Source organism: Grampus griseus (assembly GCF_964374135.1).
Source record: "Grampus griseus genome assembly, chromosome: 3".
Lineage (NCBI taxonomy): Eukaryota > Metazoa > Chordata > Mammalia > Artiodactyla > Delphinidae > Grampus > Grampus griseus.
Window position 1 is genome coordinate 114,982,858 of NC_139019.1, and position 72,089 is coordinate 115,054,946.

The 72,089-nt window shown below is 41.1% G+C and overlaps 2 protein-coding genes across 2 annotated transcripts; both read right to left on the bottom strand.

Moving 5' to 3' along the window:
• Positions 1 to 6,612: 6,612 nt before the first annotated feature.
• Positions 6,613 to 34,704, bottom strand: ETF1 (eukaryotic translation termination factor 1). Its single transcript, XM_082650159.1, has 11 exons — positions 34,571 to 34,704; positions 34,306 to 34,409; positions 16,322 to 16,497; positions 15,806 to 15,945; positions 12,909 to 13,047; positions 12,391 to 12,581; positions 11,433 to 11,562; positions 10,746 to 10,901; positions 10,274 to 10,338; positions 9,076 to 9,223; positions 6,613 to 8,794 (listed from the first exon to the last, which is right to left on the bottom strand). Exons 2-11 carry the CDS (start codon positions 34,389 to 34,391, stop codon positions 8,712 to 8,714), a joined length of 1,314 nt encoding a protein of 437 aa, XP_082506285.1. The 5' UTR covers positions 34,392 to 34,409; positions 34,571 to 34,704; the 3' UTR covers positions 6,613 to 8,711.
• A 6,512-nt stretch (positions 34,705 to 41,216) lies between these two features.
• Positions 41,217 to 62,128, bottom strand: HSPA9 (heat shock protein family A (Hsp70) member 9). The gene is made up of 17 exons (XM_082650046.1): positions 61,922 to 62,128; positions 60,582 to 60,640; positions 60,260 to 60,347; positions 59,253 to 59,434; positions 58,158 to 58,282; positions 57,548 to 57,621; positions 57,091 to 57,197; positions 56,448 to 56,610; positions 55,209 to 55,301; positions 51,553 to 51,762; positions 50,220 to 50,447; positions 49,221 to 49,325; positions 48,330 to 48,447; positions 47,808 to 47,902; positions 47,457 to 47,549; positions 47,156 to 47,296; positions 41,217 to 46,839 (listed from the first exon to the last, which is right to left on the bottom strand). Exons 1-17 carry the CDS (start codon positions 62,000 to 62,002, stop codon positions 46,762 to 46,764), a joined length of 2,040 nt encoding a protein of 679 aa, XP_082506172.1. The 5' UTR covers positions 62,003 to 62,128; the 3' UTR covers positions 41,217 to 46,761.
• Between the last annotated feature and the right edge of the window lie 9,961 nt (positions 62,129 to 72,089).

A 72,089-nucleotide genomic window follows, 5' to 3' on the forward strand; every position in this document is an offset into this window, starting at 1 on the left:
TGGCTGTGTCCCTTTTGCTCATGACTGCATTGTAGGGTTTAGCACAATGCTTGGCTGTAGTAGGCTATAGTTATCTTGTGTAACAAATGAAAAGCTTATTTAACAAAACACCCTATTTAAACCTTGAAGAAACTGAAAAAGAAGTATGGTCATGCAGCTAGTATATGGCAGAGTGGGACCTAGATATGGCTTCAGTGTCTGTGTTGTTAACCCCCTGCACTATGCTATCCCTCTACCTGTTAAGTACTTTCTGAAAGTAAAGAGAAATGGAAGAAGGGAGAAAGTATGTGAGAGAGACAAAGGGACTTCCCCTCTCTCCACTCTAGAAATACAGAGTGGGAGATTAAGAATGAAATTACATTTACCAGAAAAGACATATGAATGGCTGATGAGCACATGAAAAGATTATGAAAAGATGTTCAACAACATTAGTCATCAGGAAAATGAAAATCAAAACCAGAATGACACCAGTGAACAATCTAAAAAGGAAATTAAGAAAATTCCCTTTACAGTAGCATCCAAAATAATAAAATACCTAGGAATAAATTTAACCAAGGAAGTAAAAGATTTATACACAGACTACTACAAAAGAAATTAGAGACTTAAATAAATGGAAAGACATCTTGTGTTTATGGATTAGAAGACTTAATATCTTTAAGATGGCAATACTACCGAAAGCAATTTGCAGATTCAGTGTGATCTCTATCAAAGTTCCAATGGCTTTTTTTTTTTTTTTTTGAAGAAATGGAAAAGTTGATCCTCATATTCATATAGAATTGCAAGGATCCCTCCCAGTACCTTAGTGTGTTCACCAAACTGGAAGCTCTCTGAACTCCATAATTTAGGGATTTTTATGGAAGCACTATCATGTAGGCATTATTGATTGAATCATTGGCCATTGGTAATTCGATCTTAAGCCCCTCTCCCCTCTCTTGGGGTGGGGCTGAACCTTCCAACCCTGTAATCCTGGGGTTTTTTTGGCAAGCAGCCCCCCTCTTGAAACTATCTGGGCATCTCACTAGCATATAAAAGACACTCATCACGCTAGAGATTCCAGGGGTTTTAGAGAAGCTGTGTACCAAGAACAGGAGATAAAGACCAAATATATATTTCTTACTGTATCACACTACTCAACAATAAAAAGCAACAAACATGCAACAACATGGATGTATGTAAAAAATCCATCTAAATGAAGGAAGCTAAGTGAAAGAAACCTGATGTAAAAGACTATATATAGCACTATTCTGGTAACGTGAAATTTCTAGGAAATTCAAAACCATAGAGACAGAAAGCAGATCATTGGTTGCTTAGGGTTGGGAGTGAGCAAGGATTGACTAAAGGGGTACAAAAGACCTTTCTGAGAGATGGACACTGGATTGTGTAATGTTTGCACAACTGTACGAATTTATTTCAAAAAAATCACCAAGCTATACTTACAGTGGGTTAATTTTATAGTTTGTAAATTATACCGCAATAAAGCTGTTTCCTGGCCTTTGGGTCAAGTCAGGACCAGCACATCTGCCTTTCCAAACTCGCCTTTCACCTCTCCAGGCTGACCCTGGCTCAGCAGGCAGCTTGGCCACCCCCAGATGAAGTAGGGGTGCCCTCCCCTCATCCTCTAATACTCCTCACTTTTATTGTCATTCTTGCTGTCTCTCCTGCTGGAGTGTAAGTACTGAAGGGCAGGGACAGTGACTGTTTTTCACCACTGTATCCCAGCATCTTGCACAGGGCCCAGTACATAGGAAATGTCTCTAAATGCTTGCTGAATGAAAGAATGAGACCAGAGTTAACCCAAGCACAGTGTAAGGAATAGAGGTGGCAATGAGCTATGTCTGTGGAAACAGAGTCTGGAGGAGACTGAGTTTCTGAGGGCCTTTGCTCAGCTCCCCAGGGAGGAGCAGAGCCCCTTCCTTGCCATCTCTCTCTAGAATCCAAGTTTGACAGGGGTGTGAGGGAGGGCCTCTAACCCTGAACACAGGAATGCAACTCCTCTTCCTCAGGTGACATCCTGTCCTATTACAAACAGAGTCCCCCTTTGCAGGCCCTCCAGTAGGAATTGTGATGTGAGGTGATTGGTCCATCCCACTCTTCAGCCTAGCCCGGGAATGTATTGGGTTGGCCAAAAAAAGTTCATTTGGTTTTAAGCAAAAATAAAAGACACATTTTTCATTTTCACCAAGAACTGTATTGAACAATGTATTCCTTAACCAAAGGAACTTTTGGGCCAACCCAGTACTTAGGTCTGGACAGCCATACAACTTGGGGCAGGCATTCCAGCATCAAGCCCTGATTTCTCCTTGTTGTCAATCCTGGCTCCCACCTCCCTTCCCCCATGTAGCAGAATATTCCTGCATCTTGCCTTTACCTCAGAAGATCCTTGCCATTCCTGTTTGCAGGGCCTCTCTCTGACGTTTCCACCCTCTTTTCCTGATTTGAAAATGGGTTTGCCCCCTAGGTTTCCTTTGGGTTAGGATGAAGAACCAAGCAGAAGAGGCTGAGCCCAGGCAGGGTATCTCACCCAAGTGGAAGAGCCGGAAGTCTGACTGTAAGGGAAACCTAGATGGGGCTAATATGGAACCTTCGGGGCTGGAGAAGCAAGTTAATCTACACACTCAAGCCAACCCTGACTCACAGGGAAGTGACTTCAAAACAACTTTCATAACTCCACCTGGATGTTGGCCACCTTTCCCCTCCCAGCTCTGTCTTTGGCTTCAGGCCACTCCCTTAGTCTCTCTGATCCTCCCTTTTCTCATCTCTAACAAGGGGGAGAAGGGGCTTAGATGAATAACAAGATCCTCCATGTGTTAAGAGTACTGAATTTGGAGTTGCAATATCAGCTGCTCATGTTGGCTCTTGTCATCTGCTGCATGAACATGACAGGTCGTCGTGCTGCTCTGTGGGCTTCAGCTTTCCTATTCCTAACTAGGGGATTGGAATAGTAAGGTCCAGGGCCCTTGTAAGTGCTAAAATTATGATTCCTTAAGAAGTGAAAGTATGGGGCAACAGAAGGGTGTGGCTGTAGATAAACGAGTAGAGTCTGATGACACTTGTCCTTTCTGTGAATGGGTTTTAGGCTTTGAGATACAGCTTTCCCTTCTTCCCATCACCCCCTTGGTTGCTCAGTGAGCCAGGGGTCAAGGGTCCCCCAAGAAGCCCTGTTCTTCCTAGTGTCTCATCTCACCTAGCACTGGTCCAACCTCAAAGCTGATTTCATCTCTGAGGTGTGTGACTGACAGCACTCCTCTCCTGGCACTGCCTCTGCTCACTTCCTTCCAGTCTGGGCCCAATTCCCAGGCTCAGCCCCCTCGCCCCTCTGGCTGACTCAGTAGGGATTTCTCCTCAACTGCGTACCCTGCAGCAGAATGAACTCTTCTAGATGCTGATCTGAGTCAAACCCAAATTCTGAGTAAAAACCAAACTTGAATGAAGAATCAAACTAAAGTTGTGTTTTAGATACCTTGTGAATCATTTAGAACCTAAACACTCATTATATCACACTGTTCTATAATGGGCGTTCATGATGACCCTAAAATGTTAGTTAAATGATGCTTTTATGTTTTTCTTCCATATTTCTGAAATTTCAAAAATTCCCTAAGTGAATGTCTCATTTTAAACCCCCTGATACTTCAGTGTATATTTCCTAAGAAAAAGGGTATTCTCTTATGTAACCACATATAGTTATCAAGTTCAGGAGATTTAACATAGATACAATACTTTTATCCATAGTCCACATTCCAATTTCATTAATTGCCCTATTGACAACATGTTTTTAAGAGTAGGGGCAGATGCCCTAGTCGCTGAGAAATTCCGTTATGTGTGTACATTCTTCTTTGAAGATGCTGGATAAATTACAGGGATCCTCTAGAGTCCAAGGGAGCTCCTTTTATCCATTCTCAACTGTGGCTGTGGGCTAAGCTGGGCTGATCAGTCAAAAGGTGTGTGTCCTGGGGGAAGGACATAACTTCTAGATGGATGCCTTCCAGTTGCACTCCAAGTTGTTGGTTGTCTCTGAAGGCACAAATGTTGGTGAGGTGAGTCGACTTGTCTTTTTAGCAGTACCAGCACCTGTTCTCTTCTTGAGTGAGGAACGACCTGTATTTGCATTGACTTTGGAACCACATGGGCAGATATACAGCAGTATGTAGCACATTGTTTTTCTAAGGATTAAATGAGATGATGCATGTGACATGGCACCTTGCCTGGTGCATGGTAACCGTCCAACAAATGTTAGTGATTGTCGTTATTTTTCAGATGGGTAGCTTGAAGCCCAGATTGAGACTCCTGTTTCTCCTCTCTGTTCGCTCATCCCTACTTTCTTTGGTAGTTTCCCTTCTCCATATAGCCAAATTTTAAAGGTAAGCAAGCTGTCCCAGTCATCTCTTAATGCTTGTCAGAAATCTCCCCACCAGAAGCAACTTTCTTCCACAACCAGTATCCTTAACTCTAGCACCACCTCGTGGATGCCAGTGCAAACTCACCCAGGTCACTTCCTGAGGACCAAGTTTAGGATCATCTTCCATCTGAGTGAGCCCTTGCTAAGTGCCAAGCATTGTACTATGTATTTCACGTGACTTATTGCATTTAATCCTTACCACAGTCCTTATGGAGTAGGCATTGTTACAGGTAGGGAAATTGCTACTCAGAGACATGGGCAAAGTCTTACTGGCAGGATCGTTTTTCCAGTCAGATCTCCTGCTCACCATTATATCCTGATAGCTTTACAGCTGGAAAGACTCTTTAGATTCAAAGTCATCCTTACACTGATAGGGAAACTGAGGGGTAGGAAGGGACTTACCTGAAATCAGAAGTCCAACTAATGGCAGAGACAGAACCAGAGATGTTTGTCCAAAGAGCTGGCTCTTTGTCCTGGGCTCTTAACTGAACCCAAGGATGAGCTTGCCAAGCAATTTCAGACTCTATCTGAAGCAGAGTTCCCAGACACGTTTGAAGCTTATTGTCGGAGAACCCTGGAGATAAATGGTTTTCACATATACTTCTAGTGCCAGTTATTCAGCCATACCTTTAATAACTTTGGCACCCATTGCTTCCACACTTCTTGGCTGGTCAGTTCCTATGTCCCTGGGAGGCACAGTCCTATCAGGGTGAGACTTGGCAGGCAGGAGTCTCAGCAGGCGCTCACTCAAATTGGCAACAAGGGAGAAGCTGGCATGAAGCTTAAATTCCACCTTGAATACACTGTGCCTGTCTGGGAGCACCATGGCATGAGAACTGGAGCTGGAGAACAAAAGATGGCAAGTGCTGCAGGCCCAGACAGGCAAGCACAACACCCCACATAATCGGCACTACTGTGCTGCCTTCTAACTTTTGATTTCAAACAGCAGCTAGGAATGCATCAGGAGAAAAAACTGTACCTCCACCATGCATGGGGCATGTCTGCCCCTTCCCATAGGGTGATTGGGTTTTATCAAGGCTATCATCTAAATCAGATAAGAAACTGGGCAAAAGTATGCTGAAAAAGCAAAGTGACACAATAGGTTCCCTTACTGGTCAATTTTGTTAAAAACATTGACTTCTTAAATTTGGAGAAATTAAATCACATACCACCTTGATACTTCAACTAGGCTTCCTAAGCTACCAAATAGAAGCTCTAAGTACCTCCACTTTTGGAAAAACAAATGAAACAAAAATCCTCTTCTGGGCTTCCCTGGTGGTGCAGTGGTTGAGAGTCCGCCTGCCGATGCGGGGGACACGGGTTCGTGCCCCGGTCCGGGAAGATCCCACATGCCGCGGAGCGGCTAGGCCTGTGAGCCATGGCCGCTGAGCCTGCACGTCCGGAGCCTGTGCTCTGCAACGGGAGAGGCCACAGCGGTGAGAGGCCCGTGTACTGCAAAAAAAAAAAAATCTTCTTGTTTTGATACAGCCTAGAAGCCCTGCTCCGCTGAGCCAGCCTCTGACTTGCTCTTAAATGAGGTTATTGCTCTCCTACCCCGTGCCAGGTATGCAAGATCAAGGTGGGGAGGCTTAGTTTCTGCTCTTCCATCTGGACCATTCTATTGACTCAAACGCAAGCAGATGTAGAAAGAGAATCAACTTTGGAATTAGGCCTGGGATAAAATTTGGCTTCACCACTAAAGAGCTGCTACTTAACCTCTTCTGGCCTGTCTTATAAAATGGGAAGCACCATCTACCTCCATGGAATGTTGAGGTAACATGGCATAACACCTTTTCCTAAAAAAGGGCAAGTTTCCCTTGGGCATGCATGTAGAATAGAGTAAGATACAAATTCGTTTGGCCCTAGCAACTGGAACCTCTTTTCTCTGGTGTTAACACTGGGATCATGACCTCAGATACCCTTTGCATATACCCTTCTATAGGCAAATGCAGCCAAAGACAACTAAATCTAAGGCTGAAAAGTTAGTAACTATGATGAAACTGACATGTGCCTTAGAGAGCTCACTCACTGTTCTCCTCGGTTTAGACCTTTCTTAGGAACAGTCCTAAAGAATCTCAAGCACACAAAGTATATTCTTAAATATGGTTTAATACTCTTCTCCATTTCTGTACATCACAACACCAAGATTTTGCTGCTTAGGATCTCTCCGTAGAGGCTATAGAGAATGCAAAGGCTACGGTTTTCACCCCCTCTTATTTATGTGTTTGTATGTGTAAGTGTAATACATATCAGTATATATTGATACACACATCAATATATAATGCAATATATATCACCAAAGAGAACACATTGATTAAAGAAATACAAAAATTTGGCATCATTTCCAAACTTAAATAGTAAAAATAAAAACTACAAAAGGAGCTGCATACCCTAAATGTATCATGTGAAACAACAAGCATATTCAAAAATGTAAATTTACATCCAATTTCTCTGGTCTTGTCATATCACATTAGACCCATTTACAATGGCAAAACCCTAAGGTACTGCTGTGAAGAGAGCATGTTTGCTCGCTCTTGGGTGTTCTGCAAACAAACAGCAGAGCCCAAAGCAAAAGCCTGCTCCGGTGAAGCCTCCCGCGTTGGTGAATACCAAAGAATTGACTCTTCTCACTGGGGGTTGAGACATCAGGTTATACATAGACAGTCATTTGGACCTCAGAGTACAGTGTGAGAACCAGAAGCTTTACATTTAAGACATACTCCCTTCATTCAAGTGAAACAGGATTATTGGAACGATAGGCAGGTCTGTAACCTGGGAACAAGGAGCTGGTTCAGACCAATAAAGCTACGAGTGACTGAGTCAAGTCAGTGAAGAACAGCAGTCAGGCACTAAAGTGTTAAAAGTACCCAATTTGAAAACCAAATGCACCCCACTACCCTAGCAGTGTGGGGTGATACCAATTGACTTTTAAAACCTTTGGTCCTTCAAAGTCCATTTGGTATACTTTTTGTCCATTGCTACCACTGGGCACGTCCTATACACTTTGTTCACTGTCACCACCTCAGGCACGCCATGACCTTGCATGTCAGCTGGGGTCAAGTCCGATTTACAGCCCAGCTGTGAAGCATAAGCTTCAGGTTTTCAGGCCCACTTTTGGATCCAACGTGGTTAAGTCCTTGGTGCCAAAAGCTGTGTCCCATCCCTTCCCATCCCTGCCCTTCCCACCCTCCTCCCATAATTTCTCCTATGAGAGGTGCTTGTAAGTCCCATATTTGAAACAGATGCTCCAACCCCCACCAGGTCAGGGGTTTACAATTACATGCACAGTCATACATGTCTTGTCTGTTGTTCCTGTGAAAACCTTGCAGTTCATTTTTAAAAAATCAAAACAATATAATCTCATGCCATCCAACACAAGGAAAACATGACCACCTCCCTTTTGCCAAGGACAGACCCAAGCAAAATAAAATATTCTTTAAATTTCTTTGCTTCCACTTAAATTGCATGTTTTATTTCTCCCAATCCCAGCAATAGCACAGAAGCCCCATCATATCCATCCCAAACTGGTTTCTAGTATGCAAGATTATGCAAACCCTTGTCAAAGCAATTGATGCTAAGGGCTCCCAAACCCCGGGCACAAATGCGCCTGCAAAACAGATGGAAGGAAACAGAGCACTGGCCCAAATGCTTCATGTGTCAGTTTATCTTTGCAATGCAATCTGCATTCTTGAAACTGACAGTCTGGAGGGGAGGGGTAGTGTGAGGGAGTGAAGTTGAAACTGCCTCCTATTAGCTCACCCTTTCAACATTAAACAGAGACCAAGAGAGAAATGGTTCCAACATTTCACCACATGTATTTCTTCTTATGCAGTCTAAGCTGAGAATGCCATGTAAATGGGTCACTGCGAAATGCAGCAATTTAATTTTTCTCCAATCAAAATAAGAAACAAACCAGTAGGATCTCATTTCTATTAACTTTTGAAGGTTTACAGCAGTTAAAGTATTTTGCTTCTATGTATGAAGGTTAAAAAAATCATTTTTTTTTCCATAAAATACAAGAGCAACCAATTTCACCATCAAGTAAAAGTAAAAACTGGGATTCTTTTTTAAATTAGTCCAAAGTGGCATTTAGGAACTTAGTTGTAGGCTGCTGCGCTGACACCATGACAAACCAAAGTGTAGGGTTGGGTCTGGTTTTTGTTTCGGTTTTCTTTTCAATATCCAATGCTCATGGACTAAGTTCTGGAAATGTTCCAATTGTAAGGCAGGGATCTGTTTGGATTCCACCACGGGTATGCTCCTTGGGTTGGATGCTGGAGGGTGAGGCACGTTTTGCCGGACCCATGTCGACTACCTAGTAGTCATCAAGGTCAAAAAATTCATCATCTCCTCCTTGGTATTCCATTCCCTGGAAATCTACTCGGTACCGCAAGATACCTGGGGAAACAAACAAACAGTCAATAGCTGTGGTTCACAGAACTGGGGGGTGGGGAGCACGTTCACTCCATTAAGGGAAGCCCCATCCCCTTGCAGAATTATAGAAAGCAAAGAGATGATAAAAAGTGGTCCCAACCAAGGAACCTGCACATGCACTGCCTCAATCCCTTGCTTCAGTGGATGATGAGCACACCTCACCTGAAGTTAACGTTATTTTGGGATAGCCAGGAAAAGGCTGTGGCCTGAGACCCTGGCTATTAGTTTTCTGATTTGCTACTCACCTCCAATTCCACCAAATCCTTTCACAAACTGGGATCCTTCTTGTGACTTATCTGTGACAATTTCCAATGTAGCTCCAAATTTTTTATAGTTGTTAGCAAACCACTCCAGCAGGGGCATGCTCTCAATCAGCTCATGTTCTTGTCCTGTCTGCAGGGGCAGCCATGAGATACAGAAACAATGGGATTAGGATATATCAAGACAGGAACGCTTGCTCCCTTGCCTGCCAACATTCTCCTTGTCCCTGTCGTATCTATGTATGTGAAACTGTGAGTGAATTATGGTTTCTGGTGATATAATTGCAACAGCACAGAAATTCTGATTACTTCAAACAACATTCTTCCCCAGGCTCTAGCCTCAATAAGGAAATGTTAACACACTTGGCAGTTTTTCAGCTTATGGTTCCTCCTGTTGTCTCTAGAAGTCAGGCTGTTATAAAGTGTCTCTAGGCAGCACTCATTCAACAGCCAAGAAGAGACACGCCAGAACTGCTTTTTGGAGCAGCCTTGTAAAAACCAAAGTCCTTCAACTCAGAACTTGAAGAAGCTACCAATTAAAAGGGACCTGTGCTGAGCAGGTAACACTTGAAGCTGTCGTGGTGCAGTTAGGCCAAACCTGTAGAAGCTGCTTTAGTAGAAGAGCTGGTAAAGTAAATGAAGAAAGCAGCACAGACTTCACAGTGCAGGAGAGGAACTATTTAATTAATCTTCCTCTCAAACATTTTTCAAGTATGAGAATGTTTCTTTAAAAATAAGGAACCTTGGGCTTCCCTGGTGGCGCAGTGGTTGGGAGTCCGCCTGCCGATGCAGGGGACACGGGTTCGTGCCCCGGTCCGGGAGGATCCCACGTGCCACGGAGCGGCTGGGCCCGTGAGCCATGGCCGCTGAGCCTGCGCGTCCGGAGCCTGTGCTCCGCAACGGGAGAGGCCACAACAGTGAGGCCCACGTACCGCAAAAAAAAAAAAATAAAAAATAAAAAAAAAAATAAAAATAAAAATAAGGAACCAGGGTAACCATGACCTGGCCTCCTTCTTTGGAATCAGATCAGTATGTGGCATACCGGAGCTGACCACCTCCCGGTACTCCCCACTGCCAGCAAGTACGAGGTTTGGTTTTCCAAGGCTGATGCTACTCTGTGCTGCCAGGGCTCTAACATATGGATTTATGTTTCCTTGTGTGTATCACCAAACCAATCACATACCTCTTTGTCTGTAAAATGAGATTTATCCTTCTCTTGTTCTGGAGTTAGATAGAGAATTTTCTCCTCTGCAGCATTGGGGAAAAAAGAATGTGTTAACCCGCTTCTCATACTAACAGGTTTAAGTTGCATGAGATGAATCAGGTTAGATGAAAGAGCTCCTGAACGCATTCTAGCAACCTTCTTTTCATAAGAACATTAGTCAGCATGCAATGAATGAATGTCTACCAGGTACACTGCTCCTATCATAAGGAAACACCAAAGATATTTAAGATATAGCCCTTGTCCTCAAAATATTTAACAATCTTAGGTAGACATTTATCAGTTCAATTGGATACAGACTGAAAGACTGGGAAACACGGTATAGATCTGCCTTTTCATTGCTCCTGAAATCAGCCACCTTTCCCAAATCTCCCTCCCAGGCTTCTTGAATACACAGGTCAGTAATAGTCATCTTATTTTCTAATTCTCATACCTTCTGTGCCTTGGCAATGAAGAACATATCTCATTATATCCAGATTTTCATAGACTATTAGAATCTCTACAGCTCCCATTTCTAAAGCCTTTAGTGTATCTTCAACTCCAAAACAGTACTTGCCCGTGTCCTGGCTGATTTCATCAAAGTATCGCCCTGTGGTTAGGGACAGGTTATTAAGAACATATATTAAGGTTTCTTTTGTAGATACAGACCTTCTTACTCAAAATCAGGAAGAGAAAAAAGTCAACTTAAAAATGAGTAAGTGCCAAATGTCAGTGAAAAATCACACTGCTAGTTGAGGCTCCAGAAAATGACTCTGAAGAGGTAACAGTTGGGCCAAATACACAATCATTTGGAAATGTGTGTCAAATTAGAAACATAGCCAAACAATGGCCCCATTAATTTTTAATTTGAGCTCTCTATTCATCACTCTTATTACAAAGGATAATTAATATGGGAACTCTAACTGAAGTTTGGTTCCTATTGCCAAAAACAGTAAAAACAGTAGAAAAACAAACACATTTATTAGACTTAACAACTAAAGAAAGATTAATGATTCCACTGAAGAGGACTTAAAATGCTAAATCTTCCTTCTACCTTTTCAGTGTTTTGTTTCGTACATATAATCATACACATATACATACAAAAACATTTCACAGTAAGTAAGTTGCATTTCACTGATACCTATTAACTTCTTCTCTTGAATGAACTTCACGTTGGAGAGGACTTCAGTAGATAACTCAATAGCTTGGTTGAATCCATTTTCACCACCATAAGATATATCAACTAATTTTAAAACTTTTGATTGCAACCTCTGACACAATTAAAAAAAATTTAAAAAGCACATCATTAGTACTTCAGAACACCCTTACCAAGACCCATTACCTTTTAATGACATGCAAAACTAGCAACACGATCAGTGAAGCCTCAAGAGGAGGGGAAAGAGCCCAATTTACTCATGAATAGGTCTCACTGAAGAACACTGCCAGGATAAACTTCTTAGCCAATGATATCACACATTCTATCAGACCTATAAAAGCCTAACTCATTAAACACAAACAAAACAAAGTGTCTTGTGGAGGAAAGGAGGAACTATTGGTTCCTGCTATATAAGGTGGTAGAGTATATAAGACAGCTTCTTTAGTGAGCCTTCTACTGTAATGCTACTACCCCACACCAGAAGAACACCTTGGGAATGTGTTATGCCCAGCCCAAGTCATAAACCAATAGAGCTTTCTGGATTAAACGCTTTAGGCTTAATCAGCTCCGTCATATTGCTGAGAGGTTCACTGCTTTACTTACCTCCAGGAAAAAGACAGGAAAAACCAGTCCTAGTTTCTTTGAAATCAAACTCCATTTTAAAGCCAATTATGGCAACCCACTAAAAGCAGGGGCCAACATAGGGTCCAGAAAGATACTATCCCAAAAATGGCTGATTTCAAAAGAAAAAAAGTCCAGAAAGACATGGGGGAATATCTAATATTCCTAATAATACACATGGAATTTTGTCCACTCAGAGCTAGGTTTTTAACACAGAATTTTTCACTGTAAAAGTAAAAAAGATGTGCATGTCCCAGCACTCAGAGAACTCAACTACTCTCACCTAGAAACTTACATAAAGGAGCATCTACTTCTCACTTACCTGATCAAACATATCAGATTGACTTAGTTCAGTTTTAAAGTCAGCTGATCCAGCTAAAACAAGACCAGCCACATTCACTTTGTCCCCAGAAATAAACAGCTGCACAGCAGTCTCAGCTACTTTCCGAACATAGTTATGTCGCTTTTCCATTCTTAAACGGGCAAAACGCAAGGCTGACTGACCTCCTCTACCTTTGACAAAGAAAAGTAGTGAGAGAAAAAGTCAATTATTAAAAAGTACAAGATGCCTTGCTAATTAAAAAGTAACTATATAATCATGCTATTCCCCAAGGAAAGGAGAAAGAGGAAAATCACTATTCCCTTAACTTAAATGTTTGGTATAAGCTATTACTGGCTTTCCCAGAGTGACCACTAATTCTCTAGTCAAAAGAGCCACAAGCACCAACAAGTCATTGCATGATGCTTCTCCCATCATCTGGATTTACTTTCCCCTATTATACAATTTGCTTCTTTAATCAGATACAAAGGAAAGGTGCTCATGTTCTCTTCCTAGATTACCATGTTTCTTTGGGAGATCCACGGTGAATTTGTGCAGAACTTCTCTTGTATTTCCTTGGAGTGTGCCAAAAAGTGCACCACTACCATCTATTACAATGAAGCCAAACTTGCTATCATCTGAAAGTAGTGCTGTAAGAGCCTGAAAAGCAAACACAGGTACCACACAATAAACCTCAAAGCTTTGCTAAAGTCAAGACAAAAATCCAAAAGGACATATACAAGCCCTCTCCACTCACTTGTATGAGTACTACAGAAAAACCATTTCATGGAGTAATTTATAGACTTCAGCTATAAATATGTAACTCACATGGACAAATTTGAACCAGATTCAGGAGAAAACCAACAATATCAATGTGAAGCCTTTTTACAAAGCTGACCTAGGCACAGGAATGCAAAACTAATACAGAGTTACAGGGCTCAAATTCTTCCTAGGTCCTTGATTTTAGACTGATGATGGTCTAGGGAACATAACATTCAAAGTCTAACCTCCAAAAGTTGACTTTCTGTTACCATTAATAACCCCAGCATTAATAGGCGGTATTCACTATGGCAAATAAGAGTATCTTGTAAATCAACTCTAGAGTAGTACTCACTGAGTACAAAACCCAGAAACAGTCTATAAAAAGATCTAATTTTTAAATGTTTCATTTAACTATGTCTTGAGTATCATTAATGATATCAGGATCTAAAACTCAATTTTATATTGAAGGTACTACAGGTAATAATTCTGAATTTTTATGGGGGAAAATCCTCCTTCTGGGTTAGGATAATATCACTGTATTTCTGCCTCCTGAAAGAGAAAATATTTAAATAGTCCTGGGACCCATATAGATGGGCAAGACTTTCCATGATGGAGTTTAAATTCTATAGACTTGGTGGATGACTAATTACTAGGTGGCAGCCTCTTTAGCACTAATTATTACCCAAACCATTTAACTGAGGAAGAAAATACCTCCTTCAGGAATTGACTGGAAAGCAGATTAATCACTAAGAATCACCCTTTTACCAAAGCACGCCCGGTAATTAGCATTAAGACATGAATATTGGGCTTCCCTGGTGGCGCAGTGGTTAAGAATCTGCCTGCCAATGCAGAGGAACACAGATTCGAGCCCTGGTCTGGGAAGATCCCACATGCTGTGGAGCAACTAAGTCCGTGTGCCACAACTACTGAGCTTGCGAGCCACAACTACTGAGCCCATGTGCCACAACTACTTAAGCCTGCGCACCTAGAGCCCGTGCTCCACAACGAGAAGCCACTGCAATGAGAAGCTCGCACACCACGACGAAGAGTAGCCCCCGCTCGCTGCAACTAGAGAAAGCCCGTGCACAACAGTGAAGACCCAACACAGCCAAAAATAAATAAATTTATAAAACAAAACAAAACAAAATTAAATAAAACAAAGTGTTGGCGGATATTAAAAAAAAAAAAGACATGAATATTGCCCACGTTAAAAATTTTGCCTTATCCCAATAACCTCTGATACGCAGCTTGATTAATTTAGGTTTTTAACAAGCCTGCTCATCAGGGAATAGACTTATCCCTCGTAAGAATGTATAAATATCCCGATTAAACACGACATAAGTTGTATTGTTCAGTATGCCACATTCGTATGTAGTTATTGACATACACGTTAAAGCCAAGATAAAGCTAGCACAATGAAATGGTGTCTTGGAAGAGGAGTTAAGGTTTAGAAAAACCAATGAAGCTAACTTAGTAAGTAAGCTAAAACTAGGTAACATGAGTACCAGGTACTATTTAAATGAACAAGATTTAAAATCTGCTTTCATCAAACCAGACAACAGTTAAGTTGGAGAGGGTGGCAAAGAGCTTCTCCAATAAAGCTTTTGCCAGAAGGAGGCTGTGTTAGCCAAGAGAAAATCAGTCTCCACCATCTATGCAACCGCTCAAGATCTGACTGGAACTGAACTTCCTGTCAAGTTAGCAAAATCATCCATTGTAAACTGTGTCGACAAATGTCAATTCTAATTCCACTGTAGAGGTTTTCCCCTAGGTCGATGAAAGGCAAGAGACTGAACTAGGAGCCAGCTGTGAATTCCTGATTGTTCTACTGTTGACTGATTTAGGTCACTCTAATGAGTTTTCCTTTCCACCCTTAATGTTCATCATATTATGGCAGCTCTGTCACTCAAAAGTTTTATAGGGGGCGGGGGAAGCTCTTATGGACCTGCTAATAAAGATTTTACAATCTGTGAGCTGAAAACTAAGCGAGAAATGTAGAGAAGTATCATGGATACATAGGGAGACATGGAGATCAGGTAACCAATTATTTCTTTGCTTCTAATTAGTTCTTCAAACCCAGCTTAGCACTTTCCTCAAACATGCTGAATGATCATATCATTCAGTGCCATAATAATTAAAAAAAAATAAAAGCCAGCCTTGTAAAATGGCACAATTAAAACAGACTGGCAATTCCTGAAATGGTTAAACAGTTACCATATGACCCAGAAATTTCACTCCTAGGTATATACCTGCCCCCAATGAAAACATATGGACATACAAAAACTTGTATGTTCAAAGCAGTATTATTCATAACAAACAGTGGAAACAACATATTCATCAAATGATGTTAAATAAGTAAAATGTGGCAAATATTATTTGGTAATAAAAAGGAATGAAGCAAAATACATGCCACAACATGGATGAACCTTGAAAACATGCTAAGTGAAAGAAGCTAGGCACAAAAGGCCACCCATTCTATCATTCCATTTATATTGAAATGCCCAGCACAAGCAAATCCACAGAGAGAAAATAGATTAGGGGTAGCCTAGAGCTGAGAGATCTTGGGGTGTGGGGGTAGGGAGGGAGGACTGGGAATGACTGCTAATGGGTATGGGGTTTCTTTCCGGGTAATGAAAATATTCGATGAACTTCTTACCTCTGTATGGAATTTGTTGTCACACAAATACAATGAAGTATTAATTGGTTTGAAAGGTTCAAAGTCAATGTTGACTTTCTTTTCTTTTCCTTCTTCTGTTACAATTGTACCACAGTAAACAACCAGGCCATTTGGAGGTACTGCAAAGAACACAAACAATTTCTCTACTTACATCCACAGCTAATTTTCCTCAATTAATAGAAAATGTTCCCACAGCCTGTTGTTCCTGCCCCTCATAATTTAAATAAAGTGGAAATATCTGTAAATCTCTCAGGCAGATTTCTCTCCCTAATTGTGAAACTTGAGATGTTTTAAAAAGGAGGATTTATTATTTTAAGTACAGTGAATACTACTTAACTTTCAAAAAATAACTTAGGGGGAAAAAAAAAGACCAAAGGGACAATGCTTATGGCTGGGTGAAGAAAACACTAGTGACCGAAAGCATCATGGCAGGATCAAAGTGGAAAATACAACCAAGACAAAGTAGAGGAGGTAAATGATCAAGCTCCAGATTACCTTTGTTATAAAGTTTGAGTCTTTGTTGTACAGATGTAATGGCTCCCAGGACTGAAAGGCGGTTTACTCGTGACTTAATGTTAGATGCAGTTCCAAACTCATCTGCTAACATTTTTGCCACTCGTGAAATCTGGTCTTTGGGAGGAATGATCAATGATATCATGCTTGTGCCATTGCTGTCGAAGAAAGTATAGCATTAGAGGTTTAAGTACCATATAAGTAAAGAGTTACCATTAATAAAGGGAGTTAAAAGTGAGACGCCCCTAAAATAGTAGAAATAAATCACTCTCAAGGTGACCATGAAGGTAGGGGCTACACCACTGTAATCAAAGTATACCCAGAGCTAGGAATTGTGTTCAGAATACGGTAGGTGCTCCAAAAACAAACATATATAGAATAATGGAACAGAATCGAGAGCCCAGAAATAAACCCACACACACCTACAGTCAATCTTTGACAAAGAGGCAAGAATATACAACAGAGAAAAGACAGTCTCTTCAGCAAGTGGTGCTGGGAAAGCTGGGCAGCCGCCTGTAAATCAATGAAGTTAGAACACCCCCTCACACCATACACAAAAATAAACTCAAGATGCTTAAAGACTTAAATACAAGACATGACACCATAGAGCTCCTAGAAGAGAACATAAGACAAAACATTTTCAGACATAAATCATACCAGTGTTTTCTTAGGTCAGTCTCCCAAGGCAATAGAAATAAAAGCAAAAATAAACAAATGGGACCTAATCAAACTTGTAAACTTTTGCACAGCAAAGAAACCATAAAGAAAACAAAGAGACAACCTACTGAATGCAAGAAAATATTTGCAAACGATGAGACTGACAAGGGCTTAATTTCCAAAGTATACAAACAGCTCATACAACTCAATAACAAAAAACAAACAACCCAATCAAAAAATGGGCAGAAGACCTAAATAGACATTTCATGAAAAGATGCTCAACATTGCTAATTATCAGAGAAATGCACATCAAAACTACAATGAGGTATCACCTCACAACAGTAAGAATGGCTATCATCAAAAAGTTTACAAATAACAAATGGTAGAAAGGGTGTAGAGAAAAGGGAACCCTCCCTACACTGTTGGTGGGAATGTAAAATGGTGCAGCCACTATGGAAAACAGTATGGAGGTTCCTTAAAAAACTAAAAATATAACTACCATATGATCCAGCAATCCCACTCCTGGGCACATACCCAGAGAAAACTTGAAAATTTGAAACGATACATGCACCCCAATGTTCACAGCAGCACTATTTACAATAACCAAGACATGGAAGCAACCTAAATGTCCATCGAGAGATGAATGGATGAAGATGTGGTAAACACACACACACATGAATACTACTCAGCCATAAAAAAGAAAAATAATGCTATCTGCAGCAAAATGGATGGACCTAGAGACTATCATACTAAGTGAAATCAGAGACAAATACCATATCACTTACATGTGGAATCTAAAAATATGACACAAATGAAATTATTTACAAAACAGAAACAGACTCACAGACGTAGAAAACAAACTTATGGTTACCAAAGGAGAAAGCGGGTGGGGGAGGGATAAATTAGGAGTTTGGGATTAGCAAATACAAACTAATATATATATAAAATAAACAACAAGGTCCCATTGTATAGCACAGGCAACTATATTCAATATCCTGTAATAAACCATAATGGAAATGAATATGAAAAATATGTATTATAACTGAATCACTCTGCTGTACACCAGTTTGATTTACAATCAACTATACTTCAATTAAAAAAAAGAATATGGTAGGTGCTCAAATATTTGAATGAATATTAGTTATGTAATATGTAAAGAAGTAAGGCACTTTAAGGGGTTCTTGGGAAACACCTCATTCCCCAAGGAATGAAGAGAGAAGCTTTGATAAGGGTGTGACAACAGGCTGGAGTTTGACCTTGAGTCTATGGCAGAGGCTTGGAATCTGGTGGTTCTTCAGAGGATGATGCCATCATAGGATGGTGCAACAAATCTTTCCAAAGTCTAGATGAAATACCAATTTAATATCCTGGTCCCTCCCTTTAAAATTTCTGGTGGTCCAGTGGTAAAGAATCCGCCTTCCAGTGCAGGGAACGTGGGTTCGATCCCTGGTCGGGGAACTAAGACCCACATGCTGCAGGGCAACTAAGCTGTGCACCACAACTACTGAGCTCGGGCGCCTCAACGAAAGAGCTGGCGTGCCGCAAAACTACAGAGCCCACGCGGCACTAGAGAAAGAAAAAAAAATCCACACACCACAACAAGAGAGAAGCCCGTGCGCCAGAAGGAAGAGCCCACACCACAAAGATCCCGCATGCCACAACTAAGACCCTACGCAGCCAAAAAAATAAATATTAAAAATAAATAAATAAAATTCCAGGCTCACCACGAAAATTTATAATCACTAATTTAGCACCCTAAGTATCCTTATAATGGGAAACGAGAGCCTTGTATTCACAGTGTCACACCCACATACACACACCTCTCTCTCTAAATAAATGTATCTCTAAATATATTTTACATATTAATCACTTTTGAGTTTGATTAAAAAGAGGAATGCACTGAATGTCTGATCAACTCTGGGTACTCAAGCAAATTCAAGTTTCTACAACTAAAAACCAGGACTAAACCCTGACCTATGGAGGACACCCCCAAGGCCTTGTCACATGGGAGGTCCCTTATGAGCAGCCACCAGCCTCACTCTTACCTTAATACTGATGCCAGCAACATATCTTTTTTACCTGGGCATTCTCAAGATACTTACTAGCACCACCAGTTAAGAAATACCTCATTTCAATATTCCTAGTTCTCCTTGAAGCAAACATAAAACTACATTATCGGGCTTCCCTGGTGGCACAGTGGTTAAAAATCCGCCTGCCAATGCAGGGGACACGGGTTGAGCCTTTGTCTGGCAAGATCCCTCATGCCATGGAGCAACTAAGCCCGTGAGCCACAACTACTGAGCCCACGTGCCTAGAGCCCGTGCTCCACAACGAGAACCCACCACAATGAGAAGCCGGCACACCGTAAAGAAGAGGAGCGCCCGCTCACCACAGCTACAGAAAGCCCACGCGCAGCAACGAAGACCCAATGCAGCCAAAAATAAATCAATTAAAACAATCCTATGATAAACCATAATGAAGAGTATAAAAAAAAGAATGTATATATGTATAACTGATCACTTTGCTGTAAAGCAGAGATTAACACAACACTGTAAATCAACTATACTTCAATAAAAATAAGTAAATAAACAAATTGAGACAATTTATATTTTGAAGGCAAAAGCTGATTTGATACGAGCCAAAGCATGTTAAGTAATGTGATTATCATTTTACAGACTGTTTCTACATGATACTTAATGAGTCTGTAGGAAACTTACTTCCTGAGACTCTTATAGATCATGCCCCTAAAGGCTATGACAAGTTTAATCATTACAAGTATTAGTGTCATAATGAAATGGGTGGGGGCTTTCTTTAGATAAACTGGGAAGACTGACAGAAACACCTAAATTTTCCCCTAATCACCGAGTGTGTAATCTCACATATCCAGTGTCTGGTGGAAGTTGGCAAGAAAAAGAAATTAGAAAGATGGGTACAGTGTTAAGTCAAATGGGCTTATGTGCCAAGTGGCGTAAGAAAGAAGGGAAGAGACAGTGAGGGGAACAACATCAAAAAGTAGAGAAAACCCCTAATATTAGCTTTATAACTATAGTTGTTTAAAATCTGGAAGTGTCTGGAAACTACCTTTCTAGAGTAAAATTAACTTCACAAATGTGCACCTTGGTACCAGCATTGGAAAGGTACCTCACTTACACAAGACCCTGCCCTTTGAAAGTTTTCTCCTAGTGGTAAATTCCACAAGTCCCTTAGTCAGACAAGTTTTCTTTATAGAAGGAGACAAGCTGGCTATCAAGCTCTTCCACTATCAAAATGGTTGCTCTCAGATTGTCAGCTAATGTTCCGTCTCCAAAACCGGCACTGTTTCTGTTGGGGTATCTACTCCAAATCTAGAAGGTTGGTTCACAACCTTTGTGATACTTCCCCCAATGAACTACAAGTCGATTAACAATACATGGTAAAGTATGGTGTGTGCTCTGCTGCCACCCCTTGGATAGCAGAGCAAATATTCTAGCCAAACCAGAGAATCAAACAAATTTATGATAAGCAGCTTTAGTTGTTACCACAAACACAAGGAAAATGATCATTAAAAAAAGCTGCTTCCAAGATACACTTCATATAAGATAAAGCATATCCACACACCACACCTGACCCATAGTTATTTCTTCACCTATATAAATGTATATCTAGTTCCATTATTTAAATCACCTAAAACTTCAAATACAGTACTGACAAACCAGACTGATTCGGAACAATCCCTTGCTCATGCACACACACATTTACACTAAGTCAGATGTATCGCTCTCAGACAATTCTACCTGTGGCCGTGTTCCAGTTTCTGAATTAGACAGAAAAAGAATTCTCAAATGAAACAAACTGGTATCTTCTATTACAAAAAAAGAAAAATGATCTTTACAGTCAGTGAGTATGCTCTGGGTCCTATTTTTCAGCTATTAAATGTAACAAACTGCTTTCCTTCCAATATTTATCTTGCTAGGTTCCTGAAGAGGAATTTCCAAAAAACTTTTTGATAATTCCGTCTGGAGTTCTGCCAAATCTTATAGGCCAAAGAGGAAAATAGGAGTTTGCTTTATCTAGGAGGGGCTGGAAAAATTGGGCAAGTAAATTTAACTTTAAACTTGTTCTAGATTGTAGGTGCCACCTGTATATTATGAAAATACACAAGACAGGGAAAAAAGAAGACAGGTTAAATTGCAATATGGGCTTCACTGGCTTGTATTTGTTTTCAGATGAACAATTCTCAAAAGAGCGTATTTCTCTACCCTGGGGCTTTTGGAATCTTTAGGGACCAAGGGAGTTAGTTACTTCTCAAAAGAAGGGCTCAGTTTTAAAAAGCTCATGTGCTCTGATTTACAGAATAGTTTCCTAGGAGATGGAACGAGCAAAGAGGCAGTAAGTAGGAAACGTAATGAGAAGGGGCTCCAAGGATAGCAGGGGTGAAGGCTCAGAGCTCAGGAAGCTAATGTGCACCAAACCCCAAAGGATGTAAAGTTTGAGGCTAAAAAGGATGTTGGGATAAATTAACTGAGTGAACCCAAAATGCCTAAAGGAAATCCCTAAAGCAAGATAATCAGGTGGAGGACAAAGCAATGACCTTAAGATAAGCAGCTATTTACTTTCCACTGCAGATAGGTTAAGAAGATAAGCATCCATTAAGCAACTTCACTGTATAGCACCAGAGTTGGGCAACCTTGCACTCACATCCATTTAACATCCTAGAGAGGACAAAGTGGTAGAGATACCTAAGAACAGAATCTTGTTATAGGATTCCACTTAAAAAAAATGGTTTGGAAGTATAGCTTGCCAAAAAATTTTGTTTGGTAGATTTCTACCAAGTTGCTAAATCTGAAACACTACTTGAAAGTTAGTCTTGGCTTCTTACTCATTTTGAATTTTGACTAATGTTTAAAAAAATTACCTTTCACTAGTTTCCCCTTGTGCCTCTCCCTACCCAGTCTGGGGGAAACCTTATGTTTTTGAATTCATCTGACACCTGACTGGGGATGAGGAAACAAGGATTATTTAAATGGATGGCTTTTACTTTAGAAATTTAAAGGCCACATTATAATCTCTGATGTTTTGTATGTTGGGTTTGATACAGAAAATTAAAGTTTTTCCAGGAATTTCCTGGCAGTCCAGTGGCTAGGACTCTGCATTTCCACTGCAGGGACCATGGGTTCTATCCCTGGTCAGGGAACTAAGATCCTGCACGCTGCACCATGTGACCAAAAATAAATAAATAAATAAAAATTTTTAAAATGAAAAAAAAGGGAGGCTTCTGGTTTTAAAAAATAAATTAAGGAAAAAAAAAAAAGTTTTTCCAGGAAAGCTTCCAAACAAAATAAATAGTCCTCCCCGCCCCCCCCACCCCCCCAAGCCAATCTAAGTTGCTAGACCAGTTTGTGTAAACACCAAAATAAAACCAAGGAAGCTGAGTATTTCATTTTAAAGTAGAGCAAACAGTCCTAAGGGGAGAATGAGAAATAAAGCTCTCACTAAGGAGCTGCTGGCAGTGTATGCAAACTATGCCTTTGATTTTAATAGTTTTCATCCACTCCTCTGCTTTGTCACCATGTCCCTTTCCCAAAGTCAAAAGGCTCTCATTCAAGAGCCAGTGAATTATGAGGTATACAGCAATGATTCACATGCAGGTTGTAAAAACTGAGCAAAATAAGACACAACATACAATGTGCCATGTAAGGCCTCAAGGGCCTCTGTTCTCAGATCCCTTCTTGTTTCTCATCATTTTAGGGGCACTTTCCCTTTTCAAAGAAGAGTTCAGCAGTGCTTCCACCCAGAAGACTAACTTCTGAGAAATAAAACAGCTGGGAGACAGAAGGAAGTAGCTGTAAGTAGACTAAATACGGACAGTAAATAATACTAGACAAAACTCAGGAAGGAAGGGAATTAAATAGCTGACAGCTTTCTGTTCCCTCATTCTCAAAGGTGACCATTGAAAGGAATGTTTCTCTCCCTAGAGTAGTACCACCAGTTACTTACCTAATCCAAGGTTTCATGACCCCTAAACACTATGGACAGGGAAACTTAAGGTTCAGATTGTCAGGACTGAAAGGTCTCTAAAGAAGAAAACACAAGGTAAGCAGAGCAAAGCCTGGGCTGTGGGGTATATGTTTATGTAACTTTACGGCTCTCAGGGTTCCAGCCTCAGGATTCAAGAAGCCTGCTGATGCAGATGGTCATAAGAGTGACAAACAAAAAGAAAAATCTAGGTGCTCTTTGACCTGTAAAGATCTCACCAGTGCTCATCATTAACAATGCTCAAGAACACTTTAGAAAGGTAGGTAGGAAGAAAATGTGGTACCCACAAGCTTGTCCACTGCCCAATTTGCATGAGAGCCACAGAACCCCTGGAGAGCTTTCTTAAAAAGCAAAACAAAAATGCTCCGGTACAAAAAGATCTCCCCTTCCTCTATATTCTGACTCAATAGCTCATGAACAGGGAGAGTGAGGGTGATAGTGATTATGGGTTAAGAGAGTCTCAGTTCTCAAATGGATTGATTTAAACAGAATCAGGTAGATTTTAATGCACAACTAGGGTTAAGAATCACCGTGTCTGGGTTGCTTTGTATGCCTTTAAGCAGACCTCTTAGCCAGCTCAAGTCGTGGAGATTCCATGACCTCACCCCTACCTAAAGAGAAACTCAGAGCCCAAGTGCTGCAAGTAAGCTGCTGTCATTTACCCTAGCAGTAACACAACTCCAGTGAATTGTGATGGCTCAGATGTGCCCAACTTTTTCCAGCCAGAACCCTATCATCAAATCCCTGCCATCCATCTTATCACCCCTACATAATAGAACTACCTTCAGGTTAGGGCAGGAGCATTTTAGAGACTGCCTACTATACGGTCTAGTTGGGACTTAAGAGTATATGCCCCCCAGGAAGCTTTCATCTCGATGTTTGTCTAGGATATGCCTAGGATATGGATGGCCAAGGTTCCCCCTATCCCCTTTTCAAGCTCACAAACCTCAACTTAAATCTCAGACACAGTGTTTCTGGGATTCACTAAGCTAGCTACATTATATGGATCACCAGCTGAAAATCAATCAGTTCCTCTCCAATTACTACTCCTTTTGTCATTTTATTCACCATGGTTTTATATGGGTTTAACATGGGAACGTAGTAGGAGGGTGGTTATGAGCACAGGTTTCCAAATCTGACAGATTTGGGTTCATGTCCTGTCCTATCAGCACAACCTAGGGCAAATTACACATAAATCCATTTGGGACTCAGTTTCTCCTTACTTCACAAGGTCATGAGGATTCTATAAGAGAATATATGTCAACTGCCTAGCATGGAAGCAGATAGATTGCTAAATGGTAACTAGACGGAACTTGATAGCTTCTTGTGCCCTACCCCCCTGCCCTTAATAGTAAAAACCAGAATTAAGGGCACAGCACAGCTGGGCGGGGCGGGGTGTGGTGAGGTGGGGAGCAACACTGTTAGGTGGTGCTGTAGTCTTCTTTGAATCTGAGTTAAGTCCAAAGAGGGAGATAATAGTTGACTTTGTGGTAGGTGGTAATCACCTTTATTGGGTTACAGGACCTGTCAAATCTACCAACAGAACAAAAGAACCAAACCAAAACAGTTCAAAACAATATGGTCAGAACGCTAAAGCTGTTTTGTAATTTATCACAAGGGAGAAATAAAGAAATTCATTTCCCTCTAAAACTTTAAATAGCTTAAGTGGCTTCATCTTACAGCTGCGGCATGGGTTAAATATTCTGATATAATTCAGAGACAGTCACTTCTATCTGGTTATCAGTCACTTCAAAGATCTGACCTGTTTTCTCTTCCACCAAGTAACAGTGAAACAACACTTACTTATTGAAAGCAGAACTCATTTCAGGACATAGTGGATGCTCAAACATTTGAGAATGAATAAATGGTTAATTGCTAACATAAAAAATAGGGTCTTCTCTATATAGTCTCTTCTAAGCGGACGCCAGAGATTTACTTTAAACTACTAAATAAAATACCAATTAAAAGTTTGACAGTCTTTGGAGAGGAACTAACATGTGCCTAGAAATGACTAGTTGTCCCTGCTTTAGCTTCACTAAAATGCTCACACCATCCCATCAGTCTTTTAACACAACAAAACTAACACTTTCAGAATGCCTTCTTTTGCCACCTTTAATTGGTTCATCCTCACCTTGATGCCTGCCCCCCACATTACCTATGATGCAGGTAGGAGGTCGATGGGGCTGCTTTTTATAAAGAGCTTGCAGAATACCAAACTAAGGGAGGATTCTGTTACTGTTGAAAGAGGCTAGACAAAGTTACTAGAAATTGGTTTTGTGCAACTGACCTCAGGGTTAGATGCCATTACCAGATGGGACAAGTACCAATATCTGAACATGCTGAGACATTAAAGCAGTCTCTATCCTAGAGGATACAGTAACTCAAGATGTCCCAATATTTTACAGAAAGTAAAGTTTACAGAAGGTTCATTTTATCCTCAAAGCACTAGGATTGCTGTCCTCCAAAACAAAAATGTATATATCTGGTGGAGTATTTTTTCTACAATTACAGGAATTTACTTTGTCATAAAAAGAAAACTAAAAACAAACAAATCGACCTAGTGGAATATTCCACCAGGGAGCAGCAGAAGCTGGAAAATTTCTCTAGCATTCTCACATCAGTGCAAAGCCAGGAGATATCAATCACAACCAACATTAGGGACTTACTAACAACCAGTGTTCTACACAGGACTGTATAAATGAGAAAGTCCACTTCTTATCTTTTCTGGCCACTACGCCAAGTACTTTTCAAATAAAAGAAAAGCCACAGCCTTCCTGTTAATCTTCTTTCTAATACACAAATGAGCTTCTGGGGAAGGATTTAAAACTTAAGTTTTTTCCCTCACCAATGACGCTCATTAAAAACAAACATGTTCAGTACCCAAATTCTTCCTAGGGTAGATTTGCAAACAGCATGCCTCTTCCCTTTTATCTTTGCTCCTCGGTCTCCACAGATCTGCTCCCTCTAGTAAATTGCAGATCTCCCTGGACAAGAATCCTCCTTTCAAAAGAGAATAGATGTTTCTATTCAGCAAAAGAAATACTAATCAAAGAGCAAGGCAGTGTGGTACAATAGTTAGGATCAGAGGCTCTGGAATCAGGAAAGTGGGAACAGAATCTAGCACTGCCCCGTACTAGACTGTGGTATTAGGCAACCTACTTAATCTCTCTGTACTTCAAATTTCTTCATCCATGAAATAGCAGTAATAGCTTTTCTCACAGAGCTGTTGTGAGGAGCCAAAATGTATGCTATTCAACCCATCTTCAGAAAACTAGTTTCATTATTTGATTAACCCTGTCTTTCCCGAGGAGCCTTCTTTCTTAAGTAGAGTCATAAAGGCCAGAAGATGCCAGAGAATGGGATAGCCAAATAGGAAGAAAACTTTTTTTCTTCTTCAGTAAAAAGCTAAAAATATTCAGAGGTATTAAGGAATTAATGTTTGGGGATCAGTACATTTTCCGTACTTGCACCCTAAAGTTTATTTACACTGAAAGGCAAACTGGTGTTGGGACTGTCAAACTCTGTCAAGCCAACTTTACCAACAAGGCACATATATGCAAATACTCTGCACTATTTCAATACCCCGACAGCTCACCAACCATCGACCAACACAAAGCTTTTGAATCTAATTTTAGGCTAACTGGCTTTTAATCAAGAATGAATTTCAATGACCATTTCAAAGTCTCAGTTCAGTTACAGCTCCACTACATCAGTGTATCAAAGATACTGTATCAACCAAATAATACCAATGCCCACAGTTACATTCTTTGAAACACATGACTTGCCTAGGAAATCTGCTCAAAGTAGTTAAACAATCTCTCCGTTTTTGACAATGCCCAATGCCTCATTCAAGACCCAAATCATTTGCTTACACTACATCTCCTTCAACATGTACCAGGTTATTCTGGGGCCAGAAATGGTTCATAGTATCACTCCAAAGTTGTGTGTCAGACCATTCTCATGGTATTACACACTGCTCCCCTAAATGTATAAATGTCCAACCTACAGCAGATGTTTGATGAAGCTTGTAAGCTGACTGGTTAATAGTAAAAAATACATTTGTGGGCTTTGTTTTTCATATACTTAGATGTGAGTTCGGGGGAAAATCTAATTTACAAGGCCACAGATATGGCAAGAAAAAGACAATCTTTTGTTTTGACTAGGATCATTCTTCTAAAGGAGACCTTAAAGGATAAAACAAAAATGTGAAAACAGAACAGTACAGGACCAGTACTCCCCAAGTTATCTGCATGACAAGAAGTTGTTGTCAGGCACCTGAAAATGTCAAGTCCTCTGAACTGGGTAGAAAAGATGGTGATGAGTAAAGACAAAGTATACACTGGATGAAACCTACATGTCTAAAAATTGGTGTTAAAAAAGATATAAAACAACTTGGAGGTTAAAAAAAAGGACAAAGCGAACATGTAAATACTTTAAAGACACCTATTACATACAAATTAAGGAGATAAAAGAGAGACGGCTGGATTAAAGCACAGAAAGCTTGATCAATCTATCAACGTACAAGAATCAAGTGTTTTTATCTTTGTATCCACAAGAATAATAATGAAATTATGGCTCTTAATCAAACTCAGTTATGTTTAGAAGTGAGAAAAAGAGCAATCATTGTTTATCTCAATTCACTTACATTCAAAGAAAAAGATACCTGTTCAGAAAAAGAAAAAAAAAAAAGAGGAAATTTTCATTCCTGATAGGCAGTAAGCTAGGGTTCAAAGTATGTCCAGTGGCATAAGAGAAAGCTGTTATCAGAGGGAACTTCATCATGCTCTCTGAGGACAGCTGCCCCAAAGAGAAATCTCATAATTTCCAACTTGCTGGAAAGAAGAATCTTGAACCCCCTCTAAATCCTTTCTCCCCCGCCACTAAAAGAGCAGGCTGCTGAAGAATTAAGAGACAGCTATCGAATGTATTCTAGAAGAAGGTTCTATTCTGAGATCCCTGGAGAACAGGCTGGACTCAGAAAAAATTTCTGCTGCCCAAGTTCTCAGAGGGACAGTTCCAGCAGTAGGTCTAGGGAAAAGAGGCAGATTTCTCTTTCTCTTTAAATAGGATCTAAAACCATTTAGCCCTGCTACAAAACCCACATTTTAAGTTTTCTCACAACCAAACATGTTCTGAAAGGTTTGCCACACTGAGCACACCCTCAACCCCAAGCTCAAAGAAAAAGGGCCCTCTGCTAAAGGGGTCCAACTGGTGTGGGGGGGGGGGGACACTGGAGACCTACATTACATTCTGCCTTAAATGGTACTCTAATTAGGTACTCTTGCTTACCTAGGAATGTGTCCAGAGCAAGCCTTCCTTTCCTGGAAGGATAAGTGTATCTGCTGTTACAATGAGAAGTCTGTCAAGAGTTGAAATTCAAAGAAAGTAATTGTTCATTAGGTTCACAGTGCACAGAACACCATGCCAGAATACAGAGGCAGTTAGGACTAGATCCGAGTTAAGGCAGGCAGCCTATGACACTTGGAATGGACTGAGGAACACCACCACACCCTACTCTTATCTCCTCCTCTTCCCTTTACTACCTCTTTCTTGCTCTCTTCTCATGGCTCAGACCTGTTGGTGGCATCTGTATTTTGACCCCTTAGTGAGAAGCCACCAAGACCTCTGTAGTTATTTGTTCTACACTCATCTCTTCTCAGGAAATTAAAAATATTCTAATTCCTGACTTTTCTCTAGCGGGGTCTTTTACCTGTGTGTTAACAATCAGAGACAGGAGAGGCAGGGGAAGCCAGAACACAGGATGAAAAAAGCCTTTTAAGAGCCTGAATATTCTTTTATTAGTATGAAAAACTACCAAGTATCACTCTAGTTACAGCCGGCTCTTTAAGGATATGGAGAACAAAAGTAAAAATAAAAGTACCCGAAATTCATCGCTTTGAGAACTTCCAAGTGTTCTACTAATCAACAATTTTCACTTGGGAAAGGTACCCAAACACATTTTAGATACTTTAATTTATTCGAACCATATAAACAATCTGTATTATTTGTCTTTAAAAAACCTATTCAACGATTTCATAAAATTACTAACTTCTAATTCAATATAACGTAAGGAATTTTGTGGAGATTTTGGTCTTTGTCCCCGGCCTTTAGCAAAGCTCTTAAATTCCTCAGAATTTCCTGAGATGGGAGTTTATGTTATTCATATGGAGTGCCAATGAAGTGACTTAGGGTGGGGCCCCTAGGCAGACTCAGGATGGAGCTGGTCACCAGAAAGACCAAGTTTTCTGAGGGCTGAACTTTCTGCTCTATCTACAGACCTATGGGAAGGGGAAGCTGTAGAGTAAGCTCTATAAAAAAACCTCTTGAACAAGATTTAATGAACTTCTGGGTTGGTAAACCCAGGTGGCATACCCCAGTTTCACAAGGACAGAAGCTTCTGCACTCAGACCCTTCCAGACCTTGCCCCATGTACCACTTCATCTGGCGGTTCGTCTATACCCTTTATAATATCCTTTGTAATAAACCGGTTAACATAAATAGTTTCCCTGAGATCTTTGGGCCATTCTAACAAATTACTGAACCCAAGGAGGGAGTCATAGGAACCCCCAAATTATAGCCTGTCTGAGAAGTAGGGTAGGGTAGGACTTGCTTTGGCATCACAAGTGTGGGCAGTCTTGTGGGACTGACCCCGTTACCTAGTGGGATCCAACACTAACTCTGGGTAGTGTCAGAATCTAATTCAACTGTAGGAACGCTCAGTTGGTGTAGAGTGAGAATTGGAGAACTGCCTGGTGTGGGGCAAAAAACCACACATCTAGGATCAGAACTCCTCAGAGTAGAGGAAAAAGATAGTCCCCCCACCAGTTATATTTGGGGGCAGGAAAGACAGTCATGTAAAGCCAGGTAACTTATTTCCTTCAAAGTCAAGATATCTACAAGTTGTTTTTAACAAAAGCTTTAAAAATGCCCAAAGACTCAAATGAAGCTTAGAAACTGTGCTGATCTTCAAACATGGGTTATCTGACTGAGCCCTCATTATATGTGAAATAAGATTCCCTGCCGAAGATAAGTGAAAAAATATTCTAATACCCACAGACACAATTTAGCCCAAATGAACCTTGTCTGTTCCTTGGTTACATTCACCACTGTACTTGGTAATAACAGGCTCTGGTTATGATTTTATTACCTGAAAACTATAAAGCTTCCAACACAATTTCTGTGGCTACCTCTTGCTGGCTCAGAAAACATTAGGAAAAAACAACCTAAATTTCCCAACTGCCTTTCTCCTACATATCTTCACCTGGTTTAGTTCCGTATTCAAAATACCCACAACCATGGTTTCCATCCACATTGTCCTAGTTCCAGTTGACTTATGTACACATTTATCCTCATTAAGCCAACTACAGAGAATACGCCAAGAGTAATCATCAACCGGGAAGAGCTATCATTAACTTTAAGTGGGACTTATATATAGGAAAAGAATTAGCTGGTTATTTTACTAGCATAAACAGAAACCAACATTCTACCAGGCTTATATGAAGCTAAATATGTATGTTCCACCCAACTTAAATTCAAGTTATACGTGTAACACACTTTTTAACTCAGAAAATTAAGTATGACAAAAAGACTACAAAAAGACTCCTAGCAAGTTCCCCATTTTAGTCATTTTGGCCCCTATAAGTGGTCTTCCATAGCATAAAACAGTCTGTTATAGCTGTAGTGTAGTCTTGCATTTTTTTTTAAACATAAAATATATCCATTGGGCAGTACAGCACATTGGTTCAAATCCTGGGCATCTGCTACATTCCAGAAAGTAAGATATTTAACCTCACAGCCTTAGTCTGCCTTTCCCACCAAATGGTGGCAATACTTTTTGTGAGGGTTAAATGAAATAATGTATTGCTTAACACAATGTCTATAACATGCCAAGTGTGCAATAAATTATTGTGCTTAGAAACTTCACTCTGTTCAGATGTACTTAATCAGTGAGTCCATTTTACAGGTGGTTCCCCTTTAAAGCTACATTACCTTGGGGGTCATATATCAAGATAATCACATATTGACTATCTCAATTTCAAAATTACTCTTATCCCAGCATACCTTAAGAGCCAGGGTTAAAAACAAACCAATCTGTGATTCTCATGCCCAGAATTGCTGGGGGGGGGGTATGTGTGTGTGTTGGGGGGTGGGAGGTGGAGAAGAAATCTTCATTTCCAAAGCCATTCTACTCATCTGCCACTAAGTGCTATCTAGTGTTAATAACCATGCTTGAACACAACCTGTTTTCTCCTGAAACCCACAACTTGCCCCTTAAACACCAGTACAGATAGATTTATTGTGCTATCCAGTTTGTGCTTAAAGTCCATCACGCTTCTCCTATTAGTATTTTACCATTAGGCAAAGAAGGAAAAACATTTCTCACTGTACACTATTATAATCTAATGAGTCTGACTAACATAACTCAACCATGATAATACAATCTTGCTATTCTCAAAAAGAAATTGGTATATACCAAGAACCATTTGAGTTAAACAGAAGAAACGTGTGACTCCCTTCCTGATACCTATAGATGGCCAAGATTTTACATTTTCATGGGATCAAGATGTAACCAAATCCTGAATAAAAGCAAAGTAGGCAAAGCAAGACACGATTATGAACCACACTGTTTAGAGGACAGTTTAATCTTGTATAAAAACTACTACTTAGAAAAAAAGTTCTGCAAAGAGAACCTCATTTTTAGCATGCTTTAAACTTTACTGGACTTTGCTAATCAAAGGACTAAAGTCTTTAAAAGCTTTAAAGAGGAGCTTAAAAGTTTCAAGTGGTTAGGTAACATAGATAGGAACAAATTTAAGAATGAGCTTCCTTCATCAAGCAGTAAAGGGAATGCTGTTATTAAGCACTGTTATCTTCAGTGTCACTTCACTTGGACAAGAAGCAAATTATAGTTTGAATTCATATTTTAGACTTCCTCAGAGTATGTAATGTATTCAAGTTCTAATGTGTGAACCTGCCTTCAAGTTAAAGTAACAAGAGGGACTTCCCTGGTGGTGCAGTGGTTAAGATTCCACGCTCCCAATACAGGGGGCTGGGGTTCAATCCCTGATCAGGGAACTAGATGCCACATGCATGCCACAACTAAGGAGCCCACGTGCCGCAACTAAGACTGAGCGCAACCAAATAAACGAAAAAAAAGTTAAAGTAATAAGAGAACAAACCCAAGGGGTACATCCAGCTTTAAACAACAGTAACAACAGCAAACTGTAAAAGCCATACTCAAGTGAAGGATTCAAGTAACATAACAGCAGGTGCTAGTGAAACAAAAGAACCCGGCTAATTCCTGGTAGTGCATCATAATGGGTCATGACCTATATTGCTCCTCCTGTACAGTATTCTCACACTTGGGGAATAATTATTCATTCTACCATGTAGCAGAGAATCATCTGTGTTCAAATTCTGGTTAAGATTATTATCTAGGTCTGAATGTCGTATTAAATTCAAAGAAAAACAACCCTACTGAATGAAAAATAAGCTGCTATCTTCAATTCATATCTTAGAAAGTGAGCAAAAGCCCCAGTAACTGAAGAGGACTAAACTTTCAGAAGTTTCACCCCAAACAGAACTGTCACTAATTACTAGGAACAAAACACAATGGCAGAGACTTCCCTGGTGGCACAGTGGTTAAGAATCCGCCTGCCACTGCAGGGGACACGGGTTCAAGTGCTGGTCCGGGAAGATCCCACATGCCACAGAGCAACTAAGCCTGTGCACCACAGCTACTGAGCCTGCGCTCTAGAGCCCGAGAGCCACAACTACAGAGCCTGCGTGCTGCAACTACTGAAGTCCGCGCGCCTAGAGCCCATGCTCCGCAACAAGAGAAGCCACTGCAGTGAGAAGCCTGTGCACCACAATGAAGAGTAGCCCCCGCTCGCCACAACTAAAGAAAAGCCCACATGCAGTAACAAAGACCCAATGCAGCCAAAGATAAATAAATAAAAAATAAATAAATTTATAAACAAAACAACACAATGACAAAACTGTTAGCCCTGGGCCTTCAATGGAACTAAGCATACTTTATTTCATAAAGCAGTAACAACTATGAATTTGATGAATCCTATCCTTGCAAATCTACCAAGCAAGGACAAAACCTGTGCTGGAAACCAGAATGTCCAATTCCTGTACTGAAAATAACTTTTAACATGGCCCAGGACAAGCCACTCTGCTCTTCTAAGAATGCTGAAGACGTACAAATATGTCATGTTCCAAACACTTTTTCCCCCTACTTCCTGTAAGTAAAGAGTTTCTATGACTGGGAAAAAGAACAAAATAAAGTAATATAGTGAGAGAACGGATATACCTCTGACACACCTTCCCCCAAAGAACAACTTTTTTTTAATTAAAAAAAGAACATATAAAGTCAGTTTTAACCTAGTCTCCCCTTCCCAAAACGGACACACCTAATAGTTTCTTACCCAAATTTACAAAAAACCCTCAAAGCCCGCTTAATCCAGTTCTGAATTTCAACAAGCATTAATACTAATACATCAGCACCTCTACCTCAAGAGTTCCAGAGAGAGGCCAAGAGGGACCCTGTTGGTAGAGTTCACATGAACGGCCCCATAACTGGGATTTCTCCTGTATATACAGATACACACCTGTCAACCAAAACCTCCCTCACTCCCCGACCCCGCACACATTTTCAGTTTAGAGGTGGTTCCTGTAACAGCTAACACCAGGAAGCTACGGAGTAATTAAAGGACTTGGAGGAAGTCATACTGGGAGAGTTGTAAGACCCAGAGAAATCAGAGGAAGTCAGAAAGAGGTTGTCCCTGACAACCCCTCCTTCCCGCCCCATCCAAACTTCACCCACCCGGGTCTCAGAAGCCCGGGAGGGGGAGGCCATTTTAATGAAGCTTGGCTGAGAAAAGTGAAGGAAGGAGAAGAGAGGAAATCAGGGAAGGCGTTCGGAAAGCAAGGCTTGGCCCTTTCCCCCAGCAGCACCCGAGTTGGGTGGCAGCACCTGGAGCTCAAAACGGGAGGTTCTGGATTCAAGCGCCTGAAAGGGGTACAAAAGTAGCAGTAGCCTACCACGAGGGGGTCGAGGGGCCCGAGCCCCGGGAGCGGGACCCCTTAGCCCTAACAGGGTAAAGGGCCCCTTCTCGGACCAACCGCGCAGACCCTCGCCCCTAAGACTAGGGCTACTACCCAGAGGTCCAGAAGGCGGGAGTTGGCTAGTGCCCGGTTCTCCTCATCCGGCCATGCGGCGCGGGGGCGGCCATCCTGAGGGGTCCGGAAACCAAGAGGGCATGGGGGGGCCCAGACGCCGCGCTCACCCACGGGCCGCCTCCAAGCTCTTAATGAGCTTTTTGATCTTCCATATCTCCACGTTCCTGTCGGCAGCACTGGGGTCGTCCGCCATCTTCTCGCCTCCTCCTCCCTAGAGCGGCCCGGCGGGGCCCGGAGACACCAAGACCACAGAGTTAGCGCCGCCGCTGGGGCAGAGCGGCCCCCTTCCTCGCCACCCCCGACAGTCCCTCCTCTTCCCGCCCCGCGCGGCCCGCCGCGGTGGTCACTGGCATTTCCCTTCCCCTGGTTTACCTAAGGGCCCAGTCCTGGGCGGCAGCGGCTGCTCCTCCCCGGCGGCGGCTCCGCGGCGGCGGCTCTGACGTAGGACACCGGCTCCCTCTTTCCAGGCAGCTGCATGTGTTGCAATCCGCTCACATGGGGCCTGTGACATCACTTCCTCCGCCAGGGGCTGAGTGGAAGTCGGCAGGCGGAAGGGAAGGGGCCGGTGAGGAAGAGAGGAAGCTCTGCGCGCGCCGCGACTTTCCATTGGCTCTCTGGGCCGTGGCCTAGAATGAGCCCGCCGATTGGCCGCAGCTGGGGCCGCGCTGCCTTGTGAGGTAGAAGCCGGGGGCGGGGGAAGTACCTCCTTCCTTCCGGTCCGGAGAGCCGAGAGCAGGAAGCGGGCGGAAGCAGGTGGCTCTCGCGAGGATTTACTCGGAGCCCCGCCTGGCTCAAACGGGGGTGTTTCTTAAAGGGCAAGGCGCGTGGGTCGTAGTGTTTTCTGTCCCACCTTCTTGAATAGAATGGACATTTGAGGGTCTGCGACGCGCCTTTACGCTCGAGCCGGGACGCGCGGTTTAAATTGCGTCTGAGATATCTCAAAGAAGCGCCTCGCACTTTGCTGCTTCATAGCTAACGAAGCGCTCGGGCCTGCGTGCGTCACGGCTGCGCGGACTAGTGTTCAGACGCTCGGCCAGGGTGTACCGGATTAGGAAACTTCTCCTGGGTAGTCCGGCACCCCGAAACCCGCAGGGGCAAAAGAGGCACGTCCCTTCCCGCCCCAGGGCTGAGGGGTTCTCTTTGGACCTGGAACTTTATGGGGGTGTGTGTGTGTGGAGAAAGCAGGGGCTGCCTGAGGTTGGAACCCTGAGGTATCTGATGCCGTGAATGGTTTGGTCTGAGCTGTTGAGAGTGGAGGTGGGGAGAGTGTTGAAGCAACGTGGGCAGTTGTCTTTTTGAGTTAGGAGTTGTAGTTGGCTACTTTATGTCTCCACCTCAGCTGGAGTCATTCAAATATTTGGGCCTAAACTATGTGCCAGACCCGGTTTTCATGAGGAGAACCAAACGAATCACAGTGCCTACCTTCGTGGAACTCTTAGTTTAGTTGGATTTATAGCCGTTTGTGAAAGAAAATAATTGCACAAATACATAAGTACTTCAAAATGGTGTGAGAGTGCAATGAATGAGGAGTGAGTGAAAACTCTAGAGTGAGACCCAAAGGGTGAACAGGAGTTTGTCAGGAGGGAGCAAAACACATTTGAGGAACTGCAAAAGCTGGTGTGCTCGAGCAAGGTCAGTAATTTATGTGAGAGATAATTGTAGCTTAGAATAGGGTGATGACAGTGCAGATAGAAGTGAATGATATTTGAAGGTTAGAATGGATAGGACTGGATGATGGGTTGGATGAGGAGGAAGGGCAAGAATGATGGCCAGAGTACTGAAATGGTTTCCTTTACTGAGATGGGCAAGATGAGGAGCAGGTTGAGGGAGATTATTGAAAGTTTCATCTTGTGCTTATTAAATTTGAGATTGCTTATGAGACATGCCAGTGGTGCTCTCAGGCGGTTGCATTTGTGTGAGCTTTGAATCCTTTTTGCATGTTATTTCAATTTTGTCCGCACCTTGGAAATGGGGCTTTTACCCCCATTTCATACATTGGGAAACTCAGGCAAAGAAAGGTAAAAGGGAGTTGCTCAGGTTGGGGACATGGGGGGCAAGTCTTCTTTCCCCCAGCAAATGAATTCCCAGAGTGGAATCTCTTCTTTAGGTTCCATTTTGTAATTTTCAGCATATGTTAACTCATAATATTTATTGTACTTCTACTGGGTGCCATTCACTGTGCCTAGTAATGGGCCTTCTTAAATAGTCATAAGCACTGCTTACTGACTGGTTGTCTACCATGTCCTTTGATTTTCCCTACTTCACTCCCTTTGCCCCAATTCCTACTTTTTATGCTAGGTTGCCTTGATTTTCTTTTCCTGCTCATTTTTATGTTTATAGTGTTGCTTCAGGTCCGTGTGTGATAGCTTTACAGGCTTTCTAGACTAGCTCACAGGCTTTTCTTTGTGATTCATGCTGAAGTAAGCATGGTGACATCCCAGATGGAATTGCTGTTTGTTAACCTTTGAATCCTTGAAATTTGGTGATTACCAAGATATGCAACTTGTTTCTTTTTTTTTTTTTAATTTTTATTGGAGTATAGTTGACTTACAATGTTGTCTTAGTTTCTGCTGACAGCAAAGTGAATCAGTTATACATATACATATATCTACTCTTTTGTAGATTCTATTCCCTTATAGGTCATTATAGAGTATTGAGTAGAGTTCCCTGTGCTATACAGTAGGTTCTTATTAGTTATCTATGTTATATATAGTAGTGTGTATATGTCATTCCCAGTCTCCCAATTTATCTCTTTCCTCCCCTTTCCCCCTTGGTAACCATAAGTTTGTTTTCTATACCTGTGATTCTATTTCTGTTTTGTAAATAGGTTCATTTGTACCATTTTTTTTAGATTCCACATATAAGTGATATCATATGATATTTGTTTTTCTCTCTATGACTTACTTCACTAAGTATGGCAATCTCTAGGTCCATCGCATTTGTCTGTATACCGCATTATTTTGTTCTTTTTTTATGGCTGAGTAATATTCCTGCAATTTCTTTCTTAGAATATTCTAAATCCAGGCAGTTGAACTGTAGCCCTAAAAGCTTACTTGCCTAGTTGCTGCAAATTCACCATCTCTGCACTTAGAGTTGGAAATCAGTGTGTTAGAGACAAAAGCTGGCATGGATCTCTAGCAGAAGTGATTTGGGAGCAATAGAACAGGGATGCTATTTCCTTTGGCAAGGAGGAGGCCATGACCATTCAGTGTTCAGGAGGAACCTCCTGTAATATAACGGTGATAAAGATTTTTTTCAAAATGTAGAGTATATAACCTCTCTAGGCACAGGTTGTCCTCTGAAAAATGAAGGATTTGTTCTTGATGACCTCAGAACTTTTCCCCCAGCTCTAACATTAGGTAATAATTTTAAATATGGGGTATAGGTGACATTCCTAGTAAATAGGTGGGGATTCAGGGGAAAGGAAAGGGGTGGATTGTTTCGATGTTGAAAACACCTGTAGCAGCTTGAGAACAAAGTGCTGTTAGGTACAGAATGAAATAATTGGTTGCTAATGTGGAGGCCAGTTTAGGAGTAATCAAGGTGGAGAAGGCGGCAAGGGATGGTTGTGGAAAGGTTTGCTAAGGCAAACCCATGGCTCTTCTGGAAGTCAATGGCGTTGTTAAAGAAAAGTCTGGAGCTAGGAAGTCTTAGGGTTGAGCCTTCGCTCTCCTCCTTACCTTGAACAAGTCACTTCTTAAATCTTGCAGAATCTCAGTTTTCTTGTCTGTAAAATGGGGATCCCATCTATTTTGTTGGGACTATTGTTGGATTGAATAATTTGTGTGAAGTTCCTAGTACCATTTACAGCAAGCATGTGTCACCAGTGAATTTTAGTTCTCTTTTTAGTTTTTCCTAATTTGTTCTGTCCTCTTCTGCTGTTTTCTATACTCTTTCTATTGAGGATCTGTGACACTACTCACCTGATCATTCTCTAGCAGAAAGTAAGTTTGAAAAACTAAAGGAAGAACAGATCCAAAGTACAATTCTTAGGGATTTTTTCCTTCTGGTGGAAAGAGGGGACCAGTAAAATAAGTCTGTGGGATATTTTCTGCTGCTTCCATGGCTGGTGTGTTAATGATTGTTAGAAATTCAGAACTTTTCAGAGTTAGAGTTTAAAATATTGGGTTTTTATAACCCTAACTATATTAGTAGAATGGATGACGTTTTCCTAGGTATCTTAGTAACTGCGTGTGTTTTCCCTGCCCCGTCCATCCATCAAAGAGTTACATATAGTATGTTCAAAAAGAAAAAAAAAATGTTTCTGTGCCTAGAAAAATAAAAAATAGTTTGAAAAATCTCTGGATTAGACTATCTCTAAAGTGCTTACAGGTTCATGAAGTAGAGCTCTATAAATAAAGGAATGTGTAGTCTGCCCTCAATTCTTGGCTGTACTTAAGCATAGTGAATTTAAGGAATGCAGTTCTGTAGATTCCATCTTTAAGTAAATAAAAAAATCTTACATAAGTAAAAGTCTATGAAGAAGACCTACATGGTACAATATAAAACTCAAAGGATTGAAGATTTGTGTAAATTGACATAAGGCACAGTTGCTTAATTGTGGAGTGCAGATGTGTGTGAAAGTGACTTGAAATGGGCCGGTGTAAGGTATCATTTCCTCCCCTGTGGACACCTAGTGGTGAAATGTAACCTTTCAGTGGGAAGGGGGACTACAGCTAAGGAATGACAGCAGTTTCCTCTCTAGGTAACCAAACATCTTTACACTAATTTGTAGTCTTGTTAAATTAAGCAGATATGGACCATTAAATGCTTTACCTTATAATGATTTCCAACTTTATGCACATAGAGAACTTTTTTTCTCATTCTTTCAACTCTAGAAAAATTTATTTTTCTTTTTTTAGAATCCTTGTTCTAGGGAGTACTCACTAGAGCTGGAGTAGGTCTTCCCATAACATGAAAGAATAATTAGAGTGAGATTGAGCCATGCCATTGGACCACCTGGGGAGGAGGTAAGTGCTTAATGTTTCCTGTGCTGCCTGTCTTGACTCAGTAGACATCCTTGTAGAATAGCTAGACAGATGCTAATCTTTTAGTTCAATTCCGTAAATATTTATCGCGTACTAGTTTTCTGTCTAGCAGAGTGCTGGGGTAAGTGCTGAACATTCTTTTTAGATGTAGTGCAGTCATTAAATTTATGGTCTTTTTTTAGGGGAAAAAAGATATAGGAATATTTAACAAATAGATAATAGTATAAAAGGAGAAGTAGCTGTTTATAGGACTGAGGCAGAAATGAACAAATTGAGCCTGAAACACTTTGCTATATCAGTAAGAAAGGAAAGGAACGAAGACTACTGGGGGTCTTTTTTTTTTTTTTTTTAAAGTACTTTTAATACCCTGATAGACTTTTGGTTTTTTACTGAGGTATAATTGACGTATAACATCATATTAGTTTCAGCTATACAACATGATTCGATATTTGTATATATTGTGAAGTGATCACAATAAGTCTAGTTAACGTCTATCACCATTTATAGTTAAATAATTTTTTTCTTGTGGTGAGAACTTTTAAGATTTACTCTCTTAGCACCTTGCAAATATGCAATACAGTATAATTAACTACAGTCACCATATTATACATTACATCCCCAAGACTGATTTATTTTATAACTGGAAGTCTATCTTTTTGACCCTCTTCACCCATTTCACTCAGCCCCCTATCACTCCCACCCCACCCCCAACCCCACCTCTGGCAACCACCTATCTGTTCTCTGTATACATGAGCTTGTTTTTTTTAAGACTCCATATATAAGTGAGATCATATGGTATTTGTCTTTCTCTGTCTGACTTATTTCACTTAGCATAATGCCCTCAAATTCCATCCATGTCATCACAAGCAGCACGAATTCATTTTTTTTAATGGCTGAATAGTATTCCATTGTATATATACATCACGTCTTCTTTATCCATTCATTCATCAATGGATACTTAGGTTGTTTCCATATCTTGGCTACTGTAAATAATGCTGCAGTGAACATGGAGGTGCATACATCTTTTCAAATTTCTGTTTTTGTTTTCTTTGGATAAATACCCAGAAGTAGAATTTCTGGATCCTGTGGTAGTTCTATTTTTAATTTTTTGAGGAACCTTCATACTCTTTTCTATAGTAGCTGCACCAGTTTACATTTCCAGTCATAGTAAACAAGTGTTCCCTTTTCTCCACATCTATGCCAACACTTGTTATTTCTTGTCTTTTTGATACTAGCCATTCTACAGGTGTGGGGTGATACCTCACTGTGGTTTTGATTTACATTTCCCTGATGATTAGTGATGCTTAGCACCTCTTCATGTACCTTTTGGCCATCTGTGTCTTTGGAAAAATGTCTATTCATGTCTTCTGCCCATTTTTTGATTATTTTTTTGCTATTGGGTTGTATGAGTTCTTTATATATTTTGGGAACTAACTCCTTACCAGATATATGATTTGCAAATATTTTCTCCCATTCAGTAGGTTGCCTTTTCATTTTGTTAATGGTTTCCTTTGCTGTACAGAAGCTTTTTAGTTTGGTGTACCCCCTCCCCTTGTTTATTTTTGGTGGTGTTTTTGATTTTGGTGTCAAATCCCAAAAATCCAAGACTGATGTCAAGGAGCTTACTGTCTATGTTATCTTATATAAGTTCTATGGTTTCAGGTCTTACGTTCGTGTCTTTAATCCATTTTGAGTTAATTTTTGTTTATGGTGTAAGATAGTGGTCCATTTTCATTCATTTGCATGTGGTTGTCCAGTTTTCCCAACACCATTTATGGAAGATACTGTCCTTTACTAATGTGGTCTTGTCAAAACTAAGCCAGGGGGCTTCCCTGGTGGCGCGGTGGTTGAGAGTCTGCCTGCCGATGCAGGGGACACGGGTCGTGCCCCGGTCCGGGAGGATCCCACGTGCTGCGGAGCGGCTGGGCCCGTGAGCCATGGCCGCTGAGCCTGCGCATCCGGAGCCTGTGCTCCGCAACGGAAGAGGCCACAGCAGTGAGAGGCCCGCGTACCGCAAAAAAAAAAAAAAAAAAACTAAGCCAGAAGGAAAAGCCTACCAAGGCCAAAGTTAGAAGAATTTGAGCCTTAATAAGAATAATTGCAGTGAATTGAAGCACATTAAATAAGTTAAAATCCGTGCGTTCACAAAGACACCCAAGAAATCTCACTGGTCTCACCTTTGATTAATACTACAGATCTAACTCATTCTAAAAACCAGTAAATAAAGAAGCCTTTCCCATATGAACTCTACCTCAGGGTAACTAGTTACTTGTTATGAGGGGAAGTTTCTCACTAGAGAGGTATTTCATATAAAAAAATGAAGAAAAGATAGAAGTAGAATAGTATACCTTTAATGAAATTAGAGATCTAGGGGTAGGTAATGATCATCAGTGGCTGCTAACATCACAAAAGAGCCAACCAGAATTATATACCCTCTGATGAACTAATCTTGTCAAAAAGCTTAACTTGAATCAGATCAAGTGGGGATGGAAGAACATGTTAAATGACATCGTAAGAATGCAATCAGTGAAATGTAGAATGTAGATTACAGGACTATAGAACAAGTGGCACAGTTTCTTCAACAAATAAATTGCAAAGCAGAGGAAAAAGAGGCAAGGAAATCTATAGTTTAAAAAAGACTTAAGGGACATATCAACCAATATAGGGTGTGGCCGTTATTGGCTCCTGACTCTTTAACAGTTGAAAAAGTTATGAGACTTCCCTGGCAGTCCAGTGGTTAAGACTATGCGCTCCCAGTGCAGGGGGCCCGGGTTCAACCCCTAGTCAGGGAACTAAGATCCTGCATGCCACGTGGCGTGGTCAAAAAAAAAAAAAAAAAGTTTTTGAAAATATTGGGAAAATTTGAACATTCAAGTTTTTGCCATTAAGGAGTTGTTAATTTTTTTCGATATGATCATGATATTGTTATATTTTATAGAATAACCTTTTTAGAGGTACAATGTTAGAGTAAAATTATGATTTCTGGAATTTGCTTCAAAATAATCCAAAGGAAGATGGGAGAAAATATTAAAAGCTATAATAAGTTCCTGAATTGAACATTAAAAAATTGAAAAATAGAGTGTAAGAATTTGAGTGAAACAGCCAGTGTGGGCTGAATGGGGAAGGCTTCAGAGAAGAGGGTAGACCAAGGATACCTAAGATATGGAAAGGCATGACTGGGGAGATGGCTAAAGGCAAGGGGGGTACATGGACCAAGGCGTATGGCTTGAATTTAAGTAGTTAGACTAGTAAGGTAGATTGGTTTCCCATTTAGGAAATCTGTGGTTCTTAACCTTTTGGTCACAGATTCCTTCAAGAAATCAGTAAAAGCAATGGACCGTTTCCCCAGAAAAATTAATATTTGCAGTCTTGCATTTTACAATCAGTGGTTTATAGACCCCCTGAAGTCACTCGCGTGGACTCCCCACTTACCAACCATTGCCCTAAATCTCTACGCTCTGGGTTAGGGGCTCCAAGAACCGGTTTAAGAGCTTACGGTTTAGGTGGGACATTTCCTGTTTCCTGTGGCCTCACTCAGCATTGAAAGTTTTAATTATTAAAGGTTGGTTCAGCTGCAGTATTCTCTTTAGTGTGAAGATAGATTTACATTTCCTGACTTACCGCAGCAAAAATGGGATTGATGGTGCATTGTAATTAGGTTTAACAATATGAAATTGGTGATACTCAACCGTTTTTGACCTACTAAAATGGCTGTTTCAATGGTTCTTTCTGTAATTGCTACATTACCTCCTTCACAGGTTGAATAATGTATGTTGCCTTATAGCTCCTTTATCTAGGGCTTTCACTCATTTAATTGTTCTTCTGATACCAGAGGAAGGAAAGGTGGAGACATAGCCCTAACATAGCAGCCTTAGGACTGGAGAATGGAGTCACAGTGGTATCTGAAATAGTGAAGGGTCTTTGCTTTGAAGCAGTTTATTTTCAAAGTTTGAGTTGTCTCTTTACTCCCGATCTTCTCATGTACCATCTGTAAGAACTTGCTTTTCTCTTTACTGCTCCTTCTTGCTATAGAATCCCTAGTATAAACGTTATACTTAAAATTAAGCCACCGCCAGAGATTACTTATTAAAGGTATCTTAAGAATGAAGTGTGGAGCAAAGCGCAGAATTGATATTTTATTCTCCCTGGTAATTGATGCATTGATTAAGACACAAGACTTACATAGTATCCCTACCAATAATGTGTACATGACGCTGAGCACACGGAAATCACCAGGTGAATCTGAACAAAGGCCTCTTCTGTAAAACAAATGGCCTGTACCCTTCAAAACTATCAACATCATGAAAAGACAAAAAGGCAAAGGAACTATTCTTAGGAAAAGGAGATAGAACTAAATGCCATGTGCAATCTTTGATTTGACCTTAGATGAAAAAGTTGAGACAATCAGGGAAATTTTTATATGGACTATATATATGGTGGTAGTATATCAGTGCTAAATTTCCTGATTATAATATTTGCGGGGAGAATGTTAAGAGTGCTGAAAAATTTAGGCTGAAGTGTCATAATGTTCAGAAAATATATATAGAGTGAACACACAAGTGTGAAAGAGTGCAAATGTGGCAAAATGCAAATTGAATCTAGGTGAATGGTGTTTTGTGTGTTCATTATACCGTTCTTTTAATTTTCTAAGAACAGGTTTGAAATAAAAAGTTGAGAAAAAACTCCAGTTGGATAAATTTTTTCAAGAGAGTCAGCAACAGAATTGGACTTTTACACCTATGAAGTATAAAAGAGGGTTGCGCATTTATTCTGGTCATTCGTATTCCCCCTTTGCTGGCCCAGGAATACCTCAGGCCACATTTTTAGTCCTCTAAACATTACTATTAATTTCTCCTTAAATTCTTTTCCTAATTAAGACTTATCTTTTACCAGTTAAGTTCTAATTTCTGGGTTTGGTTTGTTGCCCCTAGAACTCTTGACAGAGTATAATTTATACATAAACTTAAAAATTAAGGCCTTTCTCTCTCAAATGGAGAAACCAAACCACCCAAGAGTTTTGGACGTGGGAGAGACTGATTTGACAGAAGATTTGAGTGCTTAAGTGCCAAGCATTGTTCTAATGTTGGAAAATAGCAGTGAACAGAAGTTTCTGGCTTCTTGAAACTTAAAATGGTGGGTCTTAGTCCGTTCAAGCTGCCATAACAAAATAACACAGGCTGGGTAGGTTATAAACAAAATTTATCTTGCAGTTTTGAAGGCTGGAAAGTCTGAGATTGGGGTGCCAGCATGGTCAGGTGAGGGCCCTCTTCCAGGTTATAAATTTAAATGTGTCCTCATATGGTGGAAGGGGATCAGGGATTTCTAGAGCCCCTTTTAGTGATCTACCACCTCCCAAAGGCCCCACCTCCTAACACCATCACTGTAGGAGTTAGGATTTCAACATAGGGATTTGGGGGACCTAAAAATTCAGACCATAGCAATGGGGGGAAAGATAAATTAGGTGGTAATAACTGCTGTGGAGAAAGAGTAGGGTAAGGATAGGAAATGACAGGGACTTGAAGAAGGCAGCATGTTTTATGACATTTCAAAACCTTATGACTAAATTAGAAAAAAAAAACCCTTATGACTTATGAAAAAAGTGAGGGATGAGTCAGGTAGAAATCTGTGGGAGACTGTCCAAGCAAGGTCAAAGTATAGTAGGAGGGCAGGGGAAAAGAAAGGTATTCAGGGGTCAGATCACATGTGTTGTACTATTGTGTAGCAAGGGTGGAGTTTTAAGTTGGGGAAGACAACTGGAATAATCCCAGGAAGTTTTCCTTTTGGGACCTATCAAGCACTTGCACCACAAAAGGAAGACTGTATCTGAATTTATAAATTTTTGTTCAAGGCTGCTTGTGCTGATTATTAGTTTTATTAGAAGGTAACCGAACTACTACTACATATACTACTCATGGCACAGCTTGAGACAGTATCTGTGGGTACCTGCCCAAGCAGCTCTTCTCCCCACCTCTCTGATAGAACCCATTTTGTTCAGGGTATGCTTGGCTCCTCTCACTGATCTCAAAGATGAAATCTTGAATAATATAAACCAGTAGTTCTGAATTGGGGTACTTTGGAAATGCTTGAGAGGCTTAGTTATCACAATGATTGGTAAACACTAGACGCATTTAGTGAGCAAGGGCCAACCAGAGATGCTAATTATCTTCCCCAGCATGCCACAAAACAATCCTTCATAAAGAATTACTGCACACCCCACAAGGTTCCCACCAAGTGGTCGTGTGGCTGAAAATTTGAGCCTATTATTTCTCATATGAAACCTCAAGAAGCTTTTAAAAGGGTGTTAATAAACAATTTTCCAGAAATATAATTATCACATAAACAATCTCAATTTTTAAGAAATAAACTTAAGAAATAATTATTAAAACTAAAGTGAGTTCTAAGATGCAGTCACCTTCCTGGTTCTGAAGTTGTTAGCATGTGATATTTAGAACTACATTAGAGAAATTAGGACAAGGCAACTCACTGAGGATGAAAAAGCAAAACTATAGAAAGAATCTGGGTTCCTGTTATTGAGCCACTGAAATCACCTTAGGACTTAATACTAGACGTGTTTCATTACTGTAAGCCAATTCTGGTTGGACTTATTTAGAGCAGAAAGCAGCCTGGAAATAGGAGGCCTGATTTTCATGTTGGAGATCTAAAGACTATTTCAACATTCCAAACCTTAGATGGGGCTAGGGAGAGAAAAAAAATAAAAGCCTCCTCTGAACCAGACTTGTCTTTGGTGATAATGCTTATTATACCAGCCTTCCCAAGTTTTCAATTTGTTAGAAATTCAAATGCCAGTGTTAGAAAATCCTGTATCGAGGTCAGGGAGTTGGGAAATGTGATTCATGTCATATTTCTGAAGCTAAATCTCAGGGCCTCACCCCTCACAGACAAGAGATCAAAATGCTTTTCCTATTTATTTTTTAAAAAATCCAGAATGGATCAAAAAGAACAGTCATCAGAGATACAGATGCCACTGACACAGGCCAAAGGGTAGCTAGGAAAGTATGCCTTCAGAAAGTTTGGGAGACTTGTGTTTTAGAAGCTGGACCTCACATAAATAGCTAGCTTAGTTTTCCATTGATTCAGCTTCCCCTGCCCTACCTCCCAACATGGCACAGCTAGCTGGCTTGCCTTGCAAGGCCTCAGTTGAAGAACTCCATATACACACAGGCTGGTACAGCAGTACTTAGGTAACTAGAAGGATCTCATCCCCCTATGGTCTCATTCCAGACCTGTCTTCAGTGTGTGAGATGGCTTCACCCCTTTGAAAATACAGCTACTTCAGCACAAAACAACGTTATAACTTTTCCCCCCATCTTACATGCAGCTGAAAAAGAATGACAGGCTAGGGACAGAATACTGTGAACTTTGTACTGTTGGGAATTATCACTTGTTAAATGATCATTAGCTAATGGTCACTAAATTTACATATTCAGGAAATTATATATAGAGTACTGCAAAAACACAGTAGAAGATTGAAGTTTTGCCCATTTCAGCTCAGGAAATCCCTTCACTCCCAAGCATCATAATATGTTGTCCTTTCGACTCCAAAGTTTACTGCTGTTACTGTTTCTCTTCCTTTTGATCTTCCTTTTGCTCCCCAGTGCCAGAACTTCCAGAGCCTTCCCGCTCAGATGCCATCTGTAAGAAAACATTTGAGAATCACTTGTTTAATGTTAAGGGTGACAGTTTGCTCTCTGATGAACTAAAAACGAAAAAGCCATATCCTGCCTGTTCCACTCTCCCAGTTTTAGTGATTTCTTCCCTTTGACCTCACCCTCCCTCCCTTCCTCCCTCCCACCCACCCAACGTAGTCAAGAAGGCAGGAAGAAGGATATTTCCAATTCCAATACTCCCAGTTCCATAAATGGCTATGTAGGAGCCATCAGTGACAGTAATCAAGAGCAGTTACATCAAGTTAGGAGCAAAATATTCATTGAGTAAAACAGCCTTGTACCTTTTTGTATGCCATTTCGAAGAGCTTCAATGATGCTTGCTGAAGGGAAGATGCTGCCTGCCTTATGTTTTCTCCTGTTTCACTGTCTTTTCGAGCGAGGAGCTCCCTCATTTTGGAAATCTCTTCTTTTAGCTTGTGGCACTTAAAAACAAAACAACACCAGACCCTCACTTTTTCTGGTTCTTATCCCATAACACACAGCAGAAAAATTCCTATCAAGACCCACACAGAAAAAATGACCTTCACTGACATTGGTGACGATGCCTCCCAACTTCTTGAGCTATTTTAAAAGAGGGTTTACCTCATCAGCAGGCAATTGGTCCTTGAATTCTTCCATCTTGGTTTCTGTGTCATGAATGATTCCTTCAGCCATATTAACTGCTTCAACTCGTTCCTACGAGAAATTAAAAATGTAGTATGAATGAAGACTTCCCAATCAACTAGTTGGCTGAATGTCCTCATTAAGAAGACAACATGAAAACTGCTACACACAGTTAACAGAGTATAAACAGTTAAGAGGGAGAAATCACTGTGGTCTGAGATGTCTGTAAGAGGTTTTAGCTGGATGCTGTAACATGAAAATTTTGATATGGGAAGACTGAGAATAAATAAGAAAGGCATTTCACATAGAAGTTATGAGCAAAGTAATCACCTTCTTTCGCCGGTCTTCCTCAGCATACTTCTCTGCATTTTTAACCATATTTTCAATATCATCTTTGCTTAACCCACCGGAAGACTGGATCACAACTATAGTGAAAAGAAGGCACCTCATTATTTCCCAGGAAAACTATATGCTTCTTCCTCTACTGTATTAAGAAAAAGAATCCTCCTCTTCAAAGTAGCTGTCTTGATGTGCATTATGAAGAAGGGGAATATCCTATTGTTCTACAATAAGCAGAGGGAAACCAAGGGTCTAAAATATACAGAGAACAACTAACTGTCCTACCTACCAAAACTTCAGCAATCCAGAGGCTCAGTGCTTGCCTTTTTTGGGGGAATAAACACCATACCTTTTAATGTGACACTGATACCTGAGGAGAAAGAGGGCAAAGAGGACTCATCATCCTCCCCTGAGGCTAAGGGAAAAGATAATGCCCAATCTAGAGGGTCTAGTTCCCAACAGAGAGAAGTCCCTCACCTCACTCTTACAGTCTTAATAAATAAGAGTACTTACTCTGCTGCTCGCGTCCTGTACCCTTATCTTTGGCAGAAACATGTACAATCCCATTGGCATCAATGTCAAATGTAACTTCAATCTGAGGGACTCCACGAGGGGCTGGGGGAATCCCAATCTAGAATAAATAAATACCAGAGTAAGCTCCTCTCACAAAGGGGTCCAGTGCTCTATTTCCAAAACCTATACGGTCTTCTGGGGAAGAAATTACTTGGTTTCTGGGAGGAACAAGTGAAACTTTCACTTAAATGTACAAAAACATGAGTTTGTTGGTGAGGGTGGTAATTTTATTGCTGCTTGAAATAAACAGGACTCATACTAGTGAAGGCTGGCTATAGCAAGTAACCACAGTGGCTTTATGTACCTAAGGATACACAATGCGTGAAGAGTAAACTTTTCCATCATTCATCCCAACAAGCAATAAGCGATGCTGACTAGAAGCCAGTAACAAGGGACTTCCCTGGCGGTCCAGTGGTTAAGACTCTGCACTTCCATTGCAGAGGGCACAGGTTCAATACCTGGTCAGGGAACTAAGATCCCACATGCCACAGAGCATGGCCAAAAAAAAAAAGACGACAATGACAAAGTAGCAGCAGTATCAAATGTCTTTAAAAGTAGTAAAATAGTAATCAGGAATTTCTTCTAATAAGCACTGTTTATGAACATTTCCCTGGCTTTTACAAGCTTCTTTATTTAGTTCCTAAGGCACAAGAAGCAGGGCTTTCAGGTAAAAACTGAAGCCATGGTTATCCAGTTGCAGAATTCATTTGAATACTATGCTAAGATAACAAAGACTACGTCTGTCAGCAGTTTATGGTAACATTAGGGGTTAGAATAGTGTAACTTCACCATAAAAAAATGAACATAACATTCATGATTCCCAATACCTACCAAAGTAAACTGTCCAAGAAGTTTGTTGTCTCCAGCCATCTCTCTTTCACCCTGACACACTTTAATCTCCACTTGAGTCTGTCCATCAGCAGCTGTAGAAAACACCTAGGGAGAAAAAGGAAACTTGCTGGGTTGGCAGCCTGATTTTTTTTTTTCCCAGCCTATTCCCCCTTACAAAGTGCAACAAACCAAAGGAAGAAATTCACCTCCCAACACTGGAAGAATCCTAATGTACACTATGTTCAGAACAAAGGCTTATGTCTTTACAGAGAGCAGGAGTAGGATTAGCACAGCAAAAGGGCATACAATAGCTATTGTTTTCAGCTAAGCAAAGGCATTGTACAAAGATGCAGCATTAGCACAGAAGGCCTCAAGAGAAGGAGCTATAAAAAGCGAGATGTTGAAACATGCTCATCCAAAGAAATGGGTCAGAGAGAGGACATTTATTTTATGCTCATAGTCACAGGAAATCACCACACACTTCAGAATGATGTGTTGGCAATACGTCACTTCAAACATAGCAATAGCCATAGTTCTTTCAGAAAAACACCAAACCTGAGAAAGGAAATAATTCTTAATCTAAGACCAAGCCATTGTCCAAATAACCCTGGCTTGATATCTCAGAACCCCTATCGTTCTCCAGGAAGACAAGCAAACTCCCTTAGTCTCAGCCACGCCATTCTTTTTACTGCCTTTGAGAACAGAAGAGTATAGGAATTCAGTCTCAAATAATGAGGCTCCTTCTGGCAATTATTATCCTGAGAAGGAGAGACTACTGATGACTTCCCTAAAATTATCACCACTGGCTGACAGAAAGAGAACTTTTCTAGGAACAAAAGAGAACAAAGGACAAGATTCTTACCACCCCTCCATATTCAACTAGTATGGACTGCAAAACAAAAAGCAAAGTTTTCTAGGAAAAGCTCACAGAAGTGGCTACAATCACATCCTCACAGAACCTAGTATCTCTGTGACAAAGTAGGGTGGGGTGGCTTTTACCTGGCTCTTCTTGGTTGGAATAGTGGTGTTCCTGTTAATAAGCTTGGTGAAGACACCTCCCAGAGTCTCAATACCCAGAGACAGGGGAGTGACATCCAAGAGTAGCACATCTGTGACATCACCAGCCAACACACCTCCCTGAATGGCAGCTCCAATGGCCACAGCCTCATCAGGATTGACAGCTTTACTTGGGGCTCGGCCAAAGAGATCCTGCACAGTCTGCTGAACCTGAGCACCAAGAAAAAAGAACCTTGTCACTCACTACTCAGGGCAGTTGCCTGAGAAGAGGAGAGTAGCACGTGTGTCCTGAGACCCCACCAGGTCTCAGGACAGGGTGCTTCAGATCCAAGAACGTTTACTCAAATTATTTTGTAGTTGAGTTCTTGTTAATGAGTTAAGTATATTATTTGGTTACACATATACTTTACTCTTGAGTATCTCATTCATAGCCCTTTTAAATTTGGGAACAATTTGCCTAAATTTTTTTATCTGGTTTCAAGCAACACATCAAATTAGAAATACAAGGTACAAGGCAAGGGGACTTAGTTTGTATAGTCCAAGTCCTCTTCTACATATCAACTAAAAATCAGCTTAACAGAAGCAGTAGTAATTCAATACTGGTGCAAGTATGAGGCATGTTTTCCCCTCCTGCTTATTTTACTAATGCTACGAAAAAGTTCTATTTGAGTAACATCTGGGATAATTTGTTAACATAAAAATATCTGCCTGGTTCAAAGCCTCTCCTTTTCACTTCAGATTTATTGTATGCATCATTTTCCTAAGCACAAGTACTCCAAAGGAAAAATTATGAAAATCAAAGCCCAAGATAGTTCTGTTCAAGCTATAAAGCAAGAATTACACCATCAACAGGTTCTGTGCTCAGTTATTAGTTTTCCACACACCTGTCTTTTCAGAATGATGTGTTGATAAAATGCATCATTGCACAAATCTCTGAAGAGATGCCTTTAGAAACCCCAAACACTATACTGCAAAACACATGTCCAAAATTGCCCATAGAGGCTAGTTAATACCAGGATGTTAAGCTGTCTCTGACCGCAAACTTTGTTTCATTCCTAAAAATTCTATAAAACTGAAGTTCAGGATCCTCCTTGCTACTACCCCAAAGACATTCCCCCCTTTCCTAATCCTTTTTTTAAAATACACTTTAAGAACTCTTTAGCAAGGGCACAAATTCATCCGTCTTTCAGGTCAGCGTGGTAGAAAGGCCACATATTCATGTCCCTACACAACATAAGCCATATGTTATGTCCTAATAAATCATTATGTGTTGGCCCTCTCTGCGCTCTATGTCAAGAATTCCATGGGTCCTTACCTTGGGCATCCTAGTCATGCCACCAACCAGAATCACTTCTCCTATGTCACTTTTGCTGACTTCTGCATCTTGCATGGCTTTTTGGCATGGAGCTATGGTCCTTTTGATTAGATCAGTAACAATCCCCTCAAACTGAGCCCGGGTCAGCTTCATATTCAAATGCTTGGGTCCAGAGGCATCCATTGTAAGGTATGGCAAATTGATGTCAGTCTGCAAAGGAAGCAGGGAGACCAGTAGTGAAGTCTCTTTATTACTTCAATTAAAGACTATACCCTAGGAAAGGAAGACTCTGAAAGCCACAGTGAGGGTCAGACACTTTAAATGAATGGCCACCAAAGACAGTGACTCTTTAAGATTCAACCTCTTATCTTCCCAGAAGTAAACACTATAAATCTGTTATTAACAATGGAGAAAGGAATAGAGAAGCAGGAAAAATCCCCATTCAGGTGAAGAACAGTCTGTCCTGCTATTAAAAATATATTAAGGGGCTTCCCTGGTGGCGCAGTGGTTGAGAGTCTGCCTGCCAATGCAGGGGACACGGGTTCGTGCCCCGGTCTGGGAAGATCCCACATGCTGCGGAGCGGCTAGGCCCGTGAGCCATGGCCGCTGGGCCTGCGCATCTGGAGCCTGTGCTCTGCAACGGCAGAGGCCACAGCAGTGAGAGGCCCGCATACCACCAAAAAAAATATATATATATATCTATATATATATATATTAAGAATCACACTACTGTGTTCTTTTACCAAGTTTTAAAAAATTTCCTTGCACATTAAGAAAAATGTGAAAGGTATGCTCTGAACCAAATAATCTGCCACTAAACCGGGGCTTTGCAAGTTTCAGGAAGATGGTTAAGAAAGCTACAACAAAAATGCTAAAGAGAAGTACAAGGACTGACTACTGCTATCACATCCCCAGAGAGTAGCTAACACTGCTACAGTCACACCATGTAACATACAGTATTTAATAAGCCTAAAATCCTGATAAGGCATGGATTAAGAATATTTAGACTAACAAAACTCATTACTAAACATGCAGAAACAGATGTCTCGGGGTGAACCCCCAGGAAAAGAGTTTGTGCATGCTGCCCCTCAAACTTCACAAAGCAAGGCCAACAGGGAATAAAGACTGAAGGGAGCAAATCCTTAACCAGCTTTCTTCAGGTAGAGTACCCTGGACAGATAAGTGCTTTACAGGGAAAATCAACACATCTTTTGTAAATGATACTGGATATAGTTTCAAGAACACCAATAACAATTTTCTCTTTCTTTGCAAAATGTTAACAAACCGCATCAGTAAATAAAATTATCTATAGTAATGCAATCCAACAGAACTTTCTGTGGCAATGGGAATGTTCTCTATCTCTGCTTTTCGATCCAGCAGCCACTAGTCACATGTGGCTGAATACTTGAAATACAGCTAGTGGAACTGAGAAATGGAATTCTTAAAAATTGTATTTAATTTTAAATAGCCACATGTAGTTACTGTATTAGTGCAGTTCTATATGCTATAATGACCAGGTGAAAAACTCCAGGGTTCTCCACCCTCGAAAGCCAGTTCCACCATGAAGTTCTGTCCCTCTTCTCTCTCAATTCCAACCATGTATCTCTCACTACCACACTCTGGTCCAAGTCCTTCCTCTCTCATCACCTGGTGTGCTGCAATAGCCTCCCAACATTTTCCCACACCCACTCAGGCTGCCACAAAGAGCACTCCACCTCAGAGTGCTTTCACCAAATCTGACCATGTTACTGGCCCACCTTAAAAATTTTCAGTTGTCTGTTGTCATTATCTCAGGAAAGATACCAAATCCCCAATCTATAAAGCCTCTAGCCTTATCTTCTATGCTCCTCCTGCCAGTCTAGTCTGTACTTCAGCCACACTGACCCTTACTCAGGTCTTTACCCGAGAACCTCATACTTGCCTGACCCTTTATCTCTTCCTGATTAACTCACCTTACAGAAGCTCTCCTAATTATGTCAAACACCTGTCAGGTTCCTTTATTATAAATCTAACTTTGCCTTTTTAAAAAAACAAAATACATGCATACATTTAGAATACCACTTACTATTTACTACACATTGTCCTAAGCATGTTATATGTATTAATTTACTAATCCTCTCAACTCTAAGGGGGAATGGAACACTAATTATCCTCATTTTATAGAAAACAGAAATGTTAAGTAATTCATTCAAAGTCACACAGCTAATAAGTAATGACATAAGGACTTCATCTCCACCAGTCTGCTTGCAGAGTAACTCTTTTTTTTAAAAATTTATTTATTTTTTTGGCTGCGTTGGGTCTTCTCTGGGTGCAGCGAGCGGGGTCTACTCTTCATTGCGGTGTGCGGGCTTCTCATTGCGGTGGCTTCTCTTGTGGAGCACAGGCTCTAGGTGCATGGGCTTCAGTAGCTGTAGCACGCGGGCTCTAGAGCGCAGACTCAGTAGTTGTGGCGCACGGGCTTAGTTGCTTTGCGGCATGTGGGATCTTCCTGGACCGGGGCTCGAACTCGCGTCCCCTGCATTGGCAGGCAGATTCTTAACCACTGTGCCACCAGGGAAGCCCCAAAGTAACTCTTAACCTCTACATTACTTCTGATGTTTACTAATATAATGTTCTCGGGCTTCCCTGGTGGCACAGTGGTTGACAGTCCACCTGCCGAAGCACGGGACACGGGTTCGTGCCCCGGTCCGGGAAGATCCCACATGCCGTGGAGCAGCTGGGCCCGTGAGCCATGGCCGCTGGGCCTGCGCATCCGGAGCCTGTGCTCTGCAACGGGAGAGGCCACAACAGTGAGAGGCCTGCGTACCGCAAAAAAAAAAAAAAATAGTGTTCTCATTAGTGTCCACCTCCCCAAACCACATTATAAACTCAAGGGTAATAAATGCTTCTATAAATTTAACCTACAGACTTACAATCACACATGCACAAACATTAATGTACAAGGGTGGTCAATACACCTTGCTATAATAGCAAAATGGTGGAAAACAATCCAAATATCTATTAATAGGATAGAGCCACAGTAAAACTAACCAACGTCCCGTTTCATACAGTGACAACCCCTGGGAAGAATTATAAGCTATCCTCTGGTACTGCCACATATTTCAGCCCCAACCATCGTGCTGCAAATTCTGACAGCAGGACAAGGGAATACCATCAACTTCATGGATGACCCTGTACAGCTTTGTCACTCCTTATAGCTGCTATTAAAAAGAAAAAAAAAAAAAAGAAAAAAAAATCCAGATGTGACTGAAGGTCACCCACTTTACCAACACAATGACAGATGCTATAAATACCTCTTCCCTTCCCAGAGTGCTAAAGTTGCTCCAGTTCTGAAAGATGAAGCCTCTCTTTGCCTTAACCACTAAGAACAGAATAACAGTATGTTAGGTCCGTGTCAGGGATATAGCAAGATGGCAGGAGATCTAATTCCAGGTTCTCAGGTGGCAGCAGGAAAGCAAATCATAACCTCTGATTTGGGTGCTTCAGCTCACCCATAAAAAACATAATGCTCCTTTGCTAATGGAAAGGCTTTTTATCACCAACCAGAAAGCTGTTAAAAGAAATCTGACTGACATTATGCCAATTAGAATATGCTATTCGAGTAAACTCAGGCTGAAAAGATCCATCAAGACTGGTGGAATTTGTCCACGTCTCACCTGCACAGATGAAGAGAGTTCACACTTGGCCTTCTCAGCGGCTTCCCGAACCCTTTGAAGCGCCATGTTGTCTTTGGTCAAATCAACCCCTGTCTACAAAGTGAAGACACACAATATATTAATGTTAAGAAAATAAATGCTACTTAAATTGCAGTGGTAAGGTGTAACAAAACAAAATAGAGCCATACCGTTATAAACAAGCAGAAATTACTTATTGCCTTTAAAAATCTATAGGAAAAAAGAAGACCTACTTTGAAGAAGAAATATGTGTCTGGAGTTAGAGAATGAACTGTTCTCAGTTCTTTCCAGCTGTAGAATTCTAGCTCAAAAAAGGAGTTCCCGTAATTCCTTTTCCAAAGTTTGCTTTACACCACTTCCCTTTTATATAAGATCTACTTTAATACCTGTTTTTGCTAACCAAATGAAATCTAAAAAGGATTTTCACTTTTACAAAAAAGGCAAAAAGGACAAATAATGTTCAGCGTTTGCTTTGCAGCGAGCCATTACAGAGGCAGTGTGCACCCCAAGCTCCTTCCCCAGTAACTACACTTATTTGAGCACCAAACCACCACCATAGCTTTGAACTGTCTGTGAGCATACAACCATTTATGTTGTGCATCCGTTAGCAAAATGTGTAGCTTCACGACATTTCAGCTTATCAAAAATTTCGCAGGCTCAATTTTCAGATAGTGAGGGAAACCTACACAGTCATCCCTTGGTATCTGTGAGGAATTGGTTCCAGCAACCCCTGTCAAATGCGGATACCCCAAATCCAAAGATATTCAAAGTCTCTTATATAAAATGCCATAGTACTATTGTACACCAGGTGCTATAGCCTTTTTTTTTTTTTTTTGCGGTACGCGGGCCTCTCACTGTTGTGGCCTCTCACAGGCTCCAGACACGCAGGCTCAGTGGCCACGGCTCACGTGCCCAGCCGCTCCGCGGCATGTGGGATCCTCCCGGACCGGGGCACGAACCCATGTCCCCCGCATCGGCAGGCAGACTCTCAACCACTGTGCCACCAGGGAAGCCTGCTATAGCCTTTTGTTGTTTGTTTCCAATTTGAAGCTACGATAACCAGAATAGTTCAGAGCACCCATGGAACTACAATGCAATTTCAGTGGCCTATTCAACACTCTCTTAAGGGAAAAAAAAATCGTAAAACAAAGCAAATAGCAGTCCGAACAAAGAAATTCTCAGTATTCCAATGTGTACGTATTAACCACACTGGTAACTAACCTCTCTTTTGAACTCCTTCACAATGTGACGCAGCAAGGCCTGGTCAAAGTCTTCACCACCTAAAAAAGTGTCTCCATTGGTGGATTTCACCTCAAATACTCCTTTCTGGATTTCCAGTATGGAAATATCAAAAGTTCCACCACCTAAATCATATACGGCAATGCTAGAAAGGAAAAAGGCCGTCAGGAACAAAACTCATCACAGCGTATGGATTTCAGTAACCAAACCAACATAAATTTGGCTATTTCCCCCCCCAGGTATAATTATGAAAGTTGATGACTGCATAAGTGATGTATGTCTTAACAGGTGGCCCTAATAGCAACATGTAAAACATACATACAGTTAAAATGAAATGTTAAAAAGCAAAAACCACTCTTTTGGATGAATACTTGCCAACAGGCATACCAAGGGGAAAAAATGACCACAGCCAGTACTTTAAAAAGAAAACGTAATCAAGGGACAATCTTGAAATGAATGAAAAACACAGACCATAAAAGCCTTGGGAAAAGGTCAAGGCAGTACATTTCCAGTCTAAGTATAAGGCTCAATCACCATGAAATCAAGATGATGATTTAGGGTAAGTTTCAAGGTTCCATGCACTTAAGTCTCACAAATCTAGGTGGAATTCACTGCACAAACTTACATTTTGTCTTCTGATTTGTCTAGACCATAGGCCAGAGCAGCCGCTGTGGGTTCATTAATTACCCGAAGCACATTTAGTCCAGATATCTGGCCAGCATCCTTAGTGGCCTATAAAAAAAGAAAAAAGCATTTTCCACCGTGTCCCAGGTACCATTAATTTCCTGAATAAAAATGCTAATTGGGGGGCTTCCCTGGTGGCAGCAGTGGTTAAGAATCCTGTTGCCAATGCAGGGGACAAGGGTTCGAGCCCTGGTCCAGGAAGATTCCACATGCCGCAGAGCAACTAAGCCCGTGCTCCACAACAAGAGAAGCCACAGCAATGAGAAGCCCACATACCGCAATTAAGCGTAGCCCCCGGTCGCTGCAAATAGAGGAAGCCCATGTGCAGCAACCAAGACCCAATGCAGCCAAAAATAAATAGATAAAAACAAATTATTAAAAATGATAATTAAACTCACCTGTCTCTGAGAGTCATTGAAATACGCTGGGACGGTGATTACAGCATTTTTTGCTGTATGCCCCAAGTAATTTTCTGGAAAAGCAATCAATGAAAATCATTCATGAGACCCTATCAGATGAAACAGGCTACAATTACTAATGTAGCCTAACAACCTGTGTCACTCTCTTGAGGTCACAAACAGCACCCAATAGTTTTTAACATATGACCTAACATGAAGAGACCTTGTAGGAAAACACTCCAATTTAAAAAACCCAAGATCTCACCTTTAACATGTTAGTGAAGGCTCACCAGCTACAATGACCTAGTTTTAGATTTAAAAGAGCCACTAGTTTCTTAAATGGGAAGTTTTATCTAACAGATACAAAAACTTAATGTGTAGTCTTTTGATTTCCCTTCTGGAAAAAAGAAACAAGCAAGCCACCATTAGGAAAACTTGGAAGAGAAATTCAATTTGTAGGGAAAGAGTAATAAAGTTTTGCCATTCCTAGGTATTCTGTATAAAAGCCACTGCAGACTCATCCAAAGGACACTGAAGTATGGAAGCCAGTGATCTCAGAGGAATCATGCTGTTCTCTAAATTTTCCCAGATATGAACTAAGCTATCTCACCTGCAGTCTCTTTCATCTTCATCAACACAAATGCTCCAATCTGACTTGGGGAATAGAGTTTTCCATGAGCTTCAACCCAGGCATCGCCATTAGAGGCACGGACAATTTTAAAAGGAACATTTTTACTGAAAGACACAAAAATTGTACTGAAGAAACATGCCAGCCCAACCTACCATGAGGTTACCATACACCATGAAAGCCCATCTTCCACCCCAAGAGATCCATGGCCAACAAATGAGAACTTCAGGAATTTGTTTAATGAAAACCTTTAGAAAGCACCCATTAACATGTAAAAACATCTTGATGAATTGAAACATGAACATTCTTCTCACCAAAAATGTATGCAGCTGCTTTGGAAAGCGGTAACATATAGGTATATATGATCTAGCAATTCCATTACTAGATGTCTACCCAAGAGAAATGAAAATACATGTCCACACAAAAACCTATACACAGGGCTTCCCTGGTGGCGCAGTGGTTGAGAGTCCGCCTGCCAATGCAGGGGACACGGGTTCATGCCCCGGTCTGGGAAGATCCCAAATGCCGTGGAGCGGCTGGGCCCGTGAGCTATGGCCGCTGAGCCTGCGCGTCTGGAGCCTGTGCTCCGCAACGGGAGAGGCCACAACAGTGAGAGGCCCGTGTACTGCAAAAAAACAAACAAAAAAACAAAAAAAAAAACCCTATACACAAAGCATTATTCATATTAGCCAAAAAGTGGAAAGAACCCAAATGCCCATTAACAAACAGATAAACAAAATGCAGTATGTATGCATACAATGGGATATTATTAAAAAGGAATGAAATACCGATACACGCCACAACAAGGATGAACCTTGAAAACATTTGATCAGTATCAAGATGGCGCCTATGCCATTATCTACCTTATGTGTTTAACGCCAATTTATGTGGTCCAGAAATGACTAGCCAGATGTTCATGTATCATGTCACACATAGCAAAGACCTAATCTGTGAAGGCAAAATTGAATTTTTTGAAGGATACCCTTTTGGCAGGAGCAGGGCCTGTCCCAAGAGATCCTGCTGGTAAGATTCATCTATTTAGCCTTTGCATATAAATACATTTTTGCTATTACTCACATGTCTTTTTGAACTTCTGGGTCATCATATCGCCGGCCAATGAGACGCTTGGTAGCATAGAACGTGTTGTTTGGGTTGGTGACAGCCTGTCGCTTGGCCGGCATGCCAACAAGTCGCTCACCATCTGCTGTAAAGGCTACAACTGAAGGGGTGGTTCTGGCACCTTCAACATTCTCTAGCACCTAAAACTCCCAAGATAGGACAGAGAATGAGGTTCCAGTCACCACTACTGTCTTTGTACCAATCATTTAAGACACAAAACAAATATTAAAGAACAGTACTAATGGGCATACTTTTCTGCTCTGTGAATGCTGATATAGTAAGCAACTACTATTGCAGATTCAAACAACCTACAACTAAGAACATCCAAGAAACAGGAATAAATATAAATCACATCTTTCATACTCAATGTTTGGACAACGTAATCTTTCCTTCCATACGGAGAGTTAAATCTACTTCTGATTTTTTGGTGATGCCTACAAGTTTCAGGCATTAAAAAAAACTGCCAACAAGGAATTCAAAAATCCAGGTGCTCCAAATATTCTTGAAGAGAACCAGGTGGGAATAAAGATTTCACAAACAAAGGAGCAACAGCCTCTACTTCCTCCAGAAGGAAGTAAAAAACATGCCTTACTTAGGATGCAGCCTATGCATTATTTGGAGCTCCACTTGCTTCTAGACTGTTCCTGCACCTTTAGCCTTTGTTTAACTGACTTACAAAAAAGCAGAACGTTAATTACAGAAGTAATCAACAGCACAAGTCATCCCAATGGGTCCTAATGGTAACTTAGTAGTCTTACATCTATACTAGGACACACTTAAATCCTGGGAAGTCAAATCCATTCATTTATTACCAGCATACAATTAAGCACAAAGATTCACTTCACAAGAGTCCTAAGAGTTTAAAAGCAGCTTTGAAAATGTCCCTTATCTAAGCCAAAGGACGCAGAATTCTGAATTGTGTACTGGTTACCACTACATGATCCAGAGCTTCCAATCATGCTCACCTTTGCTTGTTTACCTTCCATAACTGCCACACAGGAGTTGGTAGTACCCAAATCAATACCGACAACTGCTCCCTTGATTGCTTCTGATCTGTAAGACATTTAAAACAATGCTATGATTAATTATCTTAACAGTGGTCTCCAAAATGGTTGTAGAAAAACATAAGAAAACAATATTTGTTACTGTGGCAAAATGCATACTCTATAAATAAAGTTAGCTGTGTCTTTTTTTCTGAGTGAAGTAATTAATCACAAATTTAGAGACCATTGCTCTGGGGCTTAACATTTGTTATCTTAACGCTAAAGGAAATGAAATTATACTTACGCATAGTCCCGCCTTGAAACAATTCTAAAAGCTTCATGACTAAAGCCATTCCAGCCATCCTTAAAAACAAACAAAAAAAGGATCAGCCATGAACTACACATGAAAACTTGCGCTTGTTTTAATTATTCTTCTGAAGAATACATCAAAGGTTGAGACTTTCATTCTGTTCACTGAGTGGTTACCATGTATAAAATATACTGAAATAAAATATTTCATATCTAAGAGACATTATGGTACTGAAACAAACAAGCCTAATAAAGTACAAATTTTCCCAATGAAATCAGAGAAATAAATTGATATAAAATTATATTGAATTACATTACCAAAGGGTCTCTCAACCTTGGCACTATTGATTTTGAACAAAATCTTTGTTGGGAGCTGGGCCGTTCTATGCACTGCAGAATGTTTAGCATCAACTTGGGCCTTTACAACTAGAACCTAGTAGTAGCATGGCTACCCAGGTTGTGACAACCAAAATTATTTCCAGACTGTGCCAAATATCCCGTGGAGAAGCAAAAATACATTAAAATACTACTCAATTTCATCATCAGGAGCAGTGTCTACCTAAGACCCACATATGTTACGTGTTGCAGGTACAGATTTAACTTAATCAGAGACATTTCCCCTGACCTTGACAAGCTGCTGCTTTAAGGGAACTAGAATTGGTAATTTTGTGAAGTCAGTTTACGAGGGAAAAAAAAAAAATGTCAGGAGTGGCTTCCCATCAGTGTCAAAGACCTTTATTACAATCTCATCTCAGGCTACTTCCAAGTCTTCTTTTACCCAACCTGAGAGCAAAGAAACACAATTCCTGTTTCCCCAAAAGGTATGTTTTTAGTCTTACACGATAATGAACAACTATTCCATGGCCTTTTCCTGATTTGCTCATTTTTTCTGAAATAACGGAGAACAAAATTCTGGGGCGCTAACTAGTCAAATGTTTGTAAGCAAGAAAATCAGAGCTTGATTTTTAATTTACTGCTCAGATGCTCTTCCTTCCTTCGTTGTATCATAGCAACGGGGTCCTCGCACACTCTGCATTTCACGGCGAACAATCGTCCTTCTACTCAAGACCAAAACTGTAATCGTCTCAAAAGGACTAATCAAGACCACTGCCCGCTACTCGATGAGATAAAACTCTAGGCTCCCAAGGAGTGTGACTCAGCAGGGCCTGAAACAGGAACGCAAAACCCTGAATGAGGCCTTGAACCGGCAGCAATGAATACTGAACGTCCATTATTTTCCGTCTCTCCCCGAGGATTCTGACCCCGAAGGCCGCGGCCTGCCGCACTGAGTCCCAAGGCCGTGAGCCCCTCGGGGAAGGCCCAGCAGTCCCTTACCTGGTGGCGGGCGGCTGGGGGGCCCCGGGAGGCTGCGGCGCCGACAAGACGAGCTACTGCGGCTCGGCTGGCGCTTATCATGGCTGCTAAATGGTGGAAATACGAGACAGCAAACACGCGCTCCGGCCACCGAGAATTGCGCGGCGCGGCGATGCTAGCGCTTCTGGAAACCTCCAACTACGTGAGGTGGGGGGCGGGGTTTGATCGCTGCGGCCTGGAAGCCCGCTCTTCCGCTGAGGCGCCGCCCGCGCCGCCTGATAAGATAATACCTGAACGCTGCTTCCGGAGTCAGGGCCTATGGCTAATACGCTTCGGGGCATGATGGCAGGTTAAAGCGTGTCCTCCCGTGCCAGCTGCGGCAGGTCTGGGCTCCGTGACAGACCAGGAGGCTAAAAGCGGTATAAGGCAGAACCGTGGACAACCCCGGTCCTCGGAGGCAGAAAAGACTCAAGGTCACACGGGATAAATTGCGAACAGTCTCCTTGCGTCAGTTGCCTGAGAGGAGGGGCCTGTTGCGCCTGCGCAACTGTGATCCTACTGAGGGCCTGGAGCGCATGTGCGCAGGGAGTGGCGGAGACCGGGGAGGAGTCTAACTAGAGCTGTCATAGGACGCTCCAGCTCACGTGAGTTTGGTCCCAGCGTTGCCCTGGGAGAGCCCCGGGCGGATACACGCTCTACGCGAGTTGACGTTTCCTCCTCGAGGAGGGCGCCATTTTGTACTGCGTCTTTGTTCAGTGTGCACCTGGGGTTCAAAATCTTGGTAGTTCAGCCTCGTCATTTCTTCGTCTTCTGACCGCTTGTTGCTATTGCAGTAACTTGAAATAAACCTACATATGCAGACTTTCGACAAATTCTTTCAGAGTTTTACCACAGAGACCTTGGGTTTTGAACTACTAAAGCAGCCCTTCATTCAGACAGAGCATTGGGTTGCCTTAGGCTAATTATCTTGCAGACCATCCCGAGAAAAAATACCTGAGCTCAGGATCTTACCTGCCCAGGTTTGCTCTGAAGCAGAGCAGGACCCTGTGGGCCCACTTGGGCACAAAAGCCTTTCTATGTCCCCCATTTATTGTTTGTAGGAAATAGGCTTCATTCAGCCTCTTTGATTGTCCCTTAGTTCCAAAAGCCAGATTCAAGCAGTTGCTAATCTGGGAAGGGAAACAAGGGAGGCGCAGTCAGGAAGCAATAGTGCAGCCCTGGCTCAGGGTCCTGGTTTGCAGTCAAGGACTATACATAATAATATCTGTGAGTTCTGTGGAAACTATCCCCTGCCCAAATGGAGGATGGTAACTTCAGGCTGAGGGCAAGATTCCTGGAGTGCTGCCCTGTTACCTCACCACCAACCAGTCAGAAGAAAGTCACACGCCCTGCACCTCTCACCCCCAAATTTTGCATATAAAATCTTCCCCCAAAACCATCAGGGAGTTAGGGGATTTTTTTAGAGCATAAGCCACCCATTCTCCCTGTTTGGCCCTGCAATAAACCTTTCTCTGCTCGAAACTCTGATGTTTTGGTTTGTTTGGCCTCACTGTAAGTCAGGCACATGAACTTGTGTTCAGTAACAGCTCCTCAGGCCCATCTCAAAACCTTGTTGCTTGGGACAGATGGCGTGGGTTCTGTAACAAGATGCCACTGACCTCTCTGCTGTGACCACTTTCAGATTTGTAAGAAAAAGAATTAATTCATCGATTTAACAAATATGTCTTGGAATGCCTTGATTTTAGAAATGAAGTAATTTGTCCTTAAAGTCTCAAAGTCCAATTTCAAAAGAGAAAGATGCTCCACTGTTAAGTGACCACCACTGTGTGAGGAATTATGAAGGAAATTTGGGGGGAAGTTTAGGAGGGAAAGAAGATAGCTGAGTTCACATTGTGAGGGGGGAGGGAAGTGGGAGTAAGAAAATAAAAAGTCAAACATAATATTGCTTATAGATTATACAGATCCTAAAAAAAAAAGTACCCTCACCCTTTTATTTGTTAGTTGTCATTATATTATCTTTATTTGTCTACTTCATACTTTAATTTCTCTTGTTTTCTTAATTCCCTCAGAGGTGGACTTTCCTGAGGTCATCCAAGTTACAGTCTAATGGCCCCTATTTTAAAGAGATTTGTATGCTAAAACAATATACTGATGCTAAAGAACATGGAGGGGGGAGGGATAAATTGAGAGATTGGGATTGAGATATACACACTACTATATATAAAATAGATAACTAATAAGGACCTACTGTATAGCACAGGGAACTCTACTCAATACTCTGTAATGACCTATATGGGAAAAGAACTAAAAAAGAGTGGATATATGTATAACTGATTCACTTTGCTGTACACCAGAAACTAAACATTGTAAATCAACTATACTCCAATAAAAATTATTTTTAGAAAAATAACATAGAAACATAGAGAGGAGTGACAAATAAATAATATTAAACATGGAAGCAAAATAGAAATTGAAAACTTCACATCCCTACCTTGCATATGATAAAGAGGGAGGAGGGCAAGTGGAGTAATTGGAATAACTGCATTCTCCTCACTTCCCTCTTTTCTCTACTGGTTCTCTTTAGAATTTGCTTTTTTTCCTTCTTGTTGCATATACTTAAAAACTGCACAGTGTTAATCAAAAGAATCCTGGAATCAAATGGTGTTAGCTAAAGGTTGTCAGAGATGATGATTCTGGGGGTACACATATCACTGAGGTTCCTGGTGTTTTCCCCAAGAGCCTGGCAAATACTCAACATGACCACAAGGGGGATGTTGTAGCTCTAGATACTATTCAAAGCAGGAGTCTGAGAATGGGGCTGCATGTATTGTATTTGCCAGTGTGAAGGACAGGTTTTGGGGTTGTTCTGCAAATTAATATAGCCTACAGCCGGATGGCTTGAAGAAATAAGCATGAATCTAAAAAGAGCTGGCTGCAAATGAATAAGAGTGGATGGTTAGATCCACGGCCGGGTGATGCAATTATTCATCATACAACACAGCACTGTATTTCATTTCTCTGTTGTCATTTCAGTGTCATACTGGAAAGTGAAAGGAGCTGGTACATAATTTGCATGTGGGTAAATGTTTACCAGACAGAACAGGTGGCTGTCCAATACCTGTGCATGCTATATTTTAAATTATATTCTAACTGGCATGATTTTTTTTTTTTGAGGTACGCAGGCCTCTCACTGCCGTGTAATTTTTATTTTAGCATATTTTGAGAGAGGAAACCAGTTTCAATTTTTAAGTATTTAACTCCCAGTCATTAATAGGAAATGTCATTAGATAGTAATCACTAATAGTTGTTAAGTGTTTACTTAAGTGCCCCACTGTCCTAAATGCTTTCTAACATTATTTAATGGAATGATCAAAACAATGGTTTCAAGGGAATAATACTATTGGTATTCCCATTTTGCAGATGTGGAAACTGAGGCTTAAAGTGGTCAAGTATGTTATATAGGTCACAGGGCAATTGAATGGTAAAGCCAGATTTGAAGCCAGACTGTCTGACTCCAGAACCTATACTGCTAACCACTAGGCTCTGCTGCCTCATAACAAAACTGGGTCTGATCTTTTATCTCCACATATACAGAAGATGAGTTTTGTAACACTGGCCTAATCCATTATTAACAGCAGCTATTTTAGGCAATTGAATTAAAGTTATAAAAGAATTTTTATGTAGTTTAGGTTCCAAGACATCTATAAAGAAAGTTCAATCTGTAATAGAACACATAAGATCAAGCTTATATTTTTAAAGCAGTCTCTTTAAACTGGTGACTCAGATGACGTTTTATTCAGTTTTCCCAGAGATGAATATCATGCTGTGGCACTTTCCATCTTCATGAAATAAAATGTGGCATACTGCAGGGATTTGTCATTTTTATTCTCCTTGGAATTTTTTATGTACCTGCAGCAGATTTCAGGAGACAGTTCCCACTTTTCCATTTGGGCATTAGCTATACTATATTGGAGTACATTACACAGTGTCACTTCACTCAAGTCTGATTCAACAGAGCTTGCCCCAGTGAAGTGTAGGAAGTATTATGTCAGGTGATGTCTCTGTACCTGGGGTTGGTGACAATTAGCAGGTTTCATTTTATATGGAATGCCTGGTAACCCACCAACCTGCCTTCCTTCTGATAGGAGAAAAGAGAAATAGAGGATGACCCTAAAAGAAAACTAAGGTAGCAATAAATCAAAATAAGATGTCCCTTTGTTTAGGTTGGATATTTACATTCCAGTGATAATGCAGTCTCATTGCACAGGGTAAAAATCAGTCAGTTAACCTCACTCGGATTTTCATTCAGGTTTGGAAAACAGTCGGCTATTGGATAGGTCCAAAGAGCTGTGTGTGAGGTACCTATTTGGGGAGGGCGTAGGACTGACAAAAGCAGAGATTTGCTCTTTATGAAGACCTATTTAATAATTAATTCTTAAGGATGCAGGAGTGTTTTCTGAATGCTTTCATTTAAAGGTCCAGAATTTTAATTTATTCTTGATCAGAATGTTATAGCGGAAGCAACCCTGAACTAGGACTTGAGCCTGAACTTGGGTTCCAGAAACACAGAAAGGTCTTTAGATATCACTTAAAATCTAACCTTTTATTTAATAGATGAGGAACTGAGAGAATCAGTGAGTTGCCCAAGGTCACACAGACAGTGTTAGCTTCTGTTCTACAGCCTCCATTTTTACTTGGTATGCTTTTTAGAAATCACCCACATGATTTCAGACTAAATGGTCAATCAGTACAGTTTTTCAAATGCTTACAGACAACTCTGGCTCATATACCCGCTTCCTCCTGTCTCAACCTTACTCTTTAAGGTACACAATTAGTGAAATTATATCAGCTATCTTTTCAGATCTCCTGGATTGCATCCTCTCTCTATGTGAGGGGCTTTTGGTTTCTAAGGTTCCCCACCTCGGCTCCCCAGCTGTCAGGAGAGGAGGTACCCAGGCTTCCTTAGGTGATGAGGATTTAATTGAAGGCTAGTTGGAAGAAGTACAGGCATTGTCTCAATACCCATAGAACCAGAGTTCTGGCAGAACAAGTTGGGTGGCTCTTCCTCCTTGGTCAGGCCCCAACAGGACCTGGCTGTAGTGACTTGTTATCAGGCTTCTGATGTTCCCCTCTGCACTGACTCTGCCCTTTCCATGGCTCAGCTTCTTTATGTCTGCTTCTCTAATTCTTCTATTGCAGTAGTTCCTACATTTCAGTAGGCATCAGAATTACTAGGAAGCTCTTTAAGCATACCAACCCGAGAGATTTAGGTCCTGTAGGTCTGAGGTGGGTCAAGTAATCTGCATGTTTAACAGGTTCCACAGGAGATTCTGATAGGGGTGGGGATTAAGGACCACACCTTGTTTAGAAACACCCCAAGTAACATGGTGTCTTCTGGTCACCACATTTTTTCATTACACATCCTATTAGAAAAATATTTGAGAGACTTCCCTGGCAGTCCAGTGGTTAAGACTGCACACTTCCACTGTAGGGGCCTCGGGTTCAATCCCTGGTAAAGGAACTAAGATCACGCATGCTGTGTGGTGTGGCCAAAAAATTAAAAAAAAAAAAAAAATTGAGCACACACCTCCATTATGTGTATATTTATGTATTTAGAAGCTATGTATGTAGTACTATTATTAAACATATATAAAAATGGAAAAAATAAATATAAATACATTTGAATACTTTCTTCCTGTACTCTAATGTATCCCCAGGGCTGCTTGTACTACCCTTGCTACCTTTCTGTGTGGCTTGAAGTACACCATCGTTATGGAGTGACTTTATTGGGCAGAGTAAAGGCACAGAAAAGTAGCACGTTGTTTCAAGGGTCACTGGGTCAGCTCATAGGCCTTTGGTTTAGGTGCCAATTCTTTGTTTTATTGAACTAGAGGTTGGGGTGGGGGTGGGAGTGGTGACTGTGTGTGGCATGATGTGAACAAAGCTGGTTCACCTAGAAGGAGCCCTGTGACCCCCTTCTTCAGGGGAAAGGGAGAATCTGTGAGCATGATAGCTGCCGTGGGTCTCATGAACACCTGTCTTTCACCGTAGACTAATGAACTGTTTCTAAGCCTGTCAAAGTGCAAACGTGACTCCACAGAGGCTGTGGATGAGGCTACCCTGCGTGTGCCCTCTGCAGCTTTCCATGACTTCCCAGAAGGAAGTCTGGTTTACTCTGGGCTGTTGTGCCAGGATGTGTGTGTGTGTGTGTGTGTGTGTGTGTGTGTGTGTGTGTGTGTGTGTGTGTGTGTGTGTGTGTGTGTGTGGTGCTTGCCCACTTCTCTATCATTCCATTTATAGCACAGCTCCCTGGCCTAAGCTGGGGAGGCTGCTCTCAGGATTAAAGGCAGCCAATAGAACACCAGCACCAAAGCCCTGGAGAACAGCACCTGTGTTTGTGTGATCAAGTGTCTACAGGTAACTTAATGAGAAGTAGTAACTGAGTCCCTGAACCCAAATACAGGTCTTCTCTGTGCATCTTCCCTGTTTTTAGATATACATACTCCCAGTAGCCAAAGAGGCTTCACTTTTCCTGATGCATAATTTGTAGTTCTTTGATATTGCTCTCTTTCCCTAGGGCACTATTTTGTGAGTGGAGCATCATTTCCATGAGTTAGAGCAACCACATTGAGACAAGCAGACTGAAGGCATTATCAGAGCCCAAAGTCAGAACTGGACAAATCCCAGGCATGTTTCAAAAATCAAGTGACTTATTAATAAGTCATTTAAGCTGGAAGTGGGTTCCCCACAATCTTTTTTCCAAATAATTTTCCTACCCTTACTTGGAGACTTTTTGTGTCTTCAGCTTTCTTATGTTACCTTAGGTATTTGAGTGCTGGTGCTCTATACTCTCAAAGGCCATGGAGAGTGTGCCACTGTTTTGAGCTCTGCAGAGGAGAGAGGGATGGGTGCTTCTTGGATTCAGGGCCGTTAGCAGCCGTGCATATGTGTCTATTTCCTGATTGATAGGGATATTTGAAAATAAATTATTTAGAATTTCATTGTTTTTCACTTAGCTTTATATTACTGAAAATCTCTAGGCTGGAAACACGATTTTTTCTGTCACTTTGTGTTCTTCCAGTTGGCATGTGTGCTTGCCATTTTGTGTTCTGCTTTTTATGCTTAGTTATCTTTTCTAAAAATATATACTTGTCAACCTGGTCTCATATACTTGTCATTTTTAATGGCGGTCTATATAATCTTATTCTTTCTTGAGATTCATAAGTTTATTCCACTTAATCCTCTTTGCTTCTACTATTTTGCAGGGTATGTGGAGAGATTTGCTGCATTTCTAAAGAATCTCAGAAAACAAGCTTCATTTCAGAACCTAAACCAGCATTTGCTTTTCTTCACTTTGAGGGAGCACATAGGTATTGAATTCTCTGCCACTGGGCACACCAGGGTATTGAATTCTCTTCTCTGAAGTCCATGTCTGTGGGTCTGACTGGGCCACTTGATCAGCAAGAGGTCTCAGACACCAAACTGGGGAATAAATTAAACTGACAGAGTACTTGATATTTCCAAAGAGTCACTTAGGTTCTGTCTATTACTGCAGTGTTCAAAACGTAGACATAGTTCATTGCTGTGATTAAAGCGACTTTCACCATTAGCCTCTTTGTTCCTGTAAGATATAGCGGTAGGCTATAGCTGGTTCATCATTTGGGGGTGTAATGGTTAGCTAAAGCTATTTTTCTCCAAAGGTCCAGTTATTACTTTAGTTTTTCTCCAAAACTTCAGCTTTAGCGGGAAAGAGCCATAAATTTTGTGACATAGCTGCCTCCTTATCTGTCTTGGGAGTTATAGACTGCACATATAAGACAATTCATGTACCTCTGCATAATGAGGTGAGCTTTAAAAATCATCAATCTTCACTTAACATGCAGGTGGTGTTGGGTGCCAGCTTTAGAAAAACTGATGTAGTTGCCAAGTTCATGAGTGTCATAAATCATTCATGCTAAGGTAGCCCAGAATCATGCTATCCTCTGAAGCAGACCAATTTCAAGGTGGTTGTTAAACACAAAAATATGAGTCGGGATGATTGTTTTTCAAAATCAAATGCACTTTTTATTTGAAGAGTAAAACCAAATTATCTTTCTTTTTTAAGTTGAAGTCAGTTTTCTAAGACCCTCCCTTCACCCTCAAAGAATCTATCAATAATAATATCTTTTCTTCCCTGATCCCTGAATTCTATTAGAAATACATCACAAAATATATAACTTGTACATTTGCAATCGAGACCATTAATGTGCTGAAAATGAGATTCAGATCTCTCAATAAATCTTGAGGCACATTATTAGGGAAAAACTCTATTAAATTTTTTGGGGGTATTTTCTTCTTGTGCCATTATTTTACATGAAGTTGAAACCGCACAACTAAGATGGGACTCGAACCCAACCAAAACCCAGATTGGGAGTTGAACCCACGGACTGGGATTCGAACTCACTGTCTTTTGATTAAGATTGCACAGCTGGTCTTAGGACTTAATGAAGCTCAGGTTCGTTATGTCTCAGCATAGAAGGAATTCAGCGAGAGGCAAAGTGATAGGTAAGAAATGGATTTATTTAGAGAGCTATAGATTTCATAGACAGAATGTGATCCACCTCAAAAGGCAAGAGCAGCCCTGGGAGAAACACAGTCCACAGACAAAGAGAAGATGAGAGGCGCGAAAATATGGGTTGGTTAGTTTTTATGGGCTGGATAATTTCATAGGCTAATGGGTGGGAGGATTATTCCAACTATTTTGGAGAAGGGGCAGAGATTTCCAGGAATTGGGCCACTGCACACTTTTTGGCCTTTTATGGTTGGCATCGGAACTGTCATGGCACCTGTGGGTGTGTCATTTAGCTTGCTGATATATTACAATGAGTGTATAATGAGGCTCAAGGTCTACTGGAAGTTGAATCTTCACCATCTTGGACCTAACCGGTTCTAACCAGTGTTTGTCGTATCCTCAATGTCTACGTCTTTCTTTTAAAGGTTGTGCTCTGCCCCCTTCCCTCCTGTTTCAAAGTTACAATGGATAGTAGGCAGGCATAGCCCTCTTCCACCCTGCCTGAGTCTTCAGGGCTAAAGAGGGGGAAGGAGTAGGGCCTAAAGAGAAGTGACCCCTGGGACAGAAAGCTTGAAGCTGAGCAGTGTGATGTGCCCCTCTAAGTCGTCAGGCTTTATCCAGGTTTCTGGAAGATGGGTTTTAAACTGAAGTGTTTTATCTGAAATTTGCTCATTTGATAGATGAAGAAGACTATGAGATTGGATATTATTGAGGAAGGAAAACATGCTAGTATTTTCAGTGAGAAGACTTCAAAGAGAAAAACAGAGAAAAATGAAGTTTTGCCTGAGGCTATTAGGTTCTCAGTGGGTAGTTAAGTGTCTGTGTCCCTTTGTGTAGTCTCCAGCACAGGGCCATACACCAGGTGACATGTGACTTCTCTTTGGTGTATCTCAGAAGTTCTTTTGAGGTGAATGTGTTGATCATATGGGTAGCCTTGTTTAAAGATTGTAGGGGCCAATTCCAGGCAGAACATCTTTTTCACTGAGTGTAATCTCCCACTCCCCCACTGCAAACTCACTGTTTCTTTATGCCTCCATGCCTTGTATATACCTTTCCCACTATTTGACAAGCTCTTCTATTTCTTGTCTAAATGTCGAGCTCCTACTTATCCAGTAAAACCCTCTTAAATCTCACCTTCTCTCTAAAGCCTTCTCTGGCTTCCTGAGACGGAGCTTGTCACTTGATCCTCTTTGCTTCTAGAATATTTATTCACAGTCTTGTTATGACACACACATGGGAGTTAATCAGCATATTCGTCCCTCCCACTAGACTGTGAGCATCTTAAGGACAAGAACAGAGTTTTATTAATGTAGGTATTGCTAGTACCCACCATATCTGACACCAAGTGGAAACTCAATGAAAAATCTCATCCTTTTTTTTTTAAAAATTACCCTCTCCACCTGAGCACTAACATAAAGCCTTGGGAGAGAACAAAGCTTTTTTAAGTTACATTTCATCGTAATTTGTGAATGCTAAGACTAACTCACAAAGCGTTTACTTGAGTCCCCTATAAAGATGCCTAAGGGTAGAGAGCGACAGAGGCAAGGAGAAATTTCCTGCGTTCTCACTGTGTCCTGGGATTTTCTGTAGATTCTGGGCAGAGTAAGTCCTGTTCTTTCTTCCTGCATAATATCTCTA

Excerpts from the sequence above, each read along its gene's own strand:
- ETF1 (XM_082650159.1), bottom strand. The coding sequence starts at position 34,391 with ATGGCGGACGACCCCAGTGCTGCCGACAGGAACGTGGAGATATGGAAG. Across the intron at positions 15,946-16,321 it reads ACTCAAACTTTATAACAAAG|TACCTCCAAATGGCCTGGTT; the intron begins GTAATCTGGAGC and ends TGTTCTTTGCAG. Across the intron at positions 12,582-12,908 it reads GGATCTCCCAAAGAAACATG|GTAGAGGAGGTCAGTCAGCC; the intron begins GTAATCTAGGAA and ends TCTTTGTCAAAG.
- HSPA9 (XM_082650046.1), bottom strand. The coding sequence starts at position 62,002 with ATGATAAGCGCCAGCCGAGCCGCAGTAGCTCGTCTTGTCGGCGCCGCA. Across the intron at positions 57,622-58,157 it reads GAAGATGAAAGAGACTGCAG|AAAATTACTTGGGGCATACA; the intron begins GTGAGATAGCTT and ends TTGCTTTTCCAG. Across the intron at positions 48,448-49,220 it reads TTCTTGGACAGTTTACTTTG|ATTGGGATTCCCCCAGCCCC; the intron begins GTAGGTATTGGG and ends TATTTATTCTAG.